Consider the following 72,089-nt stretch of genomic DNA (forward strand, 5'->3'; position numbering starts at 1 on the left):
GAGGAGGCAGGGTGTAAACAGGCATATAGGAACAGGAGTAGGCCATTCAGCGCATCAAGTCTGTACCATCATTCAATGAGATCATGGCTGGTCTGTGGCCTAAGTCCATACATCTGCCTTTGCCCATATCCCTCAGTACCTTTGCTGAATAAACTTCATCCATTGTGCAAGTGTGATCTATGAGCAACTCACAAATATACCAAACAGCAATGCATCATCTGTTCTATTTTCTACATTGCAATAATGAATACATTTTAAGATTATCTAAGAAAATTGCCTAAGAACAATGAGATCATGCGACATGTATAACCTCTTCTCTGGTAGGCATCCTCTCTACCCACCCAATTTTGAGGACAGTGTGCCTCAACTCTGGTTCAATGGGCATTAGCCACCATCTCAATGCAAGATCTACAGACCCTGCCACAAACAGGGCAGATAGTGTTTCCAGAGTCAGGCAGGCAAGTTTGGGTGTTTGAGAGGGAAGAGCAGGTTGGATTGCGCCAGTTTTTTTTTTTGCAGAACAGACTTAACGATCAAATGACCTCGTCCAATGTTGTTCTTTTCTAAGACTCCACAATAGCTGCAAAGTCTGTGCAGTATCCAAGCATCAGATTAAGAACAGGATCAAATCTAATCCTTTTTGTTGAGGTGTCAACTTCTTTGATTGGAGCCCATTTCACATCCATCACTGAAACATGCTGAAATCTTAACTTGGGCCTGTGATTTCATGTTTGCTAAACTTATCTACATCCAATTTACCCATGTCATATCATATGAAATATCCTAACCTTATTAACCCATTCTCTAAACACTAATTAAATACTGCAAATCACTCCCTAAAATATGATTCCCAAAATTATCTGAGATACTACTTGAAATTTCTCTTGTGAAATATCTTTTGGAAGTTGGTGGATCTTAGAAGTAAAGGGCTTTGGAAATTTGATGTTGTCTTTACAGGGTTAAAGTGTGTGATATTAAACCAAATGCATATTGACCTAACATAAAAGGTGAACAGCATGAAGTACAACTCTGGATGGATATATTCAAAGAAATAATTTAATTGTTCCAAAACTTAAATCCCTTTGTACAAGTACATATACAAAGAAGCTTTTATTGTAGAACAGGCTGGAAGGAAGAATGCATAAATTTGAGAGTGTAACATTTCTCGACAGAGACAATACTAATGATTGCAGCAACCAGCTTCTGCAGAATTTATTTTCAAAGAATCTAGTTGACGTCCCCTGAGGACTGTTTAGTTTGCTTGATTTCCGATATTCTGCAAGAAATGTGTAAAAGCAGTGCTGCCAAGGGACCTACGTCATGCCTTCGACTAGTCCCACTGAAAACCAGACTTTACAAGTGAAACTTCCTTCGACTCGTATCCATTTCATGACGCTGAAGAGAGAGAAAAGCAACAGTCAGTCAGTGACAGCACGCAATAAAACATTCTGCACACACTCAGTATGTGACAGGTAAATCTCCTAGCCCCGGTTTGTGGATTCATTCCTCAACTAAAAAAGGTATTAAACACCTTCGCTCAGCGAGTTTATACAATGCACATTTTTGCACTCCACCCAACAGCTGAAGGATTGAGAGCACTGTGGAATTGATGAAACAAGTTTCCCTTATCCATTCTTGAACCACTGGAGCATAACAAACCCTGACATTTTAAATATGTTTTCAATGGCCTTACTCGCCCCTATTTTCAAGCTTAATCCCAGAAGGCTCCAGTGAACAACTAATTACACTTTATACATGACCACAATTCAGACCACAGTGTTGATAGCAACAAGTTTTCAAATCCTTGCCCTTGCGTTACATAAAGCAACACAGTGAAGTAATTTACATGGTAAAATATACTATAATCCTGACAGATATTCTCAATACTCTTTTTAAAAATATCTTAAATTACATTTACAGCATCCTATTGACAGTGACTGGGGACACTAACAGGGTCAATTTGATTACAGGATTAAAATTAAATGGAAAATATTGTTTGCTAAACTCTTCCAAATAGACTAGGTCATAGTAAACGTTATTCAAGCCATAAAAGAAATCTTGATAGCTGACCTTGTGGATCCATTCATATTCTCCATACTTTGAATCAAAGGTCCCTTTCTGTAAAGATCTCAGTTTCAGTGTGAAACGCGGTCCAAGTTCTTGAAGACCCACTTTCTTCTCATTTCTAAATATGTACCTTCAAAACAAAAACACGGTTAGTATCTGACTCTAACTCACTCCAGACATCAGCTCAACGTAGTTCCTTCATTGGAAACAGGCGCACTTAGACAGGTTCTTGGGAGGAGGGGATTGTCCTGACTGAGGAGGCTCATACGTTTCATTCCTTGACAGGATGTGAGCATCACTGGCTGAGTCCACATTTTATTGCTCATTCCTAACTGCCCTGGTGAAGGTGGAAGTTAGATGCTTCTTGAATCGCTGCTGTCCATGAGCAGTGGTTTGACCCTCAATGCTAGTAGGGAGTTCCAGGATTTTGACACAGTGACTGCATAGAAACAGCTATATAGCTCTGAGTCAAGGTGGTGCATAGCACAGAGGGGAAAGTTTAAATAAAGTAATGTACAGAGTATTGGACCACTAGCATCTCTCTGTCTCGACCCTGACAAGTTCTTATTAACTTATTGGATATGGGCATCCCCAGCACAAGTAGCATTTATATTAGGGGTAAAAGGTTGATGTGGAGCGGGCAGGAAAGTGGACCTAAGGCCAGGATGAGATCAGCTATGACTGTATGAAATGACACAGCTGGCTCGAGGGGGTGAATTGTTTATGCCTACTCCTAGTTCATATGTTTTTATCATCCTTCCCAGGCAGTTTGTGTATTTACACCGCATTGTTAGGAACACTGTACAACTTTAATTTATATTTTGCATTTTGTTCCTTAAGAGGCAGACTCTCTTTTAGTTTCCATTCAGTCTGAAGGGTCATTATTGTGAGCTTGGTTCTGAAACGTCTGGAGGTCTGTTGCATACATGTTTTCAATGAGGTTTGATAACCTGTAATTTGAAGAGAAGGGGTTGAGTAGCTCAGTGTGTTAAAAAAGTGGAAAAATGGTGCTATTGCCTTTCGAGGAGGTCACGGAAAAATCCAAAAGGGAGTTTGTTAATGTGTATATATGTATACCCGAAAGTGCTGGCACAAACGTTAAAACTCTCCAGTAAATAAAAATCTTGTAAACCTGCTGAAAAGTTTAGGGAACTTTTGCTCTTCAGTTAAACTAACAATGAGTTTAGCTTGGAGTTTGTTTTAGGCGTCTCAGGGAGAGATAGCGGCTGAAGAAAAAGCTTCAAAAGAAATTTACCTGAAAGAAGCCTGTTGCAGCTGTGCCAACCTGAGTAAGAACTCAGTGTGCAGATGGAATAAATCTTCACTGGGGTTGGTATTTGTATATATATTGGTGGGATAAAAGGAACTAATAATTAATAAAATGTACATAATTATTTGAAGTTTGCATCACATGTAGGTAGGGTGGTTAAGAAGGCATTTAACACATTTGCCTTCATTGCTCAGATCAGAGTATAGGAGTTGGGACATTATGTTGAGTTGTACAGGACAATGAGGCCTCTTCTGCAGTTCTTGTCAACCTGTTTATTATTAAGCTGGAGCAGGTTCAGAAGAGATTTACCAGATGTCGCTGGGAATGGAGGGTTGGAATTATGAGGAGAAACTGGATAGACTAGGATTTGTTTTTCACTCGAGCGCAGGAGGTTGAGGGGTGACCTTATAGAGGTTTATAAAATCACAAGGGGCACAGATAAGGTGAATAGCAGGTGTCTTTTCCTTATTTTGGGGGATTTCAAAACTAGAGGCATATATTTAAGGTGAGAGAGGAAAGATTTAAAAAAGACACGAGGGGCAATTTTTTGTTTTGTTACACAGAGTGGCTTGCATGTGGAATGAACTTCCAGAGGAAGTGGTGGATGCAGGTTCAGTCCCAATGTTTAAAAGACATTTAGATAAGCACATGAATAATAAATGTTTGGAGGGATATGTGCCAAGTGCAGGCAGCTGGGACTTGTTTAGTTTTGGATTATGGTCGGTATGGACTGGTTGCACCGAAGGGTCGGTTTCTGTGCTGTATGACTATGAATTAGTGAGATTTTAAATCTGGTTATGATTTCATGTTTTTAATATAATTCATGCTTTTTAAATTAAGTATTTTATTTTGTGTATTAAAAATACACAGGCAGACATTTGCAAATGTGTTCATTATCTGACCTCAATAGTTAATAATGTTAGGGTTCTTCAATTTGGAAGCTCACTTGTGTACTATTAACATCATGCGAGGCCGTAACAGCAGGGAAGACAGAAGTCAAGGCATGGGGGCAATTCCCTTTTCTTACACAGAGTGGTTTGCATGTGGAATGCAAACTACCATCTACCCCCAGGTAATTAGGATGGACAATAAGGGCATTGGACATACACGTGGATAATAATGGAATGGTATAGGTTAGATGGGTATCAGATTAATTTCACAAGTCGGCACAGCATCGGGGGCCGAAGGGCCTGTACTGCACTGTAATGTTCTATGTTCTATAATACGTACAGGCCTTGCCTTCAATGTGCTATACCCTTAAATGAAAAGAAAGTCTTTGCAGAAGTGCCTTCCAGATTATAATCTGAAAGGTATAGGGAGTGGTTTAACTCACTGTCAATGCACCTTTTTGTTGGAATGTCTGTCGGCAAAGCAAGAGCTTCTTTCTTTTCAGATTTAAGTTGCTTCTTTGCCCTCTGGGTCTATGATTTCAAAATGACAATGAATTCACCCATTGCAATAGTAATGCAGTTTCAGGGGATTTTTGTGGTGCAGTGGTAGTGTCTCAACCTTTGGGTCAGAAGGCGTAAATTCATGTCCCATCTGCTTTGGTGTGTTATAACATGTCTAAACAGGCTGACTAAAAATATCTAGATTAATACTGAAAAAATACGTTCTGTCTTACTCTCATTGGGACTATTTGACATTAATGCTGATTTCCCTTCAACTGGTATATTGTGAATAGCCCTAATGAATGCAAGATGTCTGACTTTTATAAATTATGTTTCCTCAGAAACATGCAAATAATCTGTAAAGTTACATTTTATCCAATTCTTACTGAATCATTTTTGCCTTGCTTCTAACAAGTTGAAAATACTTTAACAGGGACTTGTAGAAATATTATAATAAATACGGTTTAATTTATTATACCCAGGCAACTGTCTGTGTGAAGTTTGCACATTCTCCCTGTATCTGCGTGGGTTGCCTCTGGGTGTTTCGGTTTACTCCCACAGTCCAAAAATGTGCAGGTTAGGTGAATTGGCCATGCTAAAATTGCCCGTAGCGTTAGGTGAAGGGGTAAATGTAAGGGAATGGGTCTGGGTGGGTTGCTCTTCGGAGGGTCGGTGTGGACTTGTTGGGCTGAAGGATCTGTTTCCACACTGTAAGTAACCTAATCTAATCTAGAAAATATATTTTTCAAGGTGTACCTGTGAAATCTGAAGAATATGTAATCACGCTGGTTATGAAAGGTTACCACTTGTCGTCCCACAAACTGTGGATTGTAAGGAAAGAGAGAGGCAAACATTCTCCCAATGCTGTGTCCCAGGCGGGTAGAGAAATTGTTTAGGATCACTTCTGGTGAGTGGTTTGACGGATCCTTCCCTCTCCTCTGCAAATGAAAAATAAAATCACACATTTGTTTTATACCTTCCTTTTGAAAAGTGTTCCAGAACAAGCTATATAGCTCAGTAAGCATCATGCACTCCTAAAAAAATGGTTTTGGTCATGTCAAGAAAAATCTATTCCAACAAAACCTTTCAGCCACTGGTTTAATTCATTTTTCTGAAGAAGGGTCACTGGACTCAAAACATTAACTCTGCTTTCTCTCCACAGATGCTGCCGAACCTGCCGAGTTTCTCTAGCAATTTCTACTTTTGTTTCAGACCTTCGGCATCTGGAGTTCTTTCTTATTAAATGATTTAATTGGTCACTGTTTGAGAAATTAAAATATTCAAATAGACTACATCAGGACTGCAAACATCAATGAAGCTCTACAGAGTCTTTGGGTATGATCTCCATTGTCATGTATACAGTACCCTTATGTCCAATTATTTGGCAAGTTCTTTTAGTTTAGAAACGGTGTATCGACCTGCACCTTGTGAAATACCTTCATTCTGTCCATTTGTTAGTGGTATTGGTTGAAAAGTTCAAATGTAACAGGAACTAAAATGCAACTCTATAATCCACTCACAATTAATACTCACCCAAATAATTAACTTAACAGGAGGCGGCTTAGGATACTGGTAATATCACTGGGTTCGTAATGTAGAACTCCAGGCTAATAGTCTAGAGACGTTGGTAGATGGGCAAACTTTTAATTCAATAAAATCCATAATGAAGAGATAGCCTAACTTTATAACCATTGTCGATTGTCATATAAACCCTTCTTAGTTCACTATTGTCCTTTAGGAAGGAACACTGTCCTTATCTGATTTGACCTACATTTGAATCCAGATAGCACTGGGCAACAAATGCTGTGCTGGCCAGTGACACTCACAACCAGTGAACAATTTTTAAGGATAACCCAGCAACATCAACATTTCATTGAGATTCAATGTGGGACATTAGATCACATAAGGTATAAAGGTTGGACAATAAAATTCTACAATTCCTGTCTCCCAGTACACACAATATCTCACCTTCAGTTCTTTTGCTAGACGCACACTAGACATCTTGAAATGCGCTGTTGGTCCATTGGGAAGGTGGCTAACAATTAAACCATCTATCAGCCTTGGTTAAGGAAATAGGTGTTTTATTTTCAAGAAACTTCACAAAATAATCAGCTGGAAAACAAGTTGCTCTTCAGTCTCCAAGACGAATTGCTTTTTAACTTATGGGGCAGTGGATGAATTCGGAGACTAAAACTCAGCATCATCAGCCACCATCTATAATTGTTCCACACAGAATTGTCACTAAATAATTAACCGGGGGCAGATTCAGTGTTAAATATTAAATACTGAACATTGAATTGCTGGGTCAAAGTCCATGGGACTCCATTCCTGACAGCACTGTACGAGGTGCTCCACTCCAAGGGCCTGCAGCAGTTCAAGGAGGTAGCTGTCCAGGCGCATTAACAATGGGCAATAAACCACATTCCATGTACAAATAAACTACGAGACCAAGCTGAACAAGGGTCGCTCTGTTATAATGCGACAGCTATGTTCCTCTGCGACCTCACATTATAGAAAATCAGGATATGGGAAACTGCTATAGTGGGCGGCACGGTGGCACAGTGGCTAGCACTGCTGCCTCGCAGCGCCAGAGACCCGGGTTCAATTCCCGCCTCAGGCGACTGACTGTGTGGAATTTGCACGTTCGCCCTGTGTCTGCGTGGGTTTCCTCCGGGTGCTCCGGTTTCCTCCCACAGTCACAAAGATGTGCAGGTCAGGTGAATTGGCCATGCTAAATTGCCCGTAGTGTTAGGTAAGGGGGAAATGTAGGGGTATGGGTGGGTTACGCTTTGGCGGGTCGGTGTGGACTTGTTGGGCCGAAGGGCCTGTTTCCACACTGTAATCTAATCTAATCACTAACAGCGAATTTAATATACCCGTCCAGCAGAAAGTTCACATTATCGACATATCATCCATAATTTGTCAGTTGCATTATAGCCAATTCGTGCTGATGAAATGTGCATTATAGCAGAACAGCCTGCAGAGACAGAATATTTTATTATTCTCAGAGTCATAGAGATGTACGGCACGGAAACAGACCCTTCGGTCCAACCCGTCCATGCTGACCAGATATCCCAACCCAATCTAGTCCCACCTGCCACCACCTGGCCCATATCCCTCCAAACCCTTCCTATTCATATACCCAACCAAATGCCTCTTAAATGTTACAATTGTACCAGCCTCCACCACATCCTCTGGCAGCTCATTCCATACACATACGACCCTATGCGTGAAAAGGTTGCCCCTTAGGTCTCTTTTATATCTTTCCCCCTCTCACCCTGAACCTATGCCCTCTAGTTCTGGACTCCCCCACCCCAGGGAAAAGACTTTGCCTACTTATCCTATCCAGGCCCCCCATAATTTTGGAAACCCCTATAAGGTCACCCCTCAGCCTCCGACGCTCCAGGGAAAACAGCCCCAGCCTGTTCAGCCTCTTCCTGTAGCTCAATTCCTCCAACCCTGGAACATCCTTGTAAATCTTTTCTGAACCCTTTCAAGTTTCACAACATCTTTCCGATAGGAAGGAGACCAGAATTGCACGCAATATTCCAACAGTGGCCTAAGCAATGTCCTGTACAGCCGCAACATGACCTCCCAACTCCTGTACTCAATACTCTGACCAATAAAGGAAAGCATACCAAACGCCTTCTTCACTATCCTATCTACCTGCGACTATTCTCTAGAGAATATTACATAGAATAGACATTCTGTGGGAAATTCTGTAAAGTTCTCAGTTTCAGAAACACTACAAACATGACACGGGAACTCAAGCATTATTGTCATTCCTGTGCATACACACAATATTGAGTGTACTCATCTGATCTACATCTAGTGAATCTCTCAATTGCTAGATTTTAATCTTTCAGCTTCTGAATTGTTTGCAACCCACAGCTATGATGAATCGCTCAGCCAGTTTTGACATTGGTTTGATGCGGTCTAAATAGCTGCACAAAGACTCAGCCAAACACCCGACAGAAAAGGTGGTGATGGTGAAAATGCCTACACATAGGTCATGTACAATCCTTGAGGCAAGGACAGCTCAGCTCATCTCATTCACTTACAAAAAAAAACCAACAGTATCTCACACATCCTAACGTAGCTGCAAGGGTGTCAGCCACAAAGTGTGCGACCGGTGTTTCAGGTTTATCAGGCAAGGGAGGGGCCCACAGAAGGAAATTAGTGAAGTGGTTGTGCTTAAAAAAACAACTGGGACTGCTTTTGTGGTCATAAAAATATTAAGCTCAACGTTACAAACTTTTACAGGTTTTAACCACTGGGCTACAACATACAAATGAGAAGTATGCGATTAACTCTGTAAGCCTATCACACCATTTAATAAGATGACAACTGATCTGACTGGCGTTTCAACTCCACACTCCCACATACCTAGTTAAAGGGGAGGCAATGGCTTAGTAGTATTATCACAAGACTACTAATCCAGAAACTCAGCTAATGTTCTGGAGACCCCGGTTCGAATCAGATGATGGAATTTGAACTCAATATCCAAAAATGGATTTAAAAATCCACTAATGACCGTGAAACCATTGTTGATTGTCATAAAAAAGCCATCTGGTTCACCAATCTCCTTCAGGGGAGGAAATCTGCCATTCTCACCTCGTCTGGTCTAAACGTGACTCCAGACCACAGCAATGTGATTAACTCTCAACTGCCCTCTGGGCAATTAGGGATGGGCAATAAATGCTGGCCTCCCCAGTGATGCCCTCATCTGATGAACAAATTAAAAAAAAAACTTTTGAATCTCATGTTAGATTGTGACTAACTATCTCTGCCTTAAAATTACTCCACCACACTGAGTCCGTTCCGTTCAAAGCTGTAAAGTCTAACATCTCCTACAAAACCACACAACCAGATTAGCTCAGCTTTTCAACACAAGTTTGTTGTCCCAAACATTCCCACTTATATTTTTCATTCAAAGTACACTAGTGAAATGTACTACAAAGTGAAAGACACTGCATTTTTACATCGCCAGTCTCCATTCCAGCCTTGTGCTACATAAGTAACATTTAAAAACCCCCCCGTAACATCCAAACTTCATGACAGATGAACGTACACATTGACACTTGAAAATAAATCAAAATACTGAAAACCTGGAAGAAAACTCATCTAAGTTTTCAAACAAGCTCACAAATGTAAAAGATACTTGGTACTTTTCGGTTTTCATTGATGACGAGTAAGTATGTAAACTCTCTGGCGACACACTGTGGTATGATCTTTTTCAGAGCCAATCCCCTCCTGTAGTAGACATGAGAGTTTGGCACTACCTTTGCCAGCTGCTCACATAACCGTACTGTTCTCTGAAAAATAAAACCGTTCCATATTGTAAAATGTGAGGTGGCCAAGGCCACCACATCTAGATGCTGGAATCCCAGAGAAATTAAGAGCCTGTGGCTTGCTGGAATCCATCTAAACTAGGCTGATGCATGATGAGTACGGGGTTCAAATAACATGGCAAGCAGAAACATAACAGACCAGCCACACTGTGGCTACAAGAGCGGATCAAAGATTGAGAATGCTGAGGTTGTGCAGGTCAAGTGCCAGAGCAAACTCAAAACTCTGGGGGAGAGAGAGAGAGAGAGAGAGAGAGAGAGAGAGAGAGAGAGAGAGAGAGAGTGTGAGAGAGAGAGAGAGAGAGAGTGTGAGAGAGAGAGAGAGAGAGAGTGTGAGAGAGAGAGAGAGAGAGAGTGTGAGAGAGAGAGAGAGAGAGTGTGAGAGAGAGAGTGAGAGAGAGAGTGAGAGAGAGTGTGAGAGAGAGTGTGAGAGAGAGTGTGAGAGAGAGTGTGAGAGAGAGTGTGAGAGAGAGTGTGAGAGAGAGTGTGAGAGAGAGTGTGAGAGAGAGTGTGAGAGAGAGTGTGAGAGAGAGTGTGAGAGAGAGTGTGAGAGAGAGTGTGAGAGAGAGTGTGAGAGAGAGTGTGAGAGAGAGTGTGAGAGAGAGTGTGAGAGAGAGTGTGAGAGAGAGTGTGAGAGAGAGTGTGAGAGAGAGTGTGAGAGAGAGTGTGAGAGAGAGTGTGAGAGAGAGTGTGTGAGAGAGAGAGAGAGAAAGGTGAGGGAGAGAGAAACAAACCAACCAGTCTTATACACAGAGTGAACCTTCTCTCAGGACTGAGTCATAAGAGGTACATGAGCCAGTGCAACTAAGAGAAAAATTGGCACCAACACCCCTTTCGCAGACACCTCTTGCCCTGTTACTGTTTACTTGCACACACCCCTCGAGGCCTGTCAGATGTGGTAATAAGGATCTTCGGACTTGTTTGTCGATTGAAGTAGGAAGAAAATTCATCTGTTGCTTCATCGAAAGCCACCTGTGGAAAATCAATTTTATGTTTAAATAAACAAATCTACATTCTCCGGACTGAAAATGCACATGATTGCTCAAGAGGATTATATATGTCTGGCTTCAATCTCACCTAGATCTCCGTTTGAAAATAAACTCTCTTATAAACAAGAGTCTTCCACATACTGGACTCTCTGTGGAAACAGGAGCATCAAAACTATGCCTCTCCTCTCTAACCTTGCCAACACCCATTGTAAAAGGATGCACGTGGATCCCACCCTTTGACAATTAAAGTGAACCTCAGATGAAAGGATTTAAAAGGTTCAAAATTGAAGTTAATTGGTGTTAAACTCAACAGTAATATGAACAAACACTACGTATTCAATTAAATCATGGCAAGGACAACACATCAGAAAGGGCCTCATACAGGCTTACAAGGAGTTTGACAGAAGTTATAAAATTACCTCCTCATCATTTGGGTCGACAGTTGTTTCATCATACTCTCGTTGGTTTTCAATGGTCTTTGGGACTGGCTTTGGCGGTGCCTTGGACAGAAACAGCAAGGTTACCTTCACTTTAAGACAAGTGATTCGCACGTCATGGTTCAGCTTTTAAACATGAACCCATACAGTTCCCCCAAGTCAGTTTAGGCTGCACAGTGTGCTCAGCCACAAACCTTCACATGAGCAGCCATTTCCCTTCCTGAAATTAAAAAAGTAAACTCTCCTACTGCATACGGAATGACTTAAGATATATAACAAATTTACATCTGCAGTTTCAGCAACAGACGAAGTTGGTGAGTTCACACTGTGCAGCAGCAACACGAGTGATGGTCACCACTAGCAGGATGCTATTGTTAAGCCAAACAGACGTTGCCTATCACAATGAGGCATGTGCTATAAATTTCAGTGTCTGTGCGAACCATAAGTCTCAGAGACTGGTGGATTGTATCAAATACCATATCCCAACAGCAGTTCACAACAAACTAGGTATTGACTGTACCCAACAGTCTGAACATACTCACAACCAACTGATTCCATGATTGGACATGTGCTGGTTACTCCAGTCAATCAACCCTGCCATTTAAAATTTAAACAGAGCTTGGAGGTGCATTCTCCATGACAAAACCTCTACCAGTCTACTATCCAGTCAGCACTCTTCTTTCATACTGTATATCTCTATTTTGTTTGCTTCTTGTGAATTGTCCTGATTGTCCAAGACAATCGCTTTGACAAAATGTGTTTCTTTTATAAACAATATTTAAGTTCTGTACTACCAAACAACTATTATGCAGCTTAAATATAGAAACCAATCCCACTCCCTGCCCGAACCAACCTCTGGTACAGCTACGTACAAAAATAAATCAGAACGATCTAAAACTATACCAGGTTACTTGGCAACAATTGGCCTTAGTGTCGGAATAAAATTCTACCAATCTCAGTTTAACATTGTTTACGGTAGGGCTTCTGTGATGGAGCAGTACTGTCTACCTCTGGGCCAGGACATCCAGGGTTCAAGTCCTACCTACCTCATATATACATTGTAACAAGTGCGCAGATTGACTAAAAACATCTAAAATTGTCAATTGACGTCTGCAAATTTTTTGAGTTGACTTTCACGTCTCCACAACCCATTGAGAAAATTGGTCTTTTTGGCATCAGCTCTGAACACCCTAACCTTAGTATTGAGTTTCCACCCCACTTTTTCTGGGCATTTGTGAAAACAAGTGGGCTAAACCGTGAACCCAAATGGGAGCAACGTTCTAGCTCCTTCAATGCCAAGGGTGTTTACATTCAATAAAGTTTGTAGTGAACAGCAACATAGGATTGTGCAGCACAGAAGGTGGTAGTGGTGGGCCCTTGGTGCTGGTATGCCCTGCATGGTATCTATCCAAATCATTTCAGCTTCCCCATTGCTCTGCAAACTATTCCACTTCAATAGTTACCCAATTTCCTTTTGAATGTATGTTTACTAAAACCACACCATCACCTTTTCAGCCGCTACACTCCAAATCTTGGCAACTTGCTGCATGAACATGTTTCACCTTATACTGCCTCAAGTTCTTTTGCTAATTACCTTATATTTGTTTCCACAAGAGACAAATGAATATTTTATGCCTAAAATAATTATAACCACAATTTTGATTATAGTCATAGAGATGTACGGCACAGAAATAGACCCTTCAGTCCAACCTATCCATGCCAACCAGACACACTAAATAAATCTAGTCCCATTTGCCACCATTCGGCCCATATCCCTCCTGTTCACATACCCATCCAGATGCCTTTTAAATGTTGTACAGGACGATTCCTGTACCCACAGAATCATTTTCGGCAGTTTCAGTTACCCATGGCCCGAACATTTAAAAAGGGAACGTTCCAGAACCAGAGACAAGGAGGCTGCAGGGAAGGTACTTTCCCATTTACAAGAATGGGCTCACTCCTATCCACAGTAGGCCCTGGAACGTATCCCTCGCGGGTATGAGGGGAACTACTGTAATTGTACCAGCCTCCACCACCTCCTCTGGCAGGTCATTCCATACACGCATCGCCCTCTGTGTGAAAAAACTGCCCCTTAGGCCCTTTTTAAATCTTCCTCCCTCACCTTAAACTTATACCCTTGAGTTTTGAACTCCCTCACACCAGGGGAAAGACCTTGTCTGTTTACCCTATCCATGCTCCTCTTGATTTTATAAACCTCTATGGTCACCCCTCAGCCTCAGATGCTTCAGGGAAAACAGGCCCAGTCTATTCAGTCTCTCTTTGTAGCTCAAATCTCCAACCCTGGCAACAATATCTTTCCTATAGCAGGGAGACCAGAATTGAATGCAGTATTCCAAAAGTGGCCTAACCAATGTCCTGTACAGCTGCAACATGACTTCCCAACTCCTACACTCAATGCACTGACCAATAAAGGCAGCATCCTAAACACCTTCTTCACTATCCTATCTATCTACCACTCCACTTTCAAGGAACTCCCAGGTCTCTTAGTTCAGCAACATTCCATAGGACCTTACCATTAAGTGTATAAGTTGTGGCCTGATTTGCCTTTCCAAAATGCAGCACCTCACATTTATCTAAATTAAACTCCATCTGCCACTCCTCAGCCCATTGGGCCATCTGACAAACATCCTATTGTACTGAGGTAATCTTCTTCACTGTCCACTACACTTTCAATTTTAGTGTCATTGTCCCTAACTAATCAAGGTATGGGACATCCAAATCTTCACACTTCCAACCCTTAGCCCTTGTTTAATTAAACTTGGGTCATTCTTTAAACAAAGGGTCCATGACCATGGGTTTGCAGCCCCTCTTGCCCCTGGATATGGTTTCTCTTCAATTATTCTACCAAAACCTCTCATGGCGTTGAGCATTTTTAGTAAATCTCACCTACATGTTCTCTACTCTACTCAATTCCACTTCCATAACTGAAGTCGAGAGCACAATGGTGGGTATCAGGGAATAGTGGTGTTGTGGAAATGCCACTCAGCTAATAAAGGACCCAGATCAACACTCCTGGGGGGACAGGATCAAATCTCATCACAGCTGCTGAGGAATTTACATTCAACAAACAAAGCCTGGAATGAAAAACTGATTTTTAATTCAAAACTCAGTAATGGTGACTATTATCTCCGAAGCCATTGTTAATTGTTGTAAAATCTCATTTAGTTTACAAATACCTTTGAAGGAAGAAACTCTGCCGTCCTTACAAGGTCTGGCCTACAGTTGACTCCAGACACACAGCGATACAGGTGACTTTTAACTGCCCTCTGAAATGCCCCTAGCAGCCACTCCGTTCAAGGGCATTTAGGGATATGGCAAAAAATTCCTGGCCTTGCCTGCATTGCTCACATCCCAAAGAAAAATAGACATTTAAACTTGTACAAAATGAGATAGTTACCTTGTCTCCAAGTGCCTCCCTCTCCTTCTGCCGTTTCTTTTTAGCTGCCAGTTGCTCCTGAATAACAACAATGGATTAAATTGTCAAATGGGTTTGAATCATATAAAATCAGCAAGAACAATACAACCTGGTCTTCACCTATCCATCAGGTCTAAACTTGACTGAACCACAAGTACAAATATTAATCTATAAATTATTGATCTATAAATGTTTCAATTCTTTCTGAAGAACAATGGAAAGATCAGTGGAAGAAACAGCATGTTGAGAGTCTGCTTAGGGTCAGCACTGAAGTTCAAGGCTTGAGGGAAAGGCATGACCTCAAGACTCAAAGGGAAAACCATTAAATGTAATTAAGTACTGAGAAAGTTCAATGGAATTGTGACAATGCTATGACTTTAAGAGGTGCATTTTGTCCTGGGTTTTGTTTTGAAGAGAAGTTTTAAGTCAGAGCTGTCTATTGAAAGTCCATAAAGTAAACAGGTTGAGGCACCTTGGGTTTTTTTTAAAAAAGGTTAGGATAATAGAAGCTGTCTGAATGGGAGGGGCAAGCTCCTGTAGAACTAGGATTTCTAGTTTTAGTTTATCAGTAGCAGTTGCTCAGATCTTGAAGCTGGACGTGAAGCTGTTTTCCCTCTCTGCTAGGGTACGGATAAGATAAAAGCTAGGGTACGGGTAAGTTTTCCCACATAAAAGGGGACTTACTTCGGGAGTCGAGCCTCCATGTTGCCAGAGCGACGAGGAGAGAAGAAGGAGTGAAGCGAAGGCTGCCGGGAAGGTAATATATATTTGGGCAGTGGCTAAACCAGAGATACAACACGTGTAGTATCTCCCTCCCGCCCCAATCCTCTAACCGGAAGAAAAAGACCCTGTAAGGTAAGGCTTTTACTTCTTATCTATCTTTTTCATTTATTTAAGTGCATTGTTTGGTTTTAGTTAGTTCATATAAAGGTAAGCTTACAATGGCAGGGGACCTCAGACCCGTGGCATGTGCCTCTTGCTTGATGTGGGAGCTTAGGAACGTGTCTGACGTTCCTGACTCTTACACTTGCAAGAAGCGTGTCCAGCTGCAGCTCTTGTTTGATCACATGACGGCTCTGGAGCTGCGGATGGACTCACTGTGGAGCATCTGCGATTCTGAGGAGGTCGGGGATAGCACGTTTAGTGAACTGGTCACACCGCAGGTTAGAGTTGCTCAGGGAGACAGTGGATGGGTGACCAAAAGGCAGAAAATGAATAGGAAGGCAGTGCAGGTGCCCTATGCGGTCATCTCCCTCCAAAACAGGTATACTGTTTTGGATACTGTTGGGGGAGATGGCTCACCAGGGGAGGGCAGCAGTTGCCAGGATCATGGCACCGTGGTGGGCATTGCTGTTCAGAAGGGTGAGAAAAAGACTCGTTGCGCCTTAGTCATAGGGGATTTTATTGTGAGGGGAGTAGACAGGCAGTTCTGGGGCTGAAAACGGGACTCCCGGGTGGTATGTTGCCGCTCAGGTCAGGGATGTCACCGAATGGCTGCAGAGCATTCTAAAAGGGGAGGGTGAACAGCCAGTTGTCTTGGTGCATATAGGCACCAATGATATAAGTAGAAAGCGAGATGAGGTCCTGAAAGAAGAATTCAGGGAGCTAGGATAGAAGTTAAAGAGGAGGACCTCAAAAGGTAGTGATCTCGTGATTACTACCAGTGCCATGTGCTAGCCAGCGTATAGGCAGGATGGACACGTGGCTTGAGAGACGTGCAGGAGGGAAGGGTTCAAATTTGTTGGACATTGGGACCGGTTCTGGGGAAGGTAGGACTATCACAAAAGGGACGGTCTACACCTGAACCAGACTGGAACCAATGTCCTTGGGGGAGTTTCTGCTGTTGGGGAGGTTTTAAACTAATGTGGCAGGGGACTGGGAACCAGAAGAGAAAACAAGTCGACAGCGAGGTGGAGACTGGAGACTGTAAGGATTATGAAGATAGCATTAATAAAGGGAAGAGTAGGCAGGGAGCAGATGAGTGCAAAAGAACTGGTGGCCTGAAATGCATCCACTTTAATGGAAGGAGTATAGTGTGTAAGGGAGGTGAACTTAGGGCTTGGATTGGTGCCTGGGAGTATGATGTTATTGCAATCACAGAGACTTGGTTGAAGGAAGGGCTTGATGATTGGCAACTAAATGTTCCAGGAGATAGACGCTTCAGACAGGACAGGGAGGGAAGTAAAAAAGGGGGTTGGAGTTGCATTGCTGGTCAGGGATGACATCACGGCTGTGCTAAAGGAGCACACTATGGAGGTCTTGGGTAGTGAGGCATTATGGGTGGAGCTGAGAAATAAGAAGGGTGCAGATACATTGTTGGGACTGTATTACAGACCTCCCAAGTGAGCATGAAGTAAAAGAACAAATGGGTAAACAGATTATGGAAAGATGTAAACGAATAGGGTAGGGGTGATGGGAGATTTTAATTTTCCCAACATTGACTGGGATACACTTAATGTCAGAGGTCTGGATGGGGTAGAATTTGTAAGAAGCATCCAGGAGAGTTTTCTAGAGCAGTATGTCAATAGTCCGACGAGGGAAGGGGCCATATTGGACCTGGTATTGGGGAACGAGCCAGGACAGGTGGTAGAAGTTGCGGTGGGGGATTTCTTTGGGGACAGTGACCACAATTCTGCAAGTTTTAGAATACTCTTAGATAAAGAAGAGAGTGGTCCTAAGGGAAGAGTACTAAACTGGGCTAAGGCCAATTATATCAAAATTAGGAAGGAGCTGGGAAATGTGGATTGGACACAGCTATTTAAAGAGGGGTCCACATTTGAGATGTGGGAGGCTTTCAAACATAGGTTAAAGATAATGCAGGATAGGTATGTCCCGTTGAAGGCAAAGGATAGGAAGGGCAAGATTCGTGAACCGTGGATGACAGGAGACATTGTCCGACCAGCCAAGAGGAAAAGGGAAGCGTACATAAGGTCTAGGCAGCTAAGAACAGAACGGGCCCTGGAGGAATATCAGAAGAGCAGGACAAGTCTTAAACGAGGAACCGAACGGGCAAAAAGTGGTCATGAAATAGCTTTGGCGAACAGAATTAAGGAAAATCCCAAAGCATTTTATTCTTATATAAGAAGCAAGCTGGTAACTAGAGAAAGGATTGGTCCATTAAAGGATAACAAAGGAAGGCTGTGTGTCGAACCTTTGAGAATGGGCGAGATTCTGAATGATTACTTTGCATCAGTGTTCACTGAGGAGAGGATCATGATAAATCTTGAGATTAGAGATAGAAGTTTGATTAGTCTGGACCATGTTGGCATAAGGAGGGAAGATGTGTTGGGTATGCTAGAGGTTATTAAGGTAGACAAATCCCCAGGACCAGATGGGATCTATCCCAGGTTGCTATGGGAGGCGAGAGAGGAAATAGCTGGGGCCCTGACAGATATCTTTGTGGCATCCTTAAATACAGATGAGGTGCCGGAGGACTGGAAGGTACCTTATGTTGTCCCCCTGTACAAGACGGGTAGTAGGGATATTCCGGGTAACTATAGACTAGTGAGCCTGACGTCAGTGGTGGGGAAGTTGCTGGAAAGGGACTGAGAGATAGGATCTATTTATATTTAGAAAAGAATGGGTTTATCAGTGATGGGCAACATGGTTTTGTGCGGGGGAGATCGTCCCTTACCAACTTAATAGAGTTCTTCGAGGAAGTGACCAAATTGATAGATGAAGGAAGGGCTGTTGATGTCATTTACATGGACTTTAGTAAGGCATTTGATAAGGTTCCCCGTGTTAAACTAATGGAGAAAGTGAAGTCACATGGTTTGCAGGGTGTTCTAGCTCGGTGGATAAAGAACTGGTTGAGCAACAGGAGACAGAGAGTAGTAGTTGATGGGAGTTTCTCGAAATGGAGAAAGGTGACCAGTGGTGTTCCACAGGGGTCAGTATTGGGGTCACTGTTGTTTGTGATATACATAAATGATCTGAAAGAGGGCACTGTTGGTATGATCAGCAAGTTTGCAGATGACATAAAGATTGGTGGAGTAGCAGAAAGCATAAGGGACAGTCAGAGAATACAGGAGGATACAGATAGACTGGAGAGTTAGGCGGAAAAGTGGCAGATGGTTTTCAATCCAGACAAATGTGAGGTGATGCATTCAGGCAATTCTAATTCTAGAATTAATTATACAATGAATGGAAGAGCCTTGGGAAAGGTTGATGGGCAGAGAGATCTGTGAGTGCAGATCCATTGTACCCTGAAGGTTGCTGCACAGGTGGATAGAGTGGTCAAGAAGGCATATAGTATGCTTGCCTTCATTGGACGGGGTATTGAGTATAAGAGCTGGCAAGTCATGTTAAAGTTGTACAAGACATTGGTTCAGCCACATTTAGAATACAGTGTACAGTTCTGGGCGCCACATTACCAAAAGGATGTGGACGCTTTGGAGAGGGTGCAGAGAAGGTTTACGAGGATGTTGCCTGGTATGGAAGGTGCTAGCTACGAAGAGAGGTTGAGTAGGTTAGGTTTATTTTCATTAGAAAAAAGGAGATTGAGGGGGGACCTGATTGAGGTTTACAAAATCATGAAGGGTATAGACAGGGTGGATAGAGACAAGCTTTTTCCCCAGGGTGAAGGATTCAATAATCAGAGATCATGCTCTCAAGGCGAGAGGTGAAAAGTTTAAGGGGGATACACATGGCAAGTACTTCACACAGAGGGTGGTGGGTGTTTGGAACGCGTTGCCAGCAGAGGTGGTAGAGGCAGGCGCGGTAGATTCATTTAAGATGCGTCTGGACAGATGCATGAGAAGTGGGGAGCAGAGGGATACAGATGCTTAGGAATTGACTGACAGGTTTAGACAATACATTTGGATTGGCTCAGGCTTGAAGGGCTGAAGGGCCTGTTCCTGGGCTGTAAATTTTCTTTGTTCTTCTCTCCCTCCTCTCTCACACAGTTTTTTTGATGTTTTTCCTCCCAGACTGGAGAATTGCCTGCGAGACAACCTATTTTCCTGAATTTGCATTGCAACGGCTGTGTTTATGGGATGTTACTGTATTGGAACAGTTACTGTTTAGTAGTTAAAGAATCTATTATTCTGTCAAATGTTCCAATACAGTTAAGTCATTCCATTTTCTTCTCTCTTTTATATAGTTACAGCTCTACTTCAAACTGGTGCTTTGATGTCCACTTGGTTTTTAAAATGCAGCATTTCTTCATAATGCAGCATTCCTCTCAGTACTTCTCTGAAATGTCAACCTGAGTATAAATTGGGAGCAATCAGTAGCACCAAAACCATTCTTTTTGACAATGTTTCTGACACCAAGGACAACCAGAGGCTCAGGTCAGCAAATGACCAGAGTCTCAGTGGTAGAGAGAGATGCCCAGCCTGCAGACAAACCTCGTACCTGCAACCTTTGATGAGCAGGCTCAAAGAGACAGTGACAATTCAACAAAAACAGGAACAATTCTCCTCCAGAAACATTTTAATGTCAGAGAACGTTATTGCGGTTAGACTGAGATACAAGACATTCCGAAGGCATTCCTTAGTGAGCACACTGATTATAAAGCAAGAAGCCTTAAAAAAAAAACTGAAAATACAGCTCCTGTGAGAGAAAATAAATTCATCTTTCATAATGTCACTAAAACACCTGTTAAATATTTGCATACACTGACATGAAAGGGTTCTGAACCACCTAGACTTTCAAATGCCGTGAGCTTCCTCACCAATTGCAACATAGAAGGAAATAAATTAGAACATACTTGTGTTTGTTTTCCTAAGCACAGTGCTGTCACGACGACTGTTTACGGTATTGGCAAAGAAAGAACCGACATTTCATAAGCATCCTCCATCGGCTTTTCTGAATTAACTTATCTGCCTGAGACCAAGTAGATAAAATTGGCAGCTGATTTGCACACTGCCCGAACATACTACCTGTAAAGCAAGGATTAAGAAAATATGCCCCTTCCCGATCGAAACAAATTCAATTGTTTCTAGAATTTCTAGAAGTATGGCATTCTAACCAGAACTCTATCAACAAACACGTCGAGTTAGACCCCATCTACCACCCCCTGACAAAAGGAACAGGAAGAGATTTCACCACAGGAAATGACATCACCAACCCAAAGAAACCCAAACATATAAATAGAAAGCAGGAATTTTCAGCACTGCTTCACCTGAGGTCCACTGAAAATGTTACCTAGTAGGGTAACGAAACGTCTGGAAATGAACCTTCCAGCTCAGCGAGCAAACCTACATCCAGAACCTCAATCTGAGCTACAAATCTTCTCAAAACTCACTAATTAAAATATATCTGGTGGCATCTATCAAAAGACTGAGTGAAGTGCCAGAAGAACTGCCCCCATGCTTCTTCAAATAGCATGGGGGTGATTTTTATTTTGTCATCCATTGCGAAAGGGCTCTCCTGACAATGCCATACTCCCCCAATATAACTTCAGCCCTTTGGTCTGTCCTTCCAGGCAACAGAAGCTACAAGATTCTGCAAAGTAACCTAGCCAAGCTCCTGGAGTATCTTCATGGGCACAGCAACTTAAGTAGGCAGAGGCAGTTCTAATATATGAACCCAGCTAACAGTGACCAAAATTCCTCTGACAGCTTAGCTGTAACACAACACTTTAAATTCCTCCCACTACCAGAGATCGACTTACAAGTCTTTGTGTTTCATTTTAATACCAAGTGGGCCAAAATATTTTCTCTGGTCCACCTGTAGATACAAAATAAAGATACAAAAGGTGTTTCTCATGGCTAAAGATAATAGAGTGAAAATTTCAGCAAACCTATATACCCCCATGATAAAATGTCACAGAATATGTATCGGATGACAGATTAAACCAGTTTTAAAAATATTGGAACCATAAGCTGATAATAGCCTTAAAGACAAGTGGCAATGTATCCAAATTAACCAGGAGGACATTTACATTTTCAAACAGAGCTATTTAAATGCCACAGAATATTTGCATGGCAAGTATCTCACTACTTTCAGAGAGACACCCTCGTTTAAAGATTCCAACCAGAACAGAAAAACTGCAGAAAGCTACAACACAAAGGGACTTGGGGGAAGTCAGGCATTAAAACACAGAAAGTTAGCACACATGGGCAGCAGGTAATCCGGAAGGGTAATGTAATGCCAGGGCTTATTTCAAGGGAGTTGGAGTATAAGAGCAGGGAAGTCTTTCTTGACTGTACAAGGTACTGGGGAGACCACATCTGGAGTACGGTCGGCAGTTCTGGTCTCCTTATTTAAGGAAAGATATCATTTCACTGGAGACAGATCAGAGAAGGTTCAATAGGGTGGCCCGGTCTGAAGGGATGGGTCTTATGAACAAAGGCTGATCAGGTTGGATTTTACTCACTCCGGTTTAGAAGATTGAGGGGTGATCTCATTGAAATATACAAGCGTTTGACAGAGTAAATGCTAAGAACATGTTTCACCCTCATGGGAGAGTCTAGAACTAGAGGACATAGACTCAGATTAAAGAGATGCCAATTGAAGACTGAGGCAAAGGGAATTTCTTCTCTCAGTCAGTTGAGTGTCTTTGGAACTCCTTGTTATGGAAAGCTGTGGGGGCAGAGTCCTTGTGTATGTTTAATGCTGAAATGTATGGGATTAAAAAATGGAAAGAACTTTAGATGCTGGAAATCTGAAACAAAAACAGAAGTGTTTGCAAAGTTTCAGTAGAACTGACAGCACCAGTAGAGAGAAATCAGAGTTAACGTGACCGACCTTACTCAGAACTAGATAAGATTCTGGATCAGTTGAAGTTAAGGTGGAAAAGCAGGAATGTGGACATGAGGAATGTCAGATCAGACATGATCCTAACCAAGGATGGAGTAGACCCAAGGAGCCCAGCAGCCTATTCCTGCCAACAGCAGCGGGCAGTTATGGAAAACTGATGTTTTATTTTTGAGGTAAGGATTGCTGTCACAGTTGGATTTCCAGAAGGAAAACATTTCTGCCTTCTATCCCTCAAAATTACGAAATCCTTCATCATTGATGTGAAGTAATTCCAAATCTGTCCAGACAGATATAAAATAGCAATGTTTTTATAGCTCTTATCAACATGTAAAACATGAGAAAAACCAGAAATAGTCTAAGTCACCAAAATTAATACTTAAAACGATGACAGTCTAAGCAGTGAATCACCTCTGTCTTTTTAGTTTACATCTATTACAAAGAAATGAGACTGTTCAATCCTTTCCTCGAAACAAGCAGGAACCTTAGCTCATAATAAAACAAAGAACTGCCGATGCTGGAGATCCGGAACAAAAACAGAAACTGCTGGTGAAACTCAGCCGGTCAGAACAGATAAAAGAGTCACCAGACTTGAAATATTATATCTGCCTTCTCCCCATAGATGTTGCCAGTTTCATAAAAAAATTCTAGTTTCACTGTGCAATCTTAGCCTATTGTGTGCCTGTTCCCATATCGTTTTGCTCCTCTGTCCTTCAATAGCCTATCAATTACCTAAACAACTTAAAGAACAAAGAACAGTAGAGCACGGAACAGGCCCTTCGGCCCAAAATGTGCCATAAGACATAGGAGCAGAAATTAGACCATTCAGCCCATTGAGTCTGCTCCACCATTCAATTACAGCTGATAAATTTCTCAATCCCATTTTCCCAATTTCTCCCCCTAACTCTTGATCCCTTTGACAATCAAGAAACAACCTCCCGTCTTAAATATACTCAATGACCTGGCCTCCAGAGCCTTCTGTGGTAGTGAATTCCATAGATCCCCCACTCTCTGACTGAGGAAGTTTCTCCTTATCTCGGTTCTAAAAGACCTTCCCTTCACTTGTATAGGACCATTCTTGTGAACAAAACGCCAACACAAAATACCTTTCTAAGTGAAAAACCCAGGCATTGAGTCTATGCTGCATTTCTTGAGGGAAGCCTCCATGGAGTTTTTGAAACACTTCCTTTGCCCTCCTCTTGTTTGACTGCCTTCCTTGAACTGGCCAGAGAAGATTTGCTTTGGCCAGTCAGTACTCAGGCATCCTAAGCATGTGGCTGGCCCTGTAGAGTTGGCTGTGATCATACAAAGCTTCGATACTGGTGCTGTTAGCTGATGTTCCCACGCCCATCCTCCAAGCTGATGTGGAGCATCTGTCTCAAAGAGTGCGGACTGTACTTCTTGAAGGCCTTGAAGTGATTGAAGTAGAACACATGAAATAGCAGGAACAGGCCATTGGGCCCCTCGATCCTGCTCTGACACACAATTAGATCATGGCTGACCTCAACCTCACCGCCATTTTCATGCACTTATCCCCATTTCCTCCATACCTTTAATAACTAGACAACTATCCTAAACTGAACTATTTACACATTGTGCTGATACACAAGAAATAGATATTATTTGTCTCTAACTTTATTGCCCAAACCATCCGTTTTACACTGAGCAACGATTACCATCAATAGATAAACTGAGAAATCAAACACACATATACAGCAGTGAAATAACCAAAATCCATGACCATGCTAAACAGTGGGCAGTTTCATACCCATTCTTGGTCCTGTTTTCTAAGATTCTCTGACAGTGGGGTTCCTAAGAGTCATCTTGGATTCAAAAGTTAATTCTGTTTTGCTCTCTGCAGATGCTGTCAAACCTGCTGAGTTCCTCTTTTGTTATCACAATAACATTAAATGAGCATTGCCAAAGCTAAATTATAGGTTAGCCTAAACTCTCCGGAGCCCTGAAACAAAATAAAATTAAGGTGAATGAGAAGGGAATTGGCAGGGGTAACCGGATAGCTGATCATGACAGAAGCTGCAGAGAAATGACAATGAAGAGACTTTAAAACCATCTCAGACAATTATTCAGAACCTTCTACCATCGACACCCAACTCAGTACACCCACAAGAAACTGAAGGGGATTCCTTCACTCATTTCCCATCCTCCTCCTCTCCTCCCTGCTCCTCTCGTTACACGTGTCTCATATCTGCATCACACCCTAACATAAAGGTCACACTCCAAAAAGTACTTCACTTCTTTTCAACAAGATGGATTCTAACCATCCCCTTGACATTCAACACCGTTAACATCCGGGGAGAAGGGTAAACCAGAAACTGAGCTGGACTAGCCAAATATACATCATGGCTACAAAAGCAGATCAGAAGCTCGGATTCCTGCATCAATAAATTCACCTCCCGACTCACCAAAACCTATCCACAATCTGCAAGGAGTAGGATGGAATACTCTCCATTCGCCTGGCTACAACTCCCATATTCAAAAAGTGGACACCATCCAAGATATTGCAGCCCACTTGATTGATATCATATTCAGAAACAGCAGTGGTGTGTCCAACTACAAGATGCACTACAATAACTCACTCAAGTTGTTCAGCCAGCCCCTTCCAAACCAGTGAACCTTGTCGCTCAGAAGGACACATGAGAACACCACAACCTGCAAGTCCCCCTCCAAGCCACTTGCCACCCTGACAGTTTTTTTAAAAAACTCATTTGCGGAATGTGGGCGTCTGTGGCTGCACCAGCTTTTGTTGCTCGACCCTAGTTGCTCTGAGATAGTGATTTTGAGCAGCTTACTTGGAAATATGCTGTTGTTCCTTCACTGTTGCTGGGTCATGATTCTGGAACTGTCCTCTTAAAAGCATTGTGGGTGCCCCATGCAACATGGATCACTGACGTTCAAGAAGACAGCTCACCGCCACCTACTCAAGGGCAACCGGGGACGGGCAATTAATGCTGGCCCAGTCAACAATGCCCATGTCCTATTCACCCACCTATCACCCACTGGTATACCCACTCCTCTCTCTCACAGTCAGCTTAGCCACATCTCTTTCCCAGCCCATTCCTCCTCAGCGCCTGTTCCTCACACCTCTCTCCCACCCACACCTGATGTACACTTCCCCTCTTTCGCAAAATGCTCTTCAAATCCTAAACACTCCCACTGTAACTCGCATTCATGTCAGCTCTGGTTTAGCATGTAGCACCCTCACCTTTGCTCCTCTGCTGGGATGTCAAAGATAGTCTTTCACACAAGATATTGAATACAACAGGTCTCAATGGCACAATTTTGAAACAAAAAACAGCAGGGGAATTCACTCCAATACCAGTCCAAATATTTCTCTCTCAATAAGTAATTTAAAAATACAGATTATCTAGTAATATACTTGAAATCTTCAAGAAAACTTGACATGTTCCCTACAGTATGACAGAGACAGCAGTGCATCAGATGTAAAATATTGGAAAAGTCCAGTGGTCATTAAAAACGTGATATAAATGCAGATCTCTGTTTCCAGATTCCTCCTTGCTAATTTCCTTCACTTCACCCACTCTCTCAAGCAATTTTCACACTCACTCTTTCGTGTTATCTCCAACTGGCCTTGGTACATCTAGACCCCAGGCCTATGCCCCCGCTACTCTGTCACAATCCCCCCCCCCCCCCTTTCTCCCTTCATCACCATTAATCGCATCTGGCACCATACAACTCACATCCTCTACCCTCACCGGCTCCTCGCCCCCCCAACACACTCATTGCCAACCCCTCTGGTCTCTTGCACACCACCACCCCATCTCCCTCCACTATCTCCATTCTCTCTTCACCCTCCCAGCACCTCTTTCTCCACCCTTGCACTCTCCCCACACTCCTCTCAACTCCTCCCATCCCCATTCCCCCTCCATCCTCACCCCCGTTCCCAAGCACTCCCTCCCTCACGTACACTCTCCCTACCCCACCCCTCACTCTTCTGTACCCCAACTACACCTGCTCCCACTCTAATCCCCCACCCCCATTTAACAATATTGGAAGCAATATTGTAAGTTCAGTTTAACAAGGTGAAAAGTATTCATTATGTGAAGCTAGTTATGGTTAAGAACATTCAATGTGTAACATCAGATGGTTTTATCTTTGCTATTGACACTCATTGATTGCAACGGTCACCCAATCAATCTGGATGGCACCTCCCTGTAAAATATATCATTCATTAAGAAGCTACTATTCCAGAGAAGATTGAGAACTCATGTCTCTGTGCACATGGGTGATTGTTCTCTCTCCCCCTCCAGGGCCAGGAATAAAGATGAAGGAGGTAAAACTATATTGTCTCTCTGAGCATTTTGCTTGGGGGGGGGGCGGGACAACAATAACCCCACCCCCCTTCTCTACTTCACCCCTCACTCCTCTCTACCCCAACCACATCTGCTCCCACCCTAACCCTTCCCCTGCGTACCCCCCCCTTCCTCACACAACTCACCCATCCCCAACAACTCCTCCCTCCACAAGCCCCGCCCCCACAACCCACCTACCCCAAATCCTGCCCCCACACAAGCCCCTCCCCCACACCCCACCTGCCCCCCCACAAGCCCCACCCCCACAACCCACCTACCCCAAACCCTGCCCCCCACAAGCCCCGCCCCCACAACCCACCTACCCCCACACAAGCCCTGCCCCCACAACCCACCTACCCCAAACCCTGCCCCCACACAAGCCCTGCCCCCACAACCCACCTACCCCAAACCCTGCCCCCCACGAGCCCCACCCCCACAACCCACCTACCCCCCACAAGCCCCGCCCCCACAACCCACCTACCCCAAACCCTGCCCCCACACAAGCCCCGCCCCCACAACCCACCTACCCCCCACAAGCCCCGCCCCCACAACCCACCGACCCCAAACCCTGCCCCCCACGAGCCCCGCCCCCACAACCCACCTACCCCCCACAAGCCCCGCCCCCACAACCCACCGACCCCAAACCCTGCCCCCCACGAGCCCCGCCCCCACAACCCACCTACCCCCCACAAGCCCCGCCCCCACAACCCACCGACCCCAAACCCTGCCCCCCACGAGCCCCGCCCCCACAACCCACCTACCCCCCACAAGCCCCGCCCCCACAACCCACCGACCCCAAACCCTGCCCCCACACAAGCCCCGCCCCCACAACCCACCTACCCCCCACAAGCCCCTCCCCCACAACCCACCGACCCCAAACCCTGCCCCACACAAGCCCCGCCCCCACACCCCCCTCTCCCTCCTTCCCCTCCCCCACCTGCCGCCGGGCCCGCTTCCACCGCTGGAACATGAACTGCCGCCGCTGTTTGTTTTTGATCTCGGAGATACTGAAGGTGGGCGGGAACTGTGGGGCGGGCGGCGGCCCGGAGCCGGAGCCGGGACCGGCCTGGGCCTGGGCCTGGGCCTCGGGCTCCGGCTCCGGGCCCGGCCGCTCGCGCTTCCTCGCGGCCGCCATCTTTCTCCTCGCCTCCGCTGGCGCTGCTGACACCGCTGACCCCACCGCCCGCTTCCGTTTCCGGGAGAAGGCGCGTGACGTCGTGCGTTCCCGTCGCGCTCCCTGCTGGCGAGAGGGAGGAATGACACATCCTCGCTCAATAAAGGGAGAGGCCGTTCAGCCCATCTCGCGACACGAGCTCTCTGAATGAACATCATTTTCCTGCCATTTCCACTTACTCTTGCTCACTTTTAAAAAGCCAAATCAGTATTCAGTGTCCTTTTGAATGCCTGAATCCAACACATTTCCAGGCAGTGCATTCCACACCCTCAATGCGAAAAGTACAACTGGATGCTGTAAATCAGAAACAGAAACAGAAATTGCTGGAAAACTTAGCAGGTCTGGTAGCATTTGTGGAGAGAAATCAGAGTTAATGTTACAGGTCCATTGATCCTTCTTCGAAAGTGAGGACTGCAGATGCTGGAGATCAGAGTCTAGATTAGAGTGTTGCTGGAAAAGCACAGCAGGTCAGGCAGCATCTGAGGAGCAGGAAAATCGACACACATCTACAATCTGTGCACATATACACTCAGTTCGCTCTGCTCCACCCCATTTAGAATTGTATCCCTTAGTTTGTTCCTATCAAAGTAACGAAAGTACAGCGCAGACAGAGGCTATTCAGACAGAAGCCTCTGTGCCAGCCATCTGTATGAACAAATCCTACAGCCATCTCCCCCATAACTCTGCAAATTCTTCCTTTATAGATAATAATCCAGGGTGTTGCTTGTTGTGCTCCCAACCCAATGAAATGGGCATTTAAAGGGCTCAATTGACAGGGGCGCAGGCAGGTTGCCCCTGGGCACATGGACTTTATCAGCGAGGGGGTGGGAAAGTATGGTGAGCCACTCTGGTCACTCTCCTGCTGAGTAACTGCGCAAAAGTGAGGACTGCAGATGCTGGAAATCAGAGTCTACATTAGAGTGCTGCTGAAAAGGCACAGCAGGTCAGGCAGCATCCGAGGAGCAGGAAAATCGACGTTTTGGGCAAAAGCCCTACATCAGGAGTAACTACCCCCATACAATGGGGGAGGGGAATGAAACATCACCTCAGTTGTCTTCAAGAAGACAGTGCCCCACTACCAGCCCTTCCAGAGTAGTTCCAGTGATTTATTTTTATTCATTCATGGGATGAATGAAGCCCCCAGAGGGAAGTTAAGTGTCAACCACATTGCCATGGGTCTGGAGCCACAGGTAGGTTAGACCAGGTAAGGGAGGCACATTCTTGATGAAGGGCTTATGTCCGAGATGTTGACTCTCCTGCTCCTCAGATACTGCCTGACCTTCTGTGCTTTCTCCAGCACCACACTTCATTGACTCATATTTCCTTCCTGAAAGGACATTAGTAGATCAACAAAGAACAAAGAAAATTTACAGCCCAGGAACAGGCCCTTCAGCCCTCCAAGCCTGAGCTGATCCAAATTTACTGTCTAAACCTGTTGCCCAATTCCTAAGCATCTGTATCACTCTGCTCCCCACCTACTCATGCATCTGTCCTGACGCATCTTAAATGAATCTACCATACCTGCCTCTACCACCTCTTCCAGCAACATGTTCCAGCACATTGGGGTAGTTACTCCTGATGTAGGGCTTTTGCCCAAAACGTCGATTTTCCTGCTCCTCGGATGCTGCCTGACCTGCTGTGCCTTTTCAGCAGCACTCTAATATAGACTCTGATTTCCAGCATCTGCAGTCCTCACTTTTGCGCAGATATTCAGCAGGAGAGTGATGTACTTACCGTGTGTATCCCCCTTAAACTTTTCACCTCTCACCTTGAAAGCGTGACCTTTCATTATGGAATCCTTCACCCTGGGAAGAAGCTTGTCTCTATCCACCCTGTCTATACCCTTCATGATTTTGTAAAGTTCAATCAGGTCACCCCTCAATCTCCTTTTTTCTAATGAAAATAAATCTAACCTACTCAACCTCTCTTCATAGCTAGCACCTTCCATACCAGGCAACATCCTCGTAAACCTTCTCTGCACCCTCTCCAAAGCGTCCACATCCTTTTGGTAATGTGGCGCCCAGAACTGTACACCGTATTCTAAATGTGGCTGAACCAATGTCTTGTACAATTTTAGCATGACTTGACAGCTCTTATACTCTCAACCCCGTCCAATGAAGGCAAGCATACTATATGCCTTCTTGACCACTCTATCCACCTGTGCAGCAACCTTCAGGGTACAATGGATCTGCACTCCCAGATCTCTCTGCCCATCAACCTTTCCCAAGGCTCTTCCATTCATTGTAAAATTAATTCTAGAATTAGAATTGCCTAAATGCATCACCTCACATTTGTCTGTATTGAACTCCATCTGCCACTTTTCCGCCCTACTCTCCAGTCTATCTGTATTCTCCTGTATTCTCTGACAGTCCCTTATGCTTTCTGCTACTCCACCAATCTTTGTGTCATCTGCAAACTTGCTGATCATACCAACAGTGCCCTCTTCTAGATCATTTATGTATATCACCAACAACAGTGACCCCAGCACTGACCCCTGTGGAACACCACTGGTCACCTTTCTCCATTTCGAGAAACTCCCTTCAACTAATGCTCTCTGTCTCCTGTTGTTCAACCCGTTCTTTATCCACCGAGCTAGAACACCCTGCAAACCATGTGACTTCACTTTCTCCATTAGTTTAACACGGGGAACGTTATCAAAAGCCTTACTAAAGTCCATGTATATGACATCAACAGCCCTTCCTTCATCTATCAATTTGATCACTTCCTCGAAGAACTCTATTAAGTTGGTAAGGCACGATATCCCCCGCACAAAACCATGTTGCCTATCACTGATAAGTCCATTCTTTTCTAAATATAAATAGATCCTATCCCTCAGTACCCTCTCCAGCAACTTTCCCACCACTGATGTCAGGCTCACTGATCTGTAGTTACCCGGAATATCCCTGCTACCCTTCTTGTACAGGGGGACAACATGAACAACCTTCCAGTCCTCCGGCACCTCACCTGCATTTAAGGATGCCACAAAGATTTCTGTCAGGGCTATTTCCTCTCTCGCCTCCCTCAGAAACCTGGGATCGATCCCATCCGGCCCTGGGGATTTGTCCACCTTAATAACCTCTAGCATACCCACACATCTTCCCTACTTATGTCAACGTGATCCAGACTAATCAAACTTCTATCTCTAATCTCAAGATTCATCATGTTCCTCTCCTCAGTGAACATTGATGCAAAGTAATCATTCAGAATCTCACCCATTCTCTCAGGTTTGACACACAGCTACCCGCTTGCTTCTTATATAGGAATAAAATGCTTTGGGATTCTCCTTAATTCTGCTCACTAAAGGTATTTCATGACCCCTTTTAGCCCGCTCGGTTCCTCATTTAAGACTTGTCCTACTCTTCCGATATTCCTCCAGGGTCCGTTCTGTTCTTAGCGGCCTGGACCTTATGTACGCTTCCCTTTTCCTCTTGGCTAGTCGTACAATTTCTCCTGTCATCCATGGTTCATGAATCTTGCCCTTCCTATCCTTTGCCTTCAATGGGACATGCCTATCCTGCACTACCGTTAACCTATCTTTGAAAGCCTCCCACATCTCAAATGTTGACTTCCCTTCAAATAGCTGTATCCAATCCACATTTCCCAGCTCCTGCCTAATTTTGATATAATTGGCCTTGGCCCAGTTTAGTACTCTTCCCTTAGGACCACTCTCTTCTTTATCTACGAGTATTCTAAAACTTGCAGAATTGTGGTCACTGTTCCCAAAGAAATCCCCCACCGCAACTTCTACCCCTGCCCTGGCTCGTTCCCCAATACCAGGTCCAATATGGCCCCTTCCCTCATCGGACTATTGACATACTGCTCTAGAAAACTCTCCTGGACACTTCTTACAAATTCTACTCCATCCAGACCTCTGATGCTAAGTGTATCCCAGTCAATGTTGGGAAAATTAAAATCTCCCATCACCACCACCGTATTGCCTCTACATCTTTCCATATTCTGTTTACCTATTTGTTCTTCTACCTTATGCTCACTGTTAGGAGGTCTGTAATACAGCCCGAACAATGTATCTGTACGCTTCTTATTTCTCAGCTCCACCCATAATGCCTCACTACCCAAGACCCCCATAATGTGCTCCTTTAGCACAGCCATGATGTCATCCCTGACCAGCAATGCAACTCCAACCCCCTTTTTTACTTCCCTCCCTGTCCTGTCTGAAGCGTCTATCTCCTGGAACATTTAGTTGCCAATCATCATGCCCTTTATTCAACCAAGTCTCTGTGATTGCAATAACGTCATACTCCCAGGCATCAATCCAAGCCCTAAGTCCATCTCCCTTATCCGCTATACTCCTTCCATTAAAGTGGATGCATTTCAGGCCACCAGTTCTTTTGCGCTCATCTGCTCCCTGCCTACTCTTCCCTTTATTAATGCTATCTTCATAATCCTTACAGTCTCCAGTCTCCACCTCGCTGCCGACTTGTTTTCTCTTCTGGTTCCCAGTCCCCTGCCACATTAGTTTAAAACCTCCCCAACAGCAGAAACTCCCCCAAGGACATTGGTTCCAGTCTGGTTCAGGTGTAGACCGTCCCTTTTGTGATAGTCCCACCTTCCCCAGAACCGGTCCCAATGTCCAACAAATCTGAACCCCTCTCTCCTGCACGTCTCTCAAGCCACGTGTCCATCCTGCCTATACGCTGGCTTGCACGTGGCACTGGTAGTAATCACGAGATCACTACCTTTTGAGGTCCTCCCCTTTAACTTCTCTCCTAGCTCCCTGAATTCTTCTTTCAGGACCTCATCTCGCTTTCTACTTATATCATTGGTGCCTATATGCACCAAGACAACTGGCTGTTCACCCTCCCCTTTTAGAATGCTCTGCAGCCATTCGGTGACATCCCTGACCTGAGCGGCAACATACCACCCGGGAGTCCCGTTTTCAGCCCCAGAACTGCCTGTCTACTCCCCTCACAATAAAATCCCCTATGACTAAGGCGCAACGAGTCTTTTTCTCACCCTTCTGAACAGCAATGCCCACCACGGTGCCATGATTCTGGCAACTGCTGCCCTCCCCTGGTGAGCCATCTCCCCCAACAGTATCCAAAACGGTATACCTGTTTTGGAGGGAGATGACCGCATAGGGCACCTGCACTGCCTTCCTATTCTTTTTCTGCCTTTTGGTCACCCATCCACTGTCTCCCTGAGCAACTCTAACCTGCGGTGTGACCAGTTCACTAAACGTGCTATCCCCGACCTCCTCAGCATCGCGGATGCTCCACAGTGAGTCCATCCGCAGCTCCAGAGCCGTCATGTGATCAAACAAGAGCTGCAGCTGGACACGCTTTTTGCAAGTGTAAGAGTCAGGAACGTCAGACACGTTCCTAAGCTCCCACACCAAGCAAGAGGCACATGCCACAGGTCTGAGGTCCCCTGTAACCTTAGCTTTATATGAACTAACTTAAACCAAACAATGCACTGAAATAAATGAAAAAGATAGATAAGAAGGAAATAAAAGCCTTACCTTACAAAGACTCTTTCTGCCGGTTAGAGGAGGCGGGGGGGAGATCTACATGTGTAGTATCTCGGGTTTAGCCACTGCCCGAATATAAATCAAGCCCTTACCTTCCCGGCTTCACCTCATCTTTTCTCCTTGCTGTTCTGTCAAAATGGAGGCCCAACTCCCAAGGTAAGTCCTTTTGTAAGCGGGAAAACCAACCCATCCCAGCAGCCCTGGAAAGCCCTTCATCAGGAATGAGGCTGGGAACATCGGGGGTGGAGAGATAAATGGGAGGGGGAGGGGGAGGGGGTGGGGCTGGGGGGAAAGTAGCTGAGAGTGCAATTGGTGGATGGAGGTGGGGGTAAAGGTGATAGGTTGGAGGGGAGAATGGAATGGATAGGTTGGAAGGACAATGGACAGGTAGGACAGGTCATGAGGACGGTGCTGAGCTGGAAGGTTGGAACTGGGCTAAAGTGGGAGGAGGAGAAATGAGGAAACTGGTCAAATCCACATTAATGCCTTGGGGTTGGAGGGTCCCGAGGCAGAAGATGAGACGGTCTTCCTTCAGGCGTTGGATGGTGAGGGAGTGGCGATGGAGGAGGCCCAGGATCTGCATGTCCTCTGCAGAGCGGTGGGGGGGGGGATGGTGGAGTTGAAGTGTTCGGCCATGGGGAGTTGGGGTTGGTTGGTGCAGATGTCCCCGAGATATTCTCTGAAGCACTCTGTGAGTAGGTGTATTCTAATCTCAGTATCTGCAGTCCTCACTTTCACCTCGTTGATTTTGACAACAATTGACCATGTCACTGTTAGCATTGCTTTTTTTGTCTCAATTATCGTTGCATTCAAATTTCACCTTTTGCCATGGCAGAATGTATCACTTCCAGCCCAGTGACATTACCACAATTGTGCCAAGACCCCTCACTCCCACACCTAATCAACACTGACACCAGCAGACCCAAGGAGTGACTCAGAGCGTCAGACTGGAAATCTGATCGAATCCAGAATCTGCTAGGGTCTCGTCTCCTGGCTGATCACAGGATCCTACAATCATAGAATTCCTACAGTGTGAAAGCAGGCCATTCGGCCCACTGAGTCCACACCAACCCTTTGAAGAGCATCCCACCCAGACTCTCTTCCTACCCTATCCCTGCATTTCCTATAGCTAACTAACCTCACCTGTACATCCCTGGACACTATGAGCAATTTCCCATGGCCAATCCATCTAAACTGCACATCTTTGGACTGTGGAAGGAAAGAGTAGCACCCGGAAGAAACCCACGCAGACACTGGGAGAATGTACAAACTCCACACAGACAGTCACCCGAGGCTGGAATCGAACCCAGGTCCCTGGCGCTGTGAGGCAGCAGTGCTAACCACTGAGCCACTGTGCTGCATGATGGTCTTTGGAGAATGTACCTGAGCTTAAACTGTGTTGGACCCATTGGTTTTCTAACCCTTCCAGTCCACATGTCTGCTGCTGTTCACACAAAACCCAGCCTGAGAGCAGGACATGTAAACAGCAGAGTTGTTGGAGCCACTGCCAGAGAGAGATTGAGAACAAGGCTGAGATAAGACCACAAGATATAGGAGTAGAGTAGGCCATTCAACCCATCGAGTCTGCTCCACCATTCAATGGCTGATCTGATCATCATCACCTCCACTTTCCTGCCTTTTCCCCATATCCCCCAGTTCCCTGCTTGCTTAAAAACGGGTCTGTCTCGGCCTTGAACAGCCTCAGCCTGACAACACGGTATCTTTCTCAAATCCTAATTTCTCAAGTTTTTACAGAACAGTGAACAGTTGAACTCTCCAACTCCCAACGCTTTCTCATTTTACACAAGTGGATACAAAATTTGGTTGATTGTTAAGAAACAGACACTGGTGCTCAATATATTTTTTCAGGCTGCAGGAAACATTGTGGTAGTGATCCCCTGGGAGGGGAGGGGGGGGGGTGGACCTTGTGTTTTCTGATATACTTTAATGATCTGGATCTTGGAGTTGGGGGGGAGGGGGGGAAGCTGAAAATGTGTTGCTGGAAAAGCGCAGCAGGTCAGGCAGCATCCAGGGAACAGGAGAATCGACATTTCGGGCATGAGCCCTTCGTCAGGAATGAGGAAAGTGTGTCCAGCAGGCTAGGATAAAAGGTAGGGAGGAGGGACTTGGAGGAGGGGCGTCGGAAATGTGATAGGTGGAAAGAGGTCAAGGTGAGGGTGATAGGTCAGACTGGGGTGGGGGCGGAGAGGTCAGGAAGAAGATTGCAGGTTAGGAAGGTGGTGCTGAATTCGATGGATTTGACTGAGACAAGGTGGGGGGAGGTGAAATGAGGAAACTGGTGAAATCCGAGTTCATCCCTTGTGGTTGAAGGGTTCCTAGGCGGAAGATGAGGCGCTCTTCCTCCAACCGTCGTTTTGTTGTGGTCTGGCGATGGAGGAATCCAAAGACCTGCATATCCTTGGTGGAGTGGGAGGGGGAGTTGAAATGTTGAGCCACAGGGTGGTTGGGTTGGTTGGTCCGGGTGTCCCAGAGGTGTTCTCTGAAACGCTCCACAAGTAGGCGGCCTGTCTCCCCAATATAGAGGAGGCCACATTGGGTGCAGTGGATGCAATAGATGATGTGTGTGGAGATGCAGGTGAATCTGTGGCGGATATGGAAATTTCCTTTGGGGCCTTGGAGGGAGGTGTGGGCACAAGTCTTGCACCTCCTGCAGTTGCAGGGGAAGGTGCCGGGAGTGGAGGTTGGGTTGGTGGGGGATTTGGATCTGACGAGGGAGTCACGGAGGGAGTGGTCTTTACGGAATGCTGATAGGGGAGGGGAGGGAAATATATCCTTGGTGGTGGGGTCCGTTTGGAGGTGGCGGAAATGACGGCGGATGATGCGCTGTACATGGAGATTGGTGGGGTAGTAGGTGAGGACCAGTGGGGTTCTGTCCTGGTGGTGGTTGGAGGGGCGGGGCTCAAGGGCAGAGGAGCGGGAAGTGGAAGAGATGCAGTGGAGGACATCGTCGACCACGTCGGGGGGGAAATTGCGGTCCTTGAAGAAGGAGGCCATCTGGGTTGTACGTTTTTGGAACTGGTCCTCCTGGGAGCAGATGCGGCGGAGTCGAAGGAATTGGGAGAATGGGATGGCGTTTTTACAGGGGGCAGGATGGGAGGAGGTGTAGTCCAGGTAGCTGTGGGAGTCGGTCGGTTTGTAGTAGATGTCCGTGTTGATTTGGTCGCCTGAGATAGAAATAGAAAGGTCGAGGAAGGGGAGGGAGGAATCTGAGACTGTCCAGGTGAATTTGAGGTCGGGGTGGAAGGTGTTGGTGAAGTGGATGAACTGTTCAACCTCCTCGTGGGAGCACGAGGCGGCGCCGATACAGTCATCGATGTAGCGGAGGAAAAGATGGGGGGTGGGGCCAGTGTAGTTGCGGAAGATGAACTGTTCCACATATCCTACGAAGAGGCAGGCATAGCTGGGGCCCATGCGAGTGCCCATGGCTACTCCTTTGGTTTGGAGGGGGAGAATCCATTTCAAAGTTTACTGATGACACAAAACTTAGGAGCATTGTAAACTGAGTGGGACAGTGTGGAACTCCAAAAGGCCATTAACAAGTCAGTGGAGTGGGTGGATAGGTGACAGAGGAGGTTCAACGCAGAGAGTGTCCGGTGATGCAATTGGTTGCAAGAATGTTGAAAGACAATATAAAGTAGGGGGTGCAATTCTTAAGGGAGTGCAGGAACAGAAGGGCCTGGGGAATATGTGGACAGGGGGTGAGATCAGTTAAAAAAGCACACTCGGCTTTATTAACATGGACATAGAGTACAAGGAGATGATGTTGAACTAGTACCAGATATATCTTGGAGTATTGCATACAGTTTTGGGTGCTACATTATCGGAAAAATGTGAATCTGTTGAAGAGAGGGCAGAAGTGATTTGCAAGAGTGGTTCCAGGGAGGAGAAACTTCGGTGATGAGGACAGATTGAAGAAATTGGGACAGTTCTCTTTGGAGAGAAGGAGATTGAGAAGACATTTGAGAGATGTTTCCAAAATCATGAGCAGGGCTGCACAGGTGGGGAGAAGCTGTTCCCACTCCTAACAGGAACAAGAACAAAAAAACATCAAATTTAAGTGATGTGCAAATGAAGCAAGTTTGATGTTCACTCAGAGAGTAGTTTGGGGATGTAGAAATGTACTGCCTAGAAATGTCATGGAGGCAGGTTCAACTGAGGCATTCAAGAGGGGATTGGATGGTTATTTGGATAGAAATGGAATGCAGAGATATGGGGAAAAAGACTGGAGATTAACACTGGGTAATAGAACCGATTCAGGTTTCCTCTGTGCTGTAACAGTTCTGTGACTCTGTAACTAATTGAAGGTATTAATTGAAGGTTAGAAATGGGTTTGTTTGCCAATTGTTGTACAGTGTTCAGCACCGTTCACACCACCTCAGATACCGAAGCAGTCTGTCACCAAATGCAGCAAGATCCAAATCATAGAATCCCGACAGGCCATTCAGCCCATCGAATCCACACCAAGCCTCCAAAGAGCATGACCCACCCACCCTATAACTGTAACCTTGCATTTCCATGGCTAATGCACCTAATCTACATATCCCTGAACACTACGGGCAATTTAGCATGGCCAATTCATCTAACCTGCACATCTCTGGAGTGTGGGAGGAAACCGGAGCACCCGGAGGAAACCCACGCAGACACGGGGAGAATATGCAAACTCCACACAGACAGTCACCCGAGGGTTGAATCGAACCCAGGTCCATGGCACTGTGAAGCAGCAATGCTAACCACTGAGTGACCGTGCTGCCCCTACATCTGGACAATGTCCAGGCTTGGGCTGACAAGTGGCAAGTAACATTCATGTCACATAAATGCCATGCAATGGCCACCTCCAATAAGGAAAAGTGAGGACTGCAGATGCCTCTGCCATATCTGCTCCCAGGAGGAGTAATTCTACTCCAGGACATCCCAGATGGCCTCCTACTTCAAAGGCCACAATATCCTCCCTACGAGGTCAACAATGTGATTCAGCACATCTCCTCCACTTCCTGCACTTTCAACCCTACCTCTTCAACCGCAACAAGGATAGAAATCCCCTGGTCCTCACCTTCTACCCCACTAATCTCTGGATACAGCCACTATTTCTGCCACCTACAATCAGACCCAACCACCAGAGATATATTTCCCTCCCCACCCCTGTCAGCATTCCACAGAAACCATTCCCTCCCTGACTCCCTCGTTAGGTCCACAGTGCCCACCCTCCACTCCCTGTACCTTCCCTTGCTGTGGCAAGAACTGTAAAACCTGCACCCACACCTCCCCTCCTCACCTCAGTCCAAGGCCCCAAAGGTTCCTTTCACACCTGGCAAAGACATTCCTGCACCTCCACACAACTCATCTACTGTGAAGATTAGTGTTGTGCTGAAAAAGCACAGCAGGTCAGGCAATATCCGAGGAGCAGGAAAGTCAACATTTTGGGCAAAAGCCCTTCATCAGGAATGAGGCCATTCCTCAGATGCTGCCTGACCTGCTGTGCTTTTCCAGCACCACTCTAACCTTGACTCTAATCTCCAGCATCTGCAGTACCCACTTCTGCCGAGTTGATTTTAACCTTATCAACTGTGTCCTATGTTCTCGATGTGGTCTCCTCTACATTGAGGAGACAGGACGCCAATTAATGGAATGTTTCAGGGAACATCACCAGGACACATGCACCAAACAACTTCACCATCCTGTGACTGGTCACTTCAAGTCCCCTGCCCACTCCACCAAGGACATGGAGGTCCTAGCCTCCTCCACCGCCAAATCTAAGTCTCACAGTGACTGGAGGAAGAACGCCTCATCTTCCACTGGTGGGACCCTCTCCAACTTCATCAACTTCATCAGTTTCCTCATTTCCCCTCCCCCAACCTCATCCCAGATCCAACCCTCCAACTCAACAACGCCCTCTTGAACTGTCCTACATGTCCATCTTCCTTTTCGTCTATCCACTTCACCATCCCTGCAGACCTATCACAATCATCCCCCAACTGTATCTACCTATCGCCTTCCCAGCTACCGTCCACCCATCCCCGTCCCCACCCTCCTATTTATCTCCCAGCCCCCTTCGCTCCCACCTCACATTCCTGATGAAGGGCTTATGCCCGAAATGTCAATTTTCCTCCTCCTTGGATGCTGCCTGACCGGCTGTGCTTTTCCCATGCCATACATTTTGACTCTCATCTCCAATAAGAGGCCATCCATTCACCATCCCTTGGCATTCAATGATGTTACCATCAGTGAATCCCCCACTATCAACATCCCAGGCATTATCATTGACTAGAAACTCAACTGGACTCACCACATAAACACAGCGGCTACAAAAGCAGGTCAGAGGATGGGAATACTATGGCGAGTAACTCTCCTCCTGACTCCCCAAAGCCTGTCCACCATCTACAAAGCACAAGTCAGGAATGTGATAGAATATTCCCCACTTGCCTAGATGGAGGCAGCTCCAGCAACACGCAAGAAGCTTGACACCATCCAGGACAATGCAGCCTGCTTGATTGGCACCACATCCATAAACATCCCCTCCTTGCACCACCAAGGCTCAGGAGCAGCAGTGTGTACTATCTACAAGATACACTGCAGAAATTCACCAAAGATCCTCAGGCAGCACCTTCCAAACCCACAACCACTTCCATCTAGAAGGACAAGGGCAGCAGATACATAGGAACACCACCCCCTGCAAATTCACCTCCAAATCACTCACCATCCTGACTTGGAAATATATCGCTGTTCCTTTAGTGTTTCTGGGTCAAAATCCTGGAATTCCCTCAGTAATGGCATTGTGACTCTATCTGCAGCACATGCAGCAGGTCAAGATGGCAACCCAGCCCCACCTTCTCAAAAGGCAACTTGGGACGGGCAATAAATGCAGGCTGCAGTCACTGATGCCCAAGTCCCATAAGTGAATAAAAAAAGGATGTGAATATTAGTGGCAGTGCCAGTAATTAACAACCACCCTAACAGGGGTATAACTGCCCTCCATACTGCAGCAGCATTTTAGATCACTACTTTCTTTTTCCCAGGGTGAAGGATTCAATAGCGAGAGGTTATGCTCTCAAAGTGAGAGGTGGAAAGTTTAAGGAGGATACACACGGCAAGTACTTCACACAGAGGGTGGTGGGTGGTTGGAACGCATTGCCAGCAGAGGTGGTAGAGGCAGGCACGGTAGATTCATTTAAGATGCGTCTGGACAGATGGATGAGAAGTGGGGAGCAGAGGGATACAAATGCTTAGGAATTGACCGACAGGTTTCGACAGTAGATTTGGATCAGCTCAGGCTTGAAGGGCCTGTTCCTGGGCTGTATATTTTCTTTGTTCTTTGTTCTTGGGGTAATTAGGGAAGAGTAATAAATGCTGACCTAGACAGTGTTGATCACATTAAAGAAAAAAACCACTGACTTTTCCCAAATTCCTTCAGTTTTATGCCAAATAATGCTCTGAGTGGAGAAGAGTGGAACTGGAATGGAGTGTTGCAGACACTTGACAAGTCTGTTAACTCTGGACAACACTGGGAAAGAATCTTCCAGCTGACTGAAATTTTCAAATCAGAGGTAGGGGGGTCCCAGGCTGGGGAGAGGGTGTCTAACAGCAACTTGGGGACTGAGCTAAGTGAATCACTTTGGTCGTACTGTTTATGAGATTGTTAGCATGCAACTGGCTGCCCCAAACTAAAGTAGAAGAAGTCACAGTGGATCTGGAAGTCACTTGACTATGGCAAGTCAACTAGTACACTGTTAAAAATGCATTTCTCCAAGTTTTCCCCTTTACAAAAACCCCGTATGCACTATAGTTTAGAGCTACAGGCAACACAACATACACGGTTGGCAAAGAGAAATGATCATTTGTGAACTGAGCTATGATCATTCTCATCTGTCCCACTTTCATCAGTCTCTGCACATGCATTTGATCCAGTATTTCTGAAGTGATCTGGCATTTTAAGGAAATGTCAGTTTGTCCGATATTTACTCGTTCCTGGGTGACGTTCTTTTCTCTGGAATGTCATTCCTGTGGTGAGTGTTTGTTCAAAATGAGGAGCTTCTCTTTCAGATTCAATCCCTTTCAACACATGCTGAGTGTTTTTGCTGGTTTTCATTTAGAGTAATAGAGTCATATAGATGTACAGCACAGAAACAGACACTTTGGTCCAACTTGTCCATGCCGACCATATATCATAATCCAATCTAGTCCCACCTGCTAACACTTGGCCCATATCCTTCTAAACTCTTCCTATTCATATACCCATCCTTTTAAATGTTGCAATTATACCAGCCTCCACCACTTCCTCTGGCAGCTCATTCCCCACACATACCACCAGCGGCATGAAAAGGTTGCCCCTTAGGTCTCTTTTATATCTTTCCCCTCTCACCCTAAACCTATGTCCTCTGGTTCTGGTCTCTCCGACCCCAGGGAAAAGAATTTGTCTATTTATCCTATCCATGCCCCTCATGATTTTATAAACCTCTATAAGGTCACCCCTCAGCCTCCGACGCTCCAGGGAAAACAGCCCCAGTCTTTTCAACCTCTCCCTATAGCTCAAGCCCTCCAACCCTGGTAGCATCCTTGTAAATCTTTTCTGAACCCTTTCTAGTTTCACAGTTAAAAATCACACAACACCAGGTTATAGTCCAACAGGTTTATTTGGAAGCACTAGCTTTCGGAGCGCCGCTCCTTCATCGGGTGGTTGTGGAGAATAAGATTGTAAGACACAGAATTTATAGCAAAAGTTTACAGTGTGATGTAACTGAAATTATACATTGAAAAAGACCTGGATTGTTTATTAAGTCTCTCATCTTTTAGGATGACCATGTTGGTTTCAGTTCTTTCATATGTAAATCGCAAAACTTCTTTTAAAAGCTATATTCTCAAGTGAACTTTAACAATTGGTGTCATATCAGCCCAGATGATGCATTGAAGGTGTTAGTTTCCCTGTGTGAGGTTGTCTGTGCCACAATGGTCAGACTGATTCTAATCTAAAAAACAGATTTACAGAATCTTACATTGATTTTTGCAGTTTTTGAGCAAAATAAAATGTAATTCTGCCAGTACAAATTCACCCCACAAACTTATATGTGTATGTGTGCGTGTGTATGTGTATGGGGGGTGGGGGGGAGTGCATTATGAGTGTCTATGAGAGAGTGTGTGTATGTGTGTGACAGTGTGTGTATGTGTTTGAGTGTGTGTATGTGTATGAGTGTGAGTGTAAGTGTAAAGGGGTATAAGCCTGTGAGAGGGTGTGTGTGGCCGTGTATGTGTGAGCGTATGAAAGAGAGTCGGCGTGAGTGTGTGTGTGTGTGTGGTGCAATGGGGTCAACTGTAGTTTACATGGACCCAAAGTCCCGGTTGAGGCCATCCCCATGGGGATTGAACTTGGCTATCAGCCTCTGCTCGGCCACTCTTCGCTGCTGCCTGTCCTGAAGTCCGCCTCAGAGGTGGTCACCCGAAGGTCCGAGGTCGAATGTCCCAGAATGCTGAAGTGTTCTCTGACTGGGAGGGAACACTCCTGTCTGTTGATTGTTGTCCAGTGTCAATTCATCTGTTGCTGTAGCCTCAAGTTTCAAGATTCAAGTTTCACAACATCTTTCCGATAGGAAGGAGACCAGAATTGCATGCAATATTCCAACATTGGCCTAACCAATGTCCTAGCATAAGGTACTGTAATTGTCTAGACAAATTAGAAGTTATTTGGGATGCTCAATTCTAAGGGATCTCAACAAAGTAGGTAGGTGAAATTAGTCATTTATATAAGAGCTGAAACAAGAGGACACTGATTGCAGGTGATTAAGAGTCACAAGTAACATGAGGAAACCTTTGGTGCACCTGGAATATTCGTCTGAGGGTATAGTGAAGGTGGAGAGAATGGAGGTATTTCAAGGGGAATTGGTTAAGCATTTAAAGTGTGCAAGTTAGGTGAATTGGCCATGCTAAATTGGCCATAGTGTTCAGACATGTGTAGGTTGGTGCATTAGTCATGGGCAATGTAGTGTAATAAGGTAGGGGAATGGGTCTGAGTGGGATACTCTTTAGAGGGTCTGTGTGGACTTTTGGGGCCAAATGGCCTGTTTCCACACTGAAGGGATTCTATGATTCTGTTCTATGATAAAGGTCATCAGAGCTGCAATTCCAAAATGTCTAGCTTTGAAGGGTTTTAGGGCCAGTTTGATTATAGCTAACAGATACTGCCTCAGGCTAAAGGTTGAAAAAACACTTGTACAATGAAAGGGGTTTGGTTCTAACAGGCTGGCTGTTCACTGAGAGCAGTCAGTTTTGAGGTTGCTGAGCTAAGAAACAGCTTCACACAAGAAGGTGTTCCACGTTGAATCTCCCTGCCATCTCTCCCTCTCTCCTGGAAGAGCCTGTGTTTGATTTTACCTTTTATGCCAAGGGGTCTTTCTGGGGATTGTTGCAGGAATTTGGAGGATCTGTTGGGTGTGCGGATAGGTTATGTTATCCTGTATTCTATTCTGCTTTGTGTTTCATTTGGCAATCTTGTAAATAAATTCTGTTTTGTTTAAAACTAATTGGTTGGCCCAGCTGCATCCTTCCTGGAATATCCACCTTACACCTGCATAAAACAACTAGAAAAGTTAGGGTCTGGGCTACTTTCTTGAAATGTTTTGAGGGAGTCTGGTCTGGTCCATAACACTAGGAAAAAGTTGCTTTTATGCAGAAGATAGGGTGGGGGGAGGGGATAAGGAATGAACAATAGGTGGGGATAGAACCTAAAGGGAGAGATGACAGTTGGACAGGCAAAGGAGAGAATACAGATCAGCCTGGGAAAATGAGTAGCTATGAATGGGGATGGTTAATGGTTAATAATAGCAGACCATGTGGTAACAAGGCCTGATATGTTGGGGTTGCGATAAGGACACGGGAGAAGGTGTCTCAGGCCCTAAAATTATTGAATTTGATATTGAGTCCATAAAACTGTAAGGTCCCCAAGTGGAAAATGAGGTGCTGTCTTTCCAGCTTGCACTGAACTTCACTGGAGCACTGCAGCAAGCCTGAGACAGAGGTACTGGGGTCAAGATTAGAGTGGTGCTGGAAAAGCAGGTCAGGCAGCATCCGAGAAGCAGGGAAATCAACGTTTTGGGCAAAAGCCCTTCATCAGGAATGACTGAGATGTTGGCCAGGGAACAGGGTGGGATGTTGAGGTGGCAGGCATCTGGAAGCTCAGGATCTTCTTTGTGGGCAGAATGTATTGTTCTATGAAATGGTCACCCAGTCTACCGTTCATTTACTCATTATTTTGGTATTGGTGCTTGATGGATAAGCATTGGTCTGGGACAATGCGGAGATCTGACTGTGCAAGTAATTCTCTTCAAAGGGGTTAAAAAGAACATTCTCTATTGAAAACCTTCATGTCTAACATTAGATTGCAGTATGGAACAGGCCCTTCGGCCCAACAAGACCATACCGACCCTCTGAAGAGTGACCCATTCCCCTACCCTATGTTAACTCCTGATGAATGCACCTAACACGATGGACAAATTAGCATGGCCAATTCACCTGACCCGCACATCTTTGGATTGTGGAATAAAACCAGAGCAAACCCACACAGACATGGGACAAACATGTAAACTCCACACAGACAGTCACCCGAGGCAGGAAACGAACCCAGGTCCCTGGTGCAGTGAGGGAGCAGTGCTAACCATTGAGCCACCAGGCCATCTAATCCCTGCCTCACTGTTCAACAAGAACATTGCTAATCTGCCTCAGGTCTCAACTTCTGTTTCGCACCAACTCGTCATAACCTTCAACTCCCTAATATTTTAAAAATCTGACTACCTCCTCCTTTGTGATCTCATCTCTACACTCTTTGGGATAAAGGTTTTAAACATTTACTGTCCTCTGGGAGAAGAAATTCCTTCACACCTCAGATTTAAATGAGCGCCCCCTAGTCTGAGATTCTGTCACAAGTAGAAACATCTTCTCAACAGACCCCCGTCAAGTCCCTCAGAATCTTATATGTTTCAATAAGATCACGCTTCTTTCCTTTAAACTCAAATGAATAAAGGCCCAACCTGTTTAGTCGCTCTTGACAGAAATAGGAAATTTTCTGTCCCCAAATTCAGCAGTGGAACTAATGTACACAAGAGCCACTAGGTGGAAGCAATCTTACAACTTTTACAATAATTGCAGAATTATATTTATGAAAAATAAGTTAATGCTTCAAAGTCATGATGGAAAGAGATAAAAGTAAATGTCTAAATTGGGGAAGGCCCATTTCAATATCACAGAACATAGCAAATAGAACAGGACTGCACAGTATAGGCCCTTTGGCCCTCAATAATGTGCCGACCTTTTATCCTAATCTAAGATTAAACTAATCCCATGTACCCTTCAATTTACTACTATCCAAGAGTCACTTAAATGTTCCTAATGTATCTGACTCTACTACCACTGCTGGCAGTGCATTCCATGCACCCACCACTCTCTGTGTAAAGAAATAACCTCTGACATCTCACCGACATCTTCCTCCAATCACCTTAAAATTATGCCCTTTGTGATAGCCATTTCCGTCCTGGGAAAAAGTCTCTGGCTATCCACAATGTCTATGCTTCTTATCATCTTGTACACCTCTATCAAGTCACCTCTCATCCTTCTTCACTCCAATGAGAAAAGCTCTAGCCCTCTCAACCTTTCTTCATCAGGCATGCTCTCCAGTCCAGGCAGCATCTTGGTAAATTTCCTCTGCACCCTCTCTAAAGCTTCCAATTCCTTCCTATAATGAGGCGACCAGAACTGAATACAATATCCACTTGTGCTCTAACCAGGGCTCTATTGAGCTGCAACATAACCTCGCGGCTCTTGAACTCAGTCCCTCTGCTAATGAAAGCCAACACACCATACACCTTCTTAACAAGCCTATCAACCTGGGTGGCAACTTTGAGGGATCTATGGACATGGACCCCAAGATCCCGCTGTTCCTCCACAGTACCAAGAATCCTGCCTTTAACCCTGTATTCTGCTTTCAAATTCAACCTTCCAAACTGAATCACTTCACACTTTTCCAGGTTGAACTCCATCTGCCAGTTTTCATCCTGTCAATGTCTTGTTGCAACCTACTACAGCCTTCTACAGTGTCCAGAACTCCACCAACCTTCATTTCATTGGCAAACATACTAATCCTCTCTTCCCCTTCCTCATCCAAGTCATTTATAAAAATCACAAAGAGCAGAAGTCCCAGAACTGATCCCTGTGGAACACCACTGGACGCCAAGCTCCAGGCTGAATACTTTCCATCTACTATCACCCTCTGTCTTCTGTGGGCCAGCCAGTTGTGTATCCAGACAGCCAAATGTCCCTGTATCCCATGCCTCCCTACTTTCTGACAGAGTCTACCATGGGGAACCTTATCAAACACCTTGAGAAAAACAATGTACACCACATCCACTGCTCTACCTTCATCAATGTGTTTTGTCACACCCTCAAAGAATTCAATAGGCTTGTGAGGCATGACCTGCCCCTTACAAAGCCATGCTGATTATCTCCAATGAAACTATGGTTTTCCAAGTAATCGTAAATCCTGTCTCTCAGGATCCTCTCCAATAATTGTGGCACAGTGGTTAGCACTGCTGCCTCACAGTATCAGGGATCCGGGTTTGATTCCAACTGTCTGTGTGGAGTTTGCACACAGTTCTCCCCGTGTCTGTGTGGGTTTTCTCCAGATGCTCCAGTTTCCTCCCACAATCCAAAGATGTGCTGATTAGGTGAATTGGCCATGCTAAATTGCCCATAGTATTAGGTTCATTAGTCAGGGGTAAATATAGGTGAATGGACTGGGTGGATTATTCTTTGGAGGGTCAGTGTGGACTTGTTGGGCCGAGGGGCCTGTTTCCACACTGTAGGGAATCTAAAAAAAATTTGTCCACCACAGATGTAGGACTGGTCTGTAATTCCCAAAATTATTCCTATTCCCTCTTTTGAACAATAACATTTGCCACCCTCCAATCATCTGGCACTACTCCAATGGACTGTGAGGATGCAAAGATCATCACCAAAGGCACAGCAATCTCTTCCCTCACTTCCTGTAGTAACCTTGGCTATATCCTACCTAGTCCAGGGGACTTATCTATCCTTATGTTTTTCAAACTTTTCAGCATATCTTTCTTGTAATATCAACCTGTTTGAGTTTATCAATCTGTTCTCACAAACAGCAAGGTTCCTCAAAATATTCATTGAGGACCTCCCTACCTCCTCCAACTCCGGGCACAAGTTCCCTCCAGTATCCCTGATTGGCCCAATCCTCACTCTGGCCATTCTCTTGTTCCTCACATAAACGTAATATCAATTGACAGGATCCGGCAAGGACACAGAACAATTGCTTGCAGGTAAGTCAACATTTGGAAAGTGGGAATCTTTTGAAAGTAATGTACCCAGCATGTTCCTCTAAGAACAAAGGGCAAGTCCAGGGAACCTGGTTGTCAAGGGATAGCGAGAGTTTGTTTCAGAAAAAGAAGGAAGTATATGTCAGGTAAATATGGGGGAGGTCCTTCAAAATTAGGTCCTCTGTTTAGGACTTCTCTGACCACTCAGATTCATGTCAGCCCATAAACCAATAGCCACGCTCAGACAACAACTCACAAGGACCCCACAGCCATCATGTGCAAGACTGCACAAAACACTCTCTCGGACAAACAAGCAGACAACGAGCAATTTGCATCCATGAACACCAACCAACCACTAAACAGCACGACCAGCTGTCCCAGATGACAAATACCACAAATTCGACAGGGACAACACAGCGATCATAGGACAAGTTAAACAGAGGATAGTCAGAGATTTCCTACAGGCATGGCATTCAGCCATGGACTCCATCAATAAACACATTGACCTAAACCCAATATACCGGCCACTACAACTAACAACTGGAACCAGCAACCAGACGCAGCAGAAACAGAACAAATAAATTCCAGAAGACGCAGTACAGCAGTACTTCACAGGAGGCTCCAAGGCACTGGCCCAGCCAGTGATGCCCCTGTCCCACAAGAGAATAACAAAAAATTAAGAGTCAACTACATTGCTGTGGGTCTGGAAGATTTCCTTCCCTGAAAAATATTAGGGAATGAGATTGGATTTTACAACATTTGACATTGGTTACATCCAACATAGGTAATTAGAAATAGGAGTAGGCCATCCCAGGGTTAGCACTGCTGCCTCATAGCGCCAGGGACCTGAGTCTGATTCTACCCTCGGGCGACTTGGCTGTGTGAAGTTTGCACATTCTCCCGGTGTCTGCGTAGGTTTCTTCCCACTGTCCAAAGATGTGCAGGTTAGGTGCACTGGCCACCTTAACTTGACCGCAGTGTTCAGAGATGGGTAGGTTAGGTGCGTTTAGGAGAAAGTGAGGACTGCAGATGCTGGAGTACCAGAGTTGAAAAATGTGGTGCTGGAAAATCACAGGCATGCTGCCTAGCCTGCTATGTTTTTCCAGCACCACATTTTTCAAGGTTAGGTGCGTTTGTCAGGGGTAAATGTAGAGTAGTAGGGGAATGGGTCTGGGTGGATTACTCTTCGGAGGGTTGATATGGACTTGTTGGACCGAAGGGCCTGTTTCCACACTGTAGGAATTCCAGGATTTATTCAGCCCCTCAACCTGTTCTGCTATGAAATCATGATCAATGTATGACTCTATATAACCTATCTTAAGCCCATATCCATTAAAATCTTTGCTTCACAAAAATGTATCCATCACATTTTTAAAATCAACACTGATCCAGCACCCACTGCCATTTGGTGGAAGAGAGTTCCAAACCTCTCCCACCCTTTGTGTGTCGAAGAGCTTCCTAACATCTCTCCTGAACGGTCTGGCCCTCATTCTCAGATTATGCTGCCATCATCACCTTTAGGCTAGCTTTTCATTCCAGATGGTTTTGAAATCTAGAGACTAACAGCCAGTCTGATGGGATTCAAACACATGTCCCCAGAGCATTTACCTGGGGTGCTGGATGACCAGCTTAGTGATTTTATCACTCTGTCACTGTCTGGAGTTTTAAATGCAAAAAGCAGGAGAGAGCAGAGTTTGAGGAAGTCAGACATCCAGGAGCTGGAGGAGCCGATAGAGTATTGGAGGGTCACAGCCACATTTGAAGAAAGACAACAATACTTTGTTGAAATGGAAGTCACTGAGTGTGGGATGAAGGGGGGAACAAGGAGCTGGAAGGCAGTTTGGATACAGGAATCTAAGCTTTGGATATCTTTTCCCTGGACCGTAGGAGACTGACAGGTGACCTTATAAAGGTCTATAAAATCATGAGAGGCATAATTAAGGTAGATAGCCAACTGCTTTTCCCCAGGTTAGGGAAGTATAAAACTAGAGGGCAATGGTTGAAGGTGAGAGGGGAATAATAGAAAAGGGTACAAAGGGGCAATGTTTACACACACAGGGTGGTGAGTGTCTGCAACGGGCTGCCTGAGGTAGTGGTGAATACCATTTCATCATTTAAGAACCAGTTGGACAGGTACATGGATAGTTATGGAGGGATATGGATCAAACCCAGGCAAATGGAATTAGTTTCAATTGTGAAATCTGGGCAAACTGGACCCATTGGGCTGAAGAGCCTGTCTCCCCCATGCTCCCCCAACCTCTACAACACTCTGTGGCCTAGGGTGGGAAACCTGAGCTGGCAGGAGGAGTTTTACATCAGTGGGAATGTTGAGGTGGGTGATGGTCAGACAATGTCCTGGGGGAACATTGTCTCACTTCGCAATGGATTAAATATCTAGCTCATCCCTGGGTAACATGCAGCCTGGAGGTTACAAACCCCCTGGGTCAGCCTCCAAAGGGAAGGGGATAGAGTATCCATATACTAGTCTCCAGTGACACTGGCACATGGACAACTGCAGCTGATCAAAGGCTGGGTCATTTGTTTGTCATTTGTTCACGGGATGTGGGCATCATTGGTTGGGCTAGCATTTATTACCCATTCCTAATCACCCTATGAGAAGGTGGGGGGTAAGCTGCCTTCTTGAACCGCTGCAGTCCCTGTGCTGTAGGTAGACCCACAATGCTCTTAAGGAGGGAATTCCAAGCTTTTGAATCAATGACATTGAAGGAATGACGATAGATTTTCAAGTCAGGATGGGGAGTGGCTCGGAGGGGAACATGGTGGTGATATCACAGAGTTGCTGAGGTTCTCCAGCAGATCCTGTTTTGTACAGTTCGGAAAGATGGGTAGGATGGTGATAGGTGGATACAGATGGGAGGTGATTGTGCTAGGTCAGTGAGCAGGGTGGAGCAGATAGTTGGGAAGGAATATGGACCTTTCCCCCAGTCCCACACCCCACCCCCACCCCCGCTCCCAATTTATCTCTCAGCCCCCTTCCCCCTCCCCAGTCCAGTGCTGATGAAGGGTTCTGCTCAAAACATCGACTCTCCTGCTCCTCGGATGCTGCATGACTTTCTATGCTTTTCCAGCGCCACACTTGATCAATTCTGACTCTCCAGAATTTGCAGTCCTCACTATTCTCTGGTACCAGAGTCAAGGATGTCTTTGAGCAAGCACAGGATATTGTGAAGGGGGTAGATGAGCAGCCAGAGGTTGTGGTCCATATTGGTACCAACGACATGGGCAGAAGCAGAGATGAGAGCCTGCAAAGGGAATTCTGGGAGTTAGGTAGGAAATTGAAAAGCAGGACCTCTAGGGTTGTGATCTCGGGATTACTTCCTGTGCCATGTGCCAGTGAGGCTAGAAATAGGAAGATAATGCAGTTAAATAGGTGGCTAAAGAGCTGGTGTAGGGGGGAGGGCTTCAGGAATGTGGAACATTGGGATGCCTTCAGGGATGGGTGGGATCTGTACAAGAAGGATGGGTTTCACCTAAACTGGAGGGGCAGGGAGGTTTGATTGTGTCACTCAGGAGGGTTTACACTGGGATGGGAACCAGAGCAGTAGGTCAGCAAATAAAAGGACCAAGGAGTAGTCAGCGATGCAGGCCAGTAAAGGCAGCTAAACGTGAGGTGATGTGAGGCAGGGAGAGGTTACTGAACACAGCACGACTGAGGCCTGAAGTGCATCTGTTTTAATGTGAGGAGTATGGCAGGGTAAAACAGATGAACTTAGAGCTTGGATTAATACATACAACTATGATGTTATAGGTATTCCAGAGACTTAGTTGAGACAGGGGTGTAAAAAGAGGTGAGGGAGTTGCATTACTGATTAGGGAGAATATCCCAGGTGTACTGAGGGAGGACACCTCAGAGGGCTCATCACGTGAGGCCATGTGGGTAGAGCTCAGGAATATGAAGGGTGCTGTCACTTTGAGGGAATTGTACTACAAGTCTGCAAAGTTTACATTAGCAACGTTTAAGAGGCATCTTGACAGTTATATGAATAGACAGGGAATAGAGGATACGGACTGCTTAGAAGCAGAAGGTTTTTAGTTTAGAAAGGTGTCATGTGTCAGTGCAGGAGAAAGTGAGGACTGCAGATGCTGGAGATCAGAGCTGAAAATGTGTTGCTGGAACAGCGCAGCAGGTCAGGCAGCATCCAGGATCTGCCTGACCTGCTGCGCTGTTCCAGCAACACATTTTCAGCTCATGTGTCAGTGCAGACTTGGTGGGCCGAATGGCCTGTTCCTGTGCTGTACTGCTTTTTGTTATTTGAATGTCAGAGAAGGCTCGAAGGGCTGAATGGTCTACTCCTACCCTATTTTCCTGCTTCATTGTTTCTGACTCGGAATGAACAGTAAATGCTGGCTCAGTCAGTGACGCCCATATCCAGTAAAAGATTTTTTTAAAAATTACAGTGTAATATGTGTAAGTATGAGTTCTCCACTGCATTGGGAAGAACAGAAAGGCAGGGGACTATTTAAACGGTAATAGATTGGTAAATGTTGATGTACAAAAGGATCTGCGGCCATTGTACACCTGTCACTGAAAGCAAGCATGTAGGTCCACCAAGCTGTTCGCAAGACAGCTCTGAGGCAGGGTCACTGGATCCGAAATGTTAACTCTGATTTCACTTCACAGATACTGCCAGACCTGCTGAGCTTTTCCAGCAAATTCTGTTTTTGTTAGCAAGACAATTGGTTGGTCTTTATTGCAAAGGGGGTTTGAGTGTGGAATGGTGACTCAGTGGTTAGCACTGCTGCCTCACAGCACCAGGGACCCAGGTTTGATTCCAGCCTCGGGTGACTGTCTGTGTGGAGTTTGCACATTCTCCCCGTGTCTGTGTTGGTTTCCTCTGGGTGCTCCACTTTCCTTCCAAAGATGTGCAAGTTAGATGCATTGGCCATAGTAAATTGCCCATAAATTCCAGGGATGTGCAGGCTAGGTGGATTAGCCATTGGGAATGCAGGGTTGCAGGACGGGCTGGGATGCTGTTTGAAGGGCTGGTGTGGGCCTGATGGGCTGAATGGCCTGATACCACACTTTAGGGAGTCTTTGAGTGCAGGAGCAGGTAGCTGCAGTTGTAGCAGGTTTTTGGGAAGGTCTGCTTTGCTATTCAATGTGATCATGACTGATCTGACTTGGAGATGCCGGTGTTGGACTGGGGTGTACAAAGTTAAAAACCACACATCACCAGGCTATAGTCCAACAGGTTTAATTGGAAGCACACTAGCTTTCAGAGCGCCGCTCCTTCATCAGGTGACAAATGGAGTTCAATGCAGCTAAATGTGAGGTGATGCACTTTGGGAAGAATAACAGGAAGGCAGAGTACGGGGTCAATGGAAAGATTCGTGGCAGTGTGGATGTGCAGAGGGATTTTGGAGTCCATGTACATAGATCACTGAAAGCTGCCATCCAGGTGGATAGTGCTGTTAAGAAGGCATATGGTGTGTTAGGTTTCATTCATAGAGGGATTGAGTTCCGGAGGCACAATATCATGCTACAGTTATACAAAATGCTGGTGCTGCCACTCTTGGAATATTGTGTACAGTTCTGGTCACCATATTTCGGGAAGGATGTGGAAGCATTGGAAAAGGTGCAGAGGAGATTTATCAGGATGTTGCCTGGTCTGGAGGGAAGGTCTTATGAGGAAACGCTGAGAGACTTGAATCTGTTCTCATTGGAAAGAAGAAGGCTCAGAGGGGATTTGATGGAGACATACAAGATGATCAGAGGATTAGATAGGGTAGACAGTGAGAGTCTTTTTCTGAGGATGATGACGTCAACGTGTACGAGGGGGCATAACTACAAATTGAGGGGTGATAGATTTAAGACAGATGTCAGAGGCAGGTTCTTTACACAGAGAGTGGTAAAGGCGTGGAATGCCCTGCCTGCTAATGTAGTCGACTCAGCCACATTAGGGAGATTTAAACAATCCTTAGATAAGCACATGGATGATGATGGAATAGTGTAGGGGGATGAGTTGAGAGTAGTTCACAGGTCGGCACAACATTGAGGGCTGAAGGGCCTGTTCTACGCTGTATTGTTCTATGTTCTATGTTAATGACCTAGCCTCGACAGCACTCTGCGGTTAAGAATTCCACAGATTCACTCCCTTCAGAGAGCAGAAACCCCTCCTCATCTCCGTCTTAAAAGGATGATTCCTTACTCTGAGATAATGCCATCTGGTCCTAAGGTCTCCCACAAGGGGACATAACCTCTCAGTACACTCCCTCCAGGAATATTCTTTGTTTCAAAGCAAATGTGTCACATGAATCTCCAGTCATAATTATCAGCACAGAGTGGACAATTACAAAAGGTTAACTCCTGAACCTACAGTTAATCTTCTCTGCGTTTTCATGTAAACAGTTATATTCAAGAACATGAGTGCAGATCTCACCTTACCACACTCACAGGCCATTCGTGTATGGCTCTTGTAATATTCATGGCATTGCTGGACTCGCACAGCCTCAGAGTGACCCTTTAGAACCAGGATGAGGAGGAGGGCTGTGATTCTGTGGAGCTCATCGCTGCAAAGGGCTGTGGAGGTCAAGTCATGAATGTCTTTATGACAGAGATGGAGAAGTTCCTGATTAGTGTTGGGATCATGGGTTACAGGGAGATGGCAGGGGAATGGGATTGAGAAGCATTTCAGCTATGATTGGATAATGGAGCAGACCTGATGGGCTGAATGGTCTAATTCTGCTGCGGGAGCTTATGGCCTGACAGTCTAACACAAAACCTTCACATGTCTGCAGACGTATGTGAAACTAGAGGTTTATTGGAACATATCTTATTGTATCTTCCATGAGGTTCTGTAAGAGACCAAATCATGTGATTTGCATTATTTCTTCTCTACACAGTAAATGATTAGCATATTAAGTAATTAGAATTACCCAAGTAACAATCCAATATCCAAAATAGTACATTATACTTGACTTAATGGAGCTCTTGTGGTGCAGTGGTAGTGTCCCTACCTCTGAGTTAGGAGGCCAGGCTTCAGAAATGTGACACAGCAGGGTGATAAATAACTATCTGCACCACATCTTCTGCCTAAGATCAAAATAACTCCCATCTCAGGAGGGAAGGAGACCTTTGCATTTTCTCACAGAAAGTTAAAAGCATTGTGGATGTTTTGGAGGTTTTGTGTCTCGGATGGGCTGAAACAATGACTCAAATAAGATTTATGATGTTGGTATTGTTATAGAAAGAGTCAACAGGTAAACCCAGAAAACTCCAGTTCAGCTGGGGGAAGGAGGAATCTAAATTGTAGGTATTATTTCTTCATGGAAACAGGCTGCGTTTTGCAAATGGGTTTAGATCCCAACGAATGCAGTTGAGCAGGAGGTGTACTGACAATCTCTGTTGCTGCTTCATGTAATCTGCCAGACAGAGAGAAGAGCAGAAGCGAGGCATGTTGTCTAATGGCTGTGCTGGCCACAACAATGAATGAAAGGTTGGTGTCAGCACAAATCACTGCAGATGCTGGAAGCTGAACTGAAAAACAACAAATGCTGGAGATCACAGTGGATTAGGCAGCATCCATGGAGAGAGAACAAGCCAATGTTTCGAGTCTAGATGACTCTTCACCAGAGCTGATGTGAAGTGTGGAGGGGGGCAGCAGTTATACAATAACGGGTGGGGAGGTGAGGGGGGGTTGGAGTGCTGGGGGAGAAAGAATATTAATAAGCCGTATGAGGCTGAGAGGTGACCTGATCGAAGTTTATTATGAGCGGTGTAGATAGACTCGATGGTGGGTGTCTTCCCCTCAAGATGGGGAATTTCGAGACCAGGGGGCACATTTTTAGGGTAGGAGGAGAGAGATTTATAATAAACATAAGAGACAAATTTGTTACACAGAGGGTGGTTCGTGTGTGGTATCAACGTCCTGAGGAAGTGGTGGATGCGGGTATAGTTACAACATTTAAAAGACATTTGGGTGAATATGTGAATAGGAAAGGTTTGGAGGGATATGGGTCAGGAGCAGGCAGGTGGGACAAGTTTAGTTTTTCGATTACGGTTGCATGGACTAGTAGGACCGAAGGGTCTGTTTCCGTGTTATGTGCCTCTATGATTAAGTCATCGGAATGTGAGAATGGAGAAAGTGAGGACTGCAGATGGCTGGAGAGTCGGAGTCGAAGAGTGTGATGCTGGAAAAGCACAGCAGGTCAGGCAGCATCTGAGGAGCAGGAGAGTCGACATTTCGGGCATAAGCTCGATGTTTCGAGACCTGGGGAAGAGCTTATGTTTGAAACCTTGACTCTCCTGCTCCTCAGATGCTGCCTGACCGGCTGTGCTTTTCCAGCGTCACACTTTCTGACTCAGAATTTGCGATTGGCAGAATGGTGTGTCTAACTGTCAGACTGGAAAGAACAGACAGTCCCACAGGGGTGGGGGTGGGGAGAGAAGGTGACAGAGAACATAACAAGTAAAGCTGTAAGAAAAGGAAGGAACGGGTTCACAATTTGAATGTATTGAGTTCAGTATTGAGCCCAGAAGGTTGTAAACTGTTGATCCTCCAGTTTGCTCTGTGATTCACTTGGTGTCAGCTGTCCTCTCATTCCACTACTGAGAGATTGTGCAGTTAACGTACCAGGAGACCGACCTCCGCAGAGTTTGGTAAATATTCTGATGCTGTGTACAGAGAAGGCCCCCACTTCTCCACATTTGACCAACTGACCGATTGAGATCTCCGATACAAACCCACTGCTCATGGTAACGCAGTGACACACACCATTTGGAGTGGTCATCGTCCGAGTAAAAGCTGGCTGGCCCTGGCAATTTGACCCTGGCAACATTATAGACGTGTTTGGGGAGGGAGCAGTTCGAAGGGAGCTGGTACTTGGTGCCATTCCAAGTTTGTGCCAACAAATCCGTCTTCAGATCCTGAGCAACCCAGGCTGCGTAAATATCTGAAAAAGATTGACAACAGGCACTGATGGTGAAAGATACATCGAGAATATATTTGAACTCGCACATCTGCTGCTACTCCCTCACCGCAAAACACTTCCTGTTATCATATTTTAATCACGAGGTTTGAAGAAGATAGAAACTTAGCTCCAAACTTAGGTCTTTCAATTTGTTCAGTTTCGTATTAAATATCCTCATTTTCCTATTTACAACCTGTCGGGTTAACAACCCTCTGTAACAGAGGGTTAACAGACAGAGAAAGAGAGAGAGCGAGAGACTCTATAATAAAAGACGCTGACAGGATATTCTACAATATCCTGAATACAGAGAAAGAACAGAATTGAGTTGAGGTAATTAACTGTGGCAGGCAAACTCTGGGAGAAAAATCAGAGTATGATAGGAATAACAGTATTTGAGTAATCACTCCCAAAATTGCTCGGTAGCAGCAGAGTGTACCATCTATAAGATACACTGCAACAACTCATAGCGGCCTCCAGACCCACAACCCCTGCTTCCAGGAAGGACAAGGGTAGCTATCCCCTCCCAGCCACTCACCATCTGTTCCTTCACTGTCACTGGGTCAAAATCCTAGAATTCCCCTCCTAAGGGCATTGTGGGTCTACCTACAGCACATGGACTGCAGCGGTTCAAGAGGGCAGCTCACCCCAACTTCTCAAGGGGCAACTCAGGATAGGCAATAAATGCTGGGCCCAGGCAGCGACACCCACATCCCATGAATGAACAAAACAAACATCTAAAGCAAAATCATTTGAAGGTCTGGAGAGTGGGGGGCCTAACTGGATAGATCTTTCAAAATGCTAGCTTAGATATGATGGGCTAAATAGGATCCCACTACTCTGCATCCTTGTCTGATTGCACAGTCCAATTGGGAATGGGGACAGTTCCCTTCAAACAGGGGGTTTGGGCTCTTACCATCTCCAAAACGCTTGAATTTAGTGAAGCTGTGAAGCTGGAGTCCTGCCGAGGATGTCAGCACAGTGTGACGTATCCATGGAGACTTGGACACACTGCCCCCCTTTGCAGCGATTTGCAGGTCTGAAAGTTCAGGCAGGAAGGTGTCAGGGAGAGACCAGTTGTAGATGCGTGGGTTCAAGTATAAAAACTGCCTTCCTGCAAAGAAAGATCTTCCTGCTGTTAGTTTGTCAGCAATAGGTCTGTAAAGTTATAGCCTCAAAACCTAGAACAAGAAGACAAAATAAAATCCACAGTGGTCAAACTGCTCCCTTGTCTGTCAGCTCAAAGGGCAAACTACATCTTCCACTGGTTCAGAGCTGAAGATCATGCGCTACTACAAAAACAAGAATGTGCATTTCAATAGCACCTTTAACATCATCACAGTGGGACTTTGAAACAAAGTCACAGAGAGTGTTAGAGAAACCCAGCAAGTCCGGCCACATCTGCAAAGGGAGAAACAGAGTTAATGTTTTAGGTCCAGTGACCCTTCAGAAACTGAATTGTGTTACAGTCGGTTCTGCTATAATGTATGTTTCTTCAACGTGAATTGGCTATAATGTGATTGAAGAATTTATACGATTATTTGGAGTATGCGAAGTTTCCTTATCTGTATTAGCTATAACGTGATTCCGGCCCCATTAGTTTAAACAATGCGGCTATTGCACAATTTTCTTATAACATGAGATCGCACAAGAACAGAGCTATTGTGTTATATGAGAACCGACTGTCCTTGCTTCCAGTTTCAAATTGTGTTAAATGGCCTACTTATCACTGGGAATATTTTCACCGTTTGTTAAGGTCAATGTGATGGTTTTCCTGCCTTTTTCAACCAGGTTTTCATAGAACATAGAACAATACAGCGCAGAACAGGCCCTTCAGTCCTCGATGTTGCACCGACCCGTGAACTATTCTCAGCTCGTTTCCCTACACTATCCCAAAATCATCCATGTGCTTATCTAAGGATTGTTTAAATCTCCCTAATGTGGCTGAGTTAACTACATTAGCAGGCAGGGCATCCCATGCCCTTACCACTCTCTGCGTAAAGAACCTGCCTCTGACATCTGTCTTAAATCTATCACCCCTCAATTTGTAGTTATACCCCCTCATACAAGCCGACGTCATCATCCTAGGAAAAAGACTTTCACTGTCTACCCTATCTAATCCTCTAATCATCTTGTATGTCTCTATCAAATCCCCTCTTAGCCCTCTTCTTTCCAACGAGAACAGACCTAAGTCTCTCAGCCTTTCCTCATAAGACCTTCCCTCCAGACCAGGCAACATCTTGGTAAATCTCCTCTGCACCTTTTCCAATGCTTCAACATCCTTCCCAAAATATGGGGACCAGAACTGTACAAAATATTCCAAGTGTGGCCGCATCAGCGTTTTGTACAGTTGCAGCATGATATTGGGGCTCCGGAACTCAATCCCTCTACAAATGAAACCTAACACATCGTATGCCTTCTTAACAGCACTATTAACCTGGGTGGCAACTTTTAGGAATCTATGTACTCCAAGATCCCTCTGCACATCCACACTACCAAGAATCTTTCCATTGACCCAGTACTCTGCCTTCCTGTTATTCTTCCCAAAGTGCACCACCGCACATTTAGCTGCATTGAACTCCATTTGCCACTCTCAGCCCAATTCTGCAGTTTATCCAAGTCCCCCTGCAACCTGTAACATTCTTCCAAACTGTCCACTACTCCACCGACTTTAGTGTCATCTGCAAATTTACTAAACCTTCCACCTATGCCTGTGTCTAAGTCATTTATAAAAATGACAAACAGCAGTGATCCCAAAACAGATCCTTGTGGCACACCACTAGTAACCGGACTCCAGACTGAATATGTTCCATCAACCTCCACTCGCTGCCTTCTTTCAGAAAGCCAGTGTCTAATCCAAACTGCTAAATCACCCTCAATCCCATGCCTCTGCATTTTCTCCAACAGCCTACCATGTGGAGCCTTATCAAAGGCTTTACTGAAGTCCATGTTTACCACATCAACTGCCCTACCCTCATCTACATGCTTGGTCACCTTCTCAAAAAACTCAGTGAGGTTTGTGAGACATGACCTGCCCTTGATGAAACCATGTTGACTATCTGAAATCAAATTGTTGCTTGCTAGATTATTATAAATCATATCTCTTATAATCCTTTCCAAAACCTTTCCTACAACCTGGGTTACCTGCCCTGCCTTATTTCCTAAGTGTAGGTCAAGTTTTGCACCTTTTCTAGTAGGTACATCCACATATATTGAATCAGAAATGTTTCTTGTACATGCTTAACAACATGGTTGCTTTCCTGTCACAAGGCACATCCTTTTGCACATTTTATTAAAGAAGAGTCTTTGACTACAGCCTTAGTAAATCTACCCTCAGAAATTTGATTTAAACCCTGAGTATGTGGATGTTCCAAAAGCCTCAAAATTGTTTCAGAATTCTTCTTCTGTTTGACTTTTTCTTCAAGCTTTTGAACTTTTTTTTTGTGGTCTGAAATAAAGTCCTTGGCCTTTTTGTTTTTATTTTTGTGTGATGTTGCAAAATTCTCTTTTATTTTAATAGGTCACTACTACAACTGCATTCAATAGGTCAGCGGATATTTGCTCAAGATCCGGCATATAAACATGTCCAAGAGTTGACCCCAGAGCATTCAGGAAGCTCTCAACTTAGGAACCAGCATGTCTGCTTCTGTGTTATTGAGAAAGTAATGTGTCAATCTTTTCATTCTCAGTCCCTGAAGCAATAAGCACAGACACAGACTGCAACCAATGGCAAGAATTTCAGCTAAGGCAGAAATATATGAACAGTCCAATTATCATTGCACTCTGTGGTATCTGTAATGAATGTGCCAGTAAGACATTCCTCCAGGATCCATTTTTAGCATTTTTCTCAACTTGTTTTCAGTTGCCATGGTATTCGTTTAACACAGAGAGGAATTTCATGAAAACAAGTACATCCAGGGAAGTTATTTGGGTTGAACTGAGAAATAAGAAAAGGATGATCACCTTATTGGGATTGTATTATAGACCCCCTAATAGTCAGCGGGAAATTGAGAAACAAATTCGTAAGGAGATCTCAGTTATCTGTAAGAATAATAGGGTGGTTATGGTAGGGGATATTAACTTTCCAGACACAGACTGGGACTGCCACATTAAGGGTTTAGATGGAGAAGAATTTGTTAAGTGTGTACAAGAAAATTTTCTGATTCAATATATGCATGTACCGACTAGAGAAGGTGCAAAACTTGACCTACTCTTGGGAAATAAGGCAGGGCAGGTGACTGAGGTGTCAGTGGGGGAGCACTGTGGGGCCAGCAACTACAATTGTATTAGTTTTAAAATAGTGATGGAAAAGGATAGACCAGATCGAAAAGTTGAAGTTCTAAATTGGAGAAAGGCCAATTTTGACGGTATTACGCAAGAACTTTCAGAAGCAGATCATGGGCAGATGTTCGCAGGTAAAGGGACGGCTGGGAAATGGGAAGCCTTCAGAAATGAGATAACAAGAGTCCAGTCAAAGTATATTCCTGTCAGGGTGAAAGGGAAGGCTGGTACTATAGGGAATGCTGGATGACTAAAGAAATTGAGGGTTTGGTTAAGAAAAAGAAGGAAGCATATGTCAGGTACAGACAGGATAGATTAAGTGAATCCTTAGAAGAGTACAAAGGAAGTAGGAGTATACTTAAGAGGGAAATCAGGAAGGCAAAAAGCAGACATGAGATAGCTTTGGTAAATAGAGGAAAGGAGAAACCAAAGGGTTTTTACAAATACAATAAGGACAGAAGGGTAACTAGGGAGAGAACAGGGCCCCTCAAAGACTAGCAAGGTGGCCTTTGTGTGGAGCCGCAGGAGATGTGGGGGATACTAAACAATTTGTGTTTACTGTGGAAAAGGACATGGAAGAAATAGACTGTAGGGAAATAGGTGGTGACAAATTTAAAAATGTCCAGATTACAGAGGAGGAAGTACTGGATGTCTTGAAACGGGTAAAGGTGGATAAATCCCCAGGACCTGATCAGGTGTACCCTAGAACTCTGTGGAAAGCTAGAAAAATGATTGCTGGGCCTCTTGCTGAGATATTTGTATCATTGATAGTCACAGGTGAGGTGCCGGAAGACTGGAGGTTGGCTAACGTGATGCCACTATTTAGGAAATGTGGTAAGGACAAGCCAGGGAATATAGACCAGTGAGCCTGACGTCGGTGGTGGACAACTTGTTGGAGGGAATCCTGAGGGACAGGATGTACATTTATTTGGAAAGGCAAGGACTGATTAGGGATAGTCAACACGGCTTTGTCAAGGGCAGGTCATGTCTCACAAACTTGATTGAGCTTTTTGAAGAAGTAACAAAGAGGATTGATGAGGGCAGAGCGGTAGATGTGATCTATATGGACTTCAGTAAGGCATTCGACAAGGTTCCCCATGGGAGACTGGTTTGCAAGGTTAGATCTCACAGAATACAGGGAGAACTAGCCATTTGGATCCAGAACTGGCTCAAAGGTAGAAGACAGAGGGTGGTGGTGGAGGGTTGTTTTTCAGATTGGAGGCCTGTGAGCAGTGGAGTGCCATAAGGATCAGTGCTGGGTCCTTACTTTTCGTCATTTATATAAATGATTTGGATGTGAGCATAAGAGGTATATTTAGTAAGTTTGCAGATGACACCAAAATTGGAGGTGTAGTGGACAGCGAAGAGGGTTACCTCAGATTACAACAGGATCTTGACCAGATGGGCCAATGGGCTGAGAAATGGCAGATGGAGTTTAATTCAGATAAGACCATAAGACCATAAGACATAGGAGCTGAAGTAAGGCCCATTCGGCCCATCGAGTCCACTCTGCCATTCAGTCATGGCTGATGAGCATTTCAACTTCACTTACCCGCATTCTCCCCATTCTCCAAAATGCGAGGTGCTGCATTTTGGGAAAGCAATCCTTAGCAGGACTTATACACTTAATGGGAAGGTCCTAGGGAGTGCTGCAACTATACAAAACGCTGATGCGGCCACACTCGGAATATTGTGTACAGTTCTGGTCCCCATATTTCGGGAAGGATGTGGAAGCATTGGAAAAGGTGCAGAGGAGATTTATCAGAATTTTGCCTGGTCTGGAGGGAAGGTCTTATGAGGAAAGGCTGAGAGACTTGAACCTGTTCTCATTGGCAAGAAGAAGGCTAAGAGGGGATTTGATAGAGACATACAAGATGATCAGAGGATTAGATAGGGTAGACAATGGAAGTCTTTTTCCTAGGATGATGACGTCTACTTGGACGAGGGGGCATAACTACAAATTGAGGGGTGATAGATTTAAGACAGATGTCAGAGGCAGATTCTTTACGCAGAGAGTGGTAAGGGTGTGGAATGCCCTACCTGCCAATGTAATTAATTCAGCCACATTAGGGAGATTTAAGTAATCCTTGGATAAGCACATGGATGATGATGGGATAGTGTAGGGGGACAAGCGAGAATAGTTCACAGGTTGGCGCAACATCGAGGGCTAAAGGGCCTGTTTTGTGCTGTATTGTTCTATGTTCTATGTTGCTGAACAAAGAGAGCTTGGAGTGCAGGTTCATAGCTCCTTGAAAATGGAGTCGCAGGTAGGTAGGATAGTGAAGAAGGCGTTTGGTATGCTTTCCTTTATTGGTCAGAGTATTGAGTATGGGGGTTGGGAGGTCATCTTGCAGCTGTACAGGACATTGGTTAAGCCACTTTTGGAATATTGCGTGCAATTCTGGCTTCCTTCCTATCGGAAAGATGTTGTGAAACTTGAAAGGGTTCAGAAAAGATTTACAAGGATGTTGCCAGGGTTGGAGGATTTGAGCTATAGGGAGAGGCTGAACAGGCTGGGGCTGTTTTCCCTGGAGCATCGGAGGCTGAGGCGTGACCTTATAGAGGTTTATAAAATCATGAGGGGCATGGATAGGATGCATAGACAAAGTCTCTTCCCTGGGGTCGGGGAGTCCAGAACTAGAGGGCATAGGTTTAGGGTGAGAGGGGAAAGAGACATCAGGGGCAACTCTTTCACGCAGAGGGTGGTACATGTATGCAACATTTAAAAGGCATCTGGATGGGTATATGAATAGGAAGGGTGTGGGAGGATATGGGCCAGGTGCTGGCAGTTGGGACTAGGTTGGGTTGGTATATCTGGTCGGCATGGACGGGTTGGACCAAAGGGTCTGTTTCCGTGCTGTACATCACCATGACTCTGTAAGTTAGTAGGTTTGCTACTAATCTCAATTTAGAGAGTTAAAGCCACTCAGCACCAGAAGTTTCAGTAGGGGATTATTTTGGGAATAATGATCACAATTCCATAAGTTTTAGAATACTCATGGTCAAAGACGAGAGTGGTCCTAAAGGAAGAGTGCTAATTTGGAGGAAGGCCAACTATAGCAAAATTTGACAGGAGCTGGGGAATGTCAATTAGCAGTAGCTGTTTGAAGTGAAAACCACATTCAATTTGTGGGAGGCTTTTAAAGAGAGGTTGATGAGAGTTCAGGAGAGATGTGTTCCTGTGAAAATGAGGGTAGAAATGGCAAGATTAGGAAAACATTGATGACGGGTGAAATTGTAAGACAAGCTAAGAGGAAACAGGATGCATAAGGTCTAGGTGACTGAAGACAGATGAAGCTTTGGAAGAATATCAGGAATGTAGGACCAATCTGAAACAAGGAATGAAGAGGGCTAAAAGGGGTCATGAGACATCCGTAGTGAGCAGGGTTAAGGAAAACCCCAAAACCTTTTATTCATATATAAGGAGCAAGAGAGTAGCTAGGGAAAGGGTTGGCCCACTCAAGGACAAAGGAGGAAAGTTATGCATGGAGTCAGAGAAAATGGTGAGATTCTTAATGAGTACTTTGTATTGGTATTCACCGAGGAGAGGGACATGACGGATGTTGAGGTTAGGGATAGATCTTTGATTAGGCTAGGTCAAGTCGGCAAAAGGAGAGAGGAAGTGATGTGTATTCTAAAAGGCATTACGGTGGACAAGTCCCCACGTCTGGATGGGATCTATCCCCAGGTTACGGAGGGAAGTGAGAGAGGAAATAGCTGGGGCTTTAACAGATATCTTTGCAGCATTTTTAAACATGGGGGAGCTCCTCGAGAACTGGAGATTTGCTAACGTTGTCCCCTTGTTTAAGAAGGGTAGCTAGGATAATCCCAGGTAATTATAGTCCAGTGAGCCTGACGTTGATGGTAGGGAAGCTACTGGAGAAGATACTAAGGGATAGGATATATACCCATTTGGAAGAAAATGGGTTTATCAGTGATAGGCAGCATGGTTTTGTGCAGGGAAGGTCATGTCTTACAAACCTAATAGAATTCTTTGAAGAGGTGAGAAAATTGATGAGGGAAGGGAGATAGATATCATATACATGAACTTTAGTAAGGTGTTTGATAAGATTCTCCATGATAGATTGATGAAGAAGGTGAAGTCAGACAGGGTCCAGGGTGTTCTAGCTAGATGGATAGAGAACTGGCTGGACAACAGGAGACAGAGAGTAATAGTGGAAGGGAGTTTCTCAAAATGGAGACCTGTGACCAGTGGTGTCCCACAGGGATCTGTGCTGGGACCACTGTTGTTTGTGATATACGTAAATGATTTGGAGGAGGGTGTAGGTTGCCTCATTAACAAGTTTGCAGATGACACTAAGGTTGGTGGAGTAGCAGACTGTGAAGGGGACTATCAGAGAATAGAGTAAAATATAGATAGATTAGAGAGTTGGGCAGAGAAATGGCAGATGGAGTTCAATCTAGACAAATGCATGGTGATGCATTTTGGAAGATCCAATTCAAGAACAAACTATATGATAAATGGAAAAATCCAGGGTAATATTGATGTACAGAGAGATCTGGGTGTTCAGGTCCATTGTTCCCTGAAGGTGGCAATGCTGGTCAGTAGAGTGGTCAAGACGGCACAAAGCATGCTTTCCTTCATTGGATGGGGTATTGAGTACAAGAGTTGGCAGGTCATGTTACAGTTGTATAAGACTTTGGTTCAACCACATTTGGAATATTGTGTACAGTTCTGGTCTCCAGAGATGCGGATGGTTTGGAGAGGGTGCAGGGGAGGTTCACCAGGATGTTGCCTGGTATGGAGAGTGCTTGCTATGTGGAGAGGTTAAGTAGATTAGGATTATGTTCATTCGAAAGAAGGAGGTTATGGGGGGAACCTGATTGAGGCCTACAAAATCATGACAGGCATAGACAGGGCAGATAGCAAGAAGCTTTTTTCCAAAGTGAGGGACTCAATTACTAGGGGTCACGAGTTCAAAGTGAGAGGGGAAAGGTTTAGGGGAGATATATGTGGAAGTTCTTCACACAGTCAGTTGTCTGAGGCAAAGATTGAACTCAGGACCCTGGCGCTGTGCAGCAGCATTAACCACTGAGCCATCGTGAAATGCATGAAAAAGTTACCTCTTAGGTCCCTTTTAAATCTTTCTCCTCTACCCTAAACCTCTAGTTCTGAATTCCTCTACCCTGGGTAAAAGACTTTGTCTATTTACCCTATCCATGCCCCTCATGGTTTTATAAACCTGTATAAGGCCACCCCTCAGGCTCCAACACTCCAGGGAGAACTTGCCCAGCAGCATCTCACCAACCTCACCATAGAACAGACTCCTTACCAATTTCCATCACTTGTCTGTATTTGTAGGTGAAACAGAAAAGGATCTGTCCAAACATCTTCCCAGTCGAAGGCCAGGAATACCGCTTGTTGGCAAAGGGTGGGAAATGTGGAACACTGTGACTCAGCCAAAACCCCTGGGATTTGTCAAACAGCAGAACCCCTGAAATGAAATAAAAATGAGAAAGAAAGTAACAAACCCTATGACTATAAAGTGTCAAAAAGGCCACTACAGGTGGTTCTGATATAATGTGATATCCGTGCTCACGTGATCTCGTGTTATAAGAAAATCGCACAATAGTCACACCATTTAAACTAATGGGGCCGGAATCACATTCCAGCCAATACTGGTAAGGAAAGTTCGTGTTCTACAAATAATGGTCTAAACTCTTCAATGGTGCTGAAGAAACAGCATTACAGCAGAAACGACTCTATATTGTTCTGACAAGGAATCTCCGGACTCAAAACATTTAGTCTGCTTTCTCTCCACAGGTGCTGCCAGACCTGCTGAGTTTCTCCAGCAATTCCTTTACTTGTTTCAGATCTCCAGCACCTGCAGTTTTTTGTTTTCTTAGTGTAAGATATCTTTCACTATTTGTGTTACCCGGGATGATATTAATCAGCAATATTAAATAATGGGGATTCAGAGACGGAGGTTAGTGGGACCACAAGGAGGCAGAACCTTTGGCGAGTCCTGCTATACTCTGATCAGGAATATCGCCGGTTTGAGCTGCAAGCAGGTGAAACCAGCATCCTGGACTCCGGTTAAAGACATCAACCAGCAATGATGTTTCCTGCTGGTGCACTGCCTTCCCAAGCCGTTGGGATAGTAGAGGATCTCCTGGTTCCATACTGGACAATGTGTAACAATCAAACTTTTCTCCATTTCAAACCTTCTTATCAGCAATAAACTGATGAGCCAGGAAATCAAATCAAGACACACCTCAACTGCTTTCTGTGGCAGAGAATTCCACAGCTGGGTGAAGACATTTCTCCTCATCTCAGTCTGAAAGGGCTGACCCCGTATCCTTAGACTGTGACCCCCTGGTTGTGACCTCCCTTGACATTGGGAACATCCTTCCTGTGTTTACCCTGTCTAACCCCGTTAGAATTTTCTAAGTTTCTATGAGATCCTTCCCCATCCGCCCCCGCAGCGCCCCCCCCCCCCACCCCCGCATTCTTCTAAACTCCAGTGAATGTGGACCTAACCAAAAACAACATATGCTGGAGATCACAGTGGGACTGGCAGCATCCATAGAGAGAGAACGATCTACTGTTTCGAGTCTAGATGACTCTTCATCTCCGATCTAGACTCGAGATGTTAGCTTGATCTCTCTGCCTGGATGCTGCCTGACCCGCTGTGATCGCCAGCATTTGGTATTTTCAGTACAGATTCCAGCATCTGCAGTGATTTGGTCCTGTGTAGTCCTAACTGATCTGGTCTCCCTTCATGGAGAAAGTGAGGTCTGCAGATGCTGGAGATCAAAGTTGAAACTTTATTGCTGGAACAGCACAGCAGGTCAGGCAGCATCCAGGGAACAGGGGATTCGACGTTTCGGGCACAGGCCCTTCTTCTCCCTTCATACATCAGTCCCGGCATCCCGGCAAACCAAGGGTTGAGGGCCTGTGGTTCCAAGCCAGGGGCTAAACGTAGGCCCTCATTCTACCACAGGAGGAATGCAGCACTACCAGAGGTGCTGCCATTTCAAAGATGCATTAACCTGATCCCCTGCCTTTTCTCTCAGAGGAACATAGGAACATCGGAGGAGCAGGAGGAGACCATTCAGCCCCTCGAGCCTGCTCCACCATTCAATATGATCACAGCTAATCTCATCTCGGCCTCGACTCCACTTTCCTGTCCGCTCTCCATAACCCTCAACCCACTGCGAATTGAACCACTCCTCCTTCAATTAACTCAATGTCCCAGCACCTACCACATTCTGGGCGAGTGAATTCCACAGATTCATGAACCTTGGAGAGCAGTGATTTCTCCTCAACTCTGTTTAAATCTGCCACTCCTTATTGTACTGACCTCTCATTCTAGATTGTCCCACATGAGGAAACATCCTCTCTACAGCTGCTTTGTCAATTCCCTTTTGCATCTTGTACACCTCAAATAGATGTTCTCTCATTCTTCTAAACTCCACGGCAAGTATTGGCCTAATCTGCTCAATGTCTCTCCATGAGACAGACTCCTCATCCTTAGAATTAATCGAGTGACCCTCCCCTGGACTGCCTCCAATACAACTCCATCTCTCCTGAGGAACTTTAAATATTCATCAGCATTACTTTGAAGAGGAGTTACCCTTATAATCCTGGCCCTTCTGTGAATAAATGCTTAACTTGGATCATCCGCTCCTGGTCAGTTTACTGTGCACAAATTAGCTCTCACATTATCACATTGACTAAAGTTCAAAAAGCACCATTGATTGTAAATGGCATCAAACATCCTGTGAAAGGCACTATATAAATGAAACTCTTTCTTTTTCTCTTTCACTATCTCACTGGGTCATGGGGATAGCAGGAAGGCTGTGTCACAGGTAGACAGGGTGGTTAAGAAGGCATTTGGCATGCTTTCCTTCATTGCTCAGACCTCAGTATAGGAATTGGGACATCATGTTAAAGCTGTACAGGAAGTTGGTGAGACCTCTTCTGGAATACTGTCTCCAGTTCTTGATGCTTTGTAAGATTAGATTAGATTCCCTACAGTGTAGGGACAGGCCCTTCGGCCCAACAAGTCCACACCGACCCTCCAAAGAGTTACCCACCCGGACCCATTTCCCTCTGACCAATGTACCTAACATTACGGGCAATTTAGTATGGCAATTCGTCTGACCTGCACATCTTTGGACTGTGGGAGGAAACCAGAGCACCCAGAGGAAACCAATGCAGACACAGGGACCATTCCACCCTGGTATAGAAAAAAAATTATTAAACTGGAGAGGGTCTAGAGAGATTTACCAGGAAGTTTCCTGGTATGGAAGGTTTGAGTTATAAAGAAAGGCTGGATAGGCTGGGTCTTGTTTCACTGGAGCATAGGAGGTTGAGAGGTGATCTAATAAAGAGGTATAGAAAGGGTTAATGGTAGTTGTCTTTTCCCTAGGATGGGGAATCTCTGGACTAGGGGGCATGTTTTTAAGGTGAGAGGAGAGAGATATAAAAAAGACAGGTGGGACATTGGCAGCACAGTGGCTCAGTGATTAGCACCACTGCCTCACAACGCCAGGGACCTACTATCTGTGCGGAGTTTGCACATTCTCCCTGTGTCTATGTGGGTTTCCTCCGGGTGCTCCAGTTTCCTCCCACAGTCCAAAGATGTGCTGGTCAGGTGAATTGGCCATGCTGAATTGCCCGTAGTGTTCGGTGCATTAGTCAGGCTTAAATATAGGGAACGGGTCTGGATGAGTTACTCTTCAGAAAGTCAGTGTGGACTTGTTGGGCCGAAGGGCCTGTTTCCACACTGTAGGGAATCTAATCTGGCAACTTTTTTACACAGATGATGGTTCGCATGTGGAATCAACTTCCTGAGGAAGGGAGCGATGCAGGTTCAGTTACAACATTTAAAAGACAATCTGGATGGTTACACAAACAGGAAAGGTTTGAAGGGATATGGCCCAGGAGCAGGCAGGTGGGAACAGTTTAGTTTGGGATTATGGTCGCCATGAAAGGGTTAGATTGAAGAGGTGTTTCTGTGCTGTATGACTATGCCTCTAATGAGACAGTTCTGCCCAGTTGGAAAAGTTGATGTTGGGGAAAAGGGGCAATCAAATTTGGTTCACTGTCCATCTGGTAGAAAATCTCACCAACGCTTACAGACTGAGTTCATACAAGTGAAGATGACCATGAACATAGAGCTTGTGAAGACTCGAAAGTGAAGACCTTCAGGAAAGGAGGCGAGAAAATTAGGTAAAAATTGGCCTGAAAGTATCTATCTCCCATTATTGAAGGGAAATAAATAATATTGGGTTAGTAACCAGATCTGAGATGTAAGCTCATAGTTAGCCTACACCAAGGTCATTATCCATCACCTCCCAAAAGACTCCACCAATGTTGAAGCCCTTTTGTAAGTCGGTTATTATATTAACCAGTGGTAAACCACAATCAGCTATCAGTGTTTATGTGATGCCTTTTCAATATTGACAAGACCCTGAGGTTATTTAATCATTACTCTGAAAATTGATAACCCCTTCACTTTTCCCTGGAATCAGTTAACATTGTCAGTGGGATAGAGAGACTCAAAACATCCCACAATGGTTGGGGGTGGGGGGAGGTGGAGTTTAAAATTACAGTGCAGCAGACATTATGAAAGATCTTGCTCTCCTGAATAGATCAGATAGTTCTCAATTCACAAGTGACAAATATAAATGGACCAAATACATTGGGATGGACACACTTCCATTCAAATTTAATCTGGAAAGTTTGCAGAAAACACTAAACTTAGAAGAATTATAAATAGTGAAGAGGACAATGAGGAAAAGATTTACAAGGATGTTGCCAGGATCAGAGGGTTTAAGTTACAGGGAGAGGCTGAATAAACTGGATCTAATTTTCCTGGAGCATCAGAAGCTGAGGGGTGACCTTATAGAAGTTTATAAAATCATGAGGGGCATGGATAGGGTGAATAGCCAAGGTCTTTTCCCCAGGGTAAAGGAGTCCAGAATTAGAGGGCATAGGTTTAGGGTGAGAGGGAAAAGATTTAAAAGGGACCTGAGGGGCAACTTTTTCACGCAGAGGGTGGTACGTGTATGGAATGAGCTGCCAGAGGAAGTGGTGGAGGCTGGTACAATTACAACATTTAAGAGGCATTTGGATGGGTATATGAATAGGAAGGGTTTGGAGAGAGTCGAGAGTGTGGTGCTGGAAAAGCACAGCAGCTCAGGCACTTGGTGAGCAGCAGGAAAATCAACGTTTCGGACAAAAGCCCTTCATCAGGAATGGGCTTTCGCTCGAAATGTCAACTCTCCTGCTCCTCAGTGCTGCCTGACCTGCTGTGCTTTTCCAGCACCACACTCTCGACTCTAATCTCCAACATCTGCAGTCCTCACTTTCATCAGTGTTTAGAGGGATATCGGCCAAATGCTGGCAAATGGGATTAGATTAAGTTAGAATATCTGGTTGGTATGGACGAGTTGGACCAAAGGGCTGGTTTCTGCGCTGTACATCTCTATGTCTCTATATTAGTTTGGTACTCGAAAAGGACATTGATAAGTTGGTGGAGTGGGTGGATAGATGGCAGACAAGACTCAATGCAGAGTGTGAGGTGCTGCACTTTGCTCAGGAGAACATTGAGAGACAATATAAAATAGGGGGTACAATTCTAAAGGGGTGCAGGAACAGAGGCAGCCAGAGGTGTATGTGCACAGATTACTGAAGGTGGCTGGACAGCTGGAGAGAACAGTTAATAAAGCGCACAGTGTCTTTGGCTTTATCAATGGGGGCAGAGAGTACAAAGGCAAGGAGGTGATATTGGAATGAAGAACCGTGGATTCTGGAGATCTGAAACAAAACCAGAAATTGCTGCAGGAACGTGGCAGATCTTGCATGATCTGTGGAGAAAAAGCAGAATTAACATTAAGAGTTAGTAGTGAGCCTTCTTCAGGTATTGAACTTGTACAG

At 45.0% G+C, this 72,089-nt stretch overlaps 2 protein-coding genes across 5 annotated transcripts in view; both read right to left on the reverse strand.

Annotated features, from left to right (window-relative positions):
- Positions 1 to 1,038: 1,038 nt before the first annotated feature.
- On the reverse strand, positions 1,039 to 28,112 carry rpf1 (ribosome production factor 1 homolog). The gene is made up of 9 exons (XM_087990380.1): positions 27,908 to 28,112; positions 14,921 to 14,977; positions 11,485 to 11,565; positions 10,953 to 11,048; positions 9,890 to 10,043; positions 6,697 to 6,779; positions 5,485 to 5,666; positions 2,071 to 2,197; positions 1,039 to 1,395 (listed from the first exon to the last, which is right to left on the reverse strand). Exons 1-9 carry the CDS (start codon positions 28,103 to 28,105, stop codon positions 1,354 to 1,356), a joined length of 1,020 nt encoding a protein of 339 aa, XP_087846506.1. The 5' UTR covers positions 28,106 to 28,112; the 3' UTR covers positions 1,039 to 1,353.
- Positions 28,113 to 56,240: 28,128 nt separating this feature from the next.
- dnase2b (deoxyribonuclease II beta) overlaps positions 56,241 to 72,089 on the reverse strand; it is a 36,301-nt gene continuing 20,452 nt past the window's right edge. For 2 of the 4 annotated variants that reach the window (XM_087990376.1, XM_087990377.1), the window contains exons 4-6: positions 66,475 to 66,636; positions 57,816 to 58,013; positions 56,241 to 56,884 (exon numbers count right to left, since the gene is read on the reverse strand). In XM_087990376.1, the coding sequence (XP_087846502.1) occupies positions 56,538 to 56,884; positions 57,816 to 58,013; positions 66,475 to 66,636 (707 nt within the window). In that variant the 3' untranslated portion in view covers positions 56,241 to 56,537. The remainder of the gene's footprint in view (positions 56,885 to 57,815; positions 58,014 to 66,474; positions 66,637 to 72,089) is intronic. The other 2 variants (XM_087990378.1, XM_087990379.1) reach the window with 1 other exon arrangement.

Source organism: Chiloscyllium plagiosum, unplaced genomic scaffold, assembly GCF_037043375.1.
Source record: "Chiloscyllium plagiosum isolate Xiang-an unplaced genomic scaffold, Cpla_swu_hap1 HiC_scaffold_9, whole genome shotgun sequence".
Lineage (NCBI taxonomy): Eukaryota > Metazoa > Chordata > Chondrichthyes > Orectolobiformes > Hemiscylliidae > Chiloscyllium > Chiloscyllium plagiosum.

Coding starts and splice junctions, on each gene's coding strand:
- rpf1 (XM_087990380.1), bottom strand. CDS start 28,105: ATGGCGGCCGCGAGGAAGCGCGAGCGGCCGGGCCCGGAGCCGGAGCCC. Junction 11,566..14,920: donor GGGAGGCACTTGGAGACAAG/GTAACTATCTCA, acceptor TTTCTGTCCAAG/GCACCGCCAAAGCCAGTCCC. Junction 10,044..10,952: donor CATCTGACAGGCCTCGAGGG/GTGTGTGCAAGT, acceptor TTTATTTTTCAG/AGAACAGTACGGTTATGTGA.